The sequence below is a fragment of the Malania oleifera genome, chromosome 13 (assembly GCF_029873635.1).
Source record: "Malania oleifera isolate guangnan ecotype guangnan chromosome 13, ASM2987363v1, whole genome shotgun sequence".
In the NCBI taxonomy this organism is placed as follows: Eukaryota; Viridiplantae; Streptophyta; class Magnoliopsida; order Santalales; family Ximeniaceae; genus Malania; species Malania oleifera.
Window position 1 is genome coordinate 15878132 of NC_080429.1, and position 68123 is coordinate 15946254.

Below are 68123 nucleotides of genomic sequence, written 5' to 3' on the forward strand. Positions count from 1 at the left end.
CCATTCTGTGGCATATGCGTTTAGGGCATATGGGTGAGTGTGGAATGAAGGAACTTTACAAGAGAAATCTTCTAAAGGGTGTCAAATCATGTAAGCTGGAGTTCTGCAAGTACAGTGAGCTTGGGAAGCAAAAACAGGTTGCAATTCATGACAATCACGCACAAGACGGCGGGGGTACTGGACTATATTCATTTGGATGTTTGGTATCAGAGCACCAGGATATAGATTCTATAAATTTTAGGAATGATTTTTACCAGAGTATAGGTATGAATTAGGATAAAGGTAGGAATGGGTAGGTTAGGATATTTTTAAACATATTCTAGTGTTATGCGTTAAATATATATATTTTATTTAGGATTATAGTGTATTACCTTCTGATCTCTTGCTATGCTTTAAACCATCTTGATTCGCAAGCACTCTTATTCCTCTACTAAATAGCAAAGTCTTTTTTGAGAAATTCTTTGTTCCTTTTTATTTAATAAATTTTGAGAACGAAATTTTTATAAGGAGGGAGGAATGTAATGACCCCAATAATTAATTCATATTTCAGGACGTTCCGGAGACCAGACCAAGCAAGCTTCTGGGCGGGGTTAGAAAAATATAGTTTAGAGTAAGTGCTTGTGTAAAACTAGTTAAATATGTTTTTTGTTTCACATGATGTAAATATTGTTACTTGGTGATACCCATGTAAATTTGGTGGTTTAATACTCTGGTATTATAATATTGAGGTTTTAGATTATTTCCATTGCTTGTATTGATTTTATTTATGGAAAGTGGCACCCTAAACCCCACCGGGTTTGGGGGATCACAGTTTGGGTAACAGAGCCAGGTTGGGTTAAAGATTTAAATTTGTTATTTGTGTATATTTTAGAATTTCTAAGGATGTGTTAATTTTGATATTAGAGATATTGTGATAATGAAGTTATTTAGTACTCTAGTATAATGAATTTAAGGTCTTCCGCTGCTGAAAATTTATTTGTAGGTTCAGGTTACTACAAAACTTCTTATTTTACACGAAGCAATACTTTCATGCGGTTATGACCAACTCAAAGGTGGCAAAAGTATCTATAATGACAATGTACTTGAGTAAGGATACTAAGTTGTGGTGGCATGCCAAGTATGATTAGATTCTAAATAGATAGATTGCAGTTGATAATTTGATAAACTTGAAGAAGGAGCTCAAGGCCAAATTCTTTCTTGAGAATTTTGAGTGCAACGCTTGGTGAAAATTGGGACATCTCAAGCACACTGTTAGCATAAGAGCATGTGAAACAATTCACTATTTTGATGTTAAATATTTGGGATAGGTTTGATAAAGAAATAAAAATTCTATTGTCTTGCAAGTTTGAAATCATGGGCAATGACTGAACTTCATTGACAAATAATTCAAGACTTGACTATTGCATAGGCTACAATAGAATGCTTGATTGACTAGACTAGAGAGAGTTCCTCAATGCCTAAGGAGAGTGGCTCGTTGAGTAAAAACAATGAAAAGTCTTTAAAGAAAGGCAAATAAAAAAATGACTAAGTTGACACCAAAGAATTAATCAAAACACTTGGTGGCATAGGTAAGATTGCATGCTTTTTATATTAAGGCCCTTACAAAATTTTGATTACCCTCATAGGTGCAATGCGATTACGTACTCAACGTGTTTAAGAGGCAGATGAAAACAAAAGTTATACAAACTAAAGGGTTAGTGTTTGAGGATCATGGATTAATGGAAAGAACACTCGTGATAATGAGGGCATGGAGCTGCCATAACTGTCTTAAAGAAGAAAGCATAGAGGAGTCTTGAAGCTCAACAAAGACTTAGCTAGGATGCATGAAAGTGATGAACCCCACAACTTGACCTACTCTGGAGTAGCCAAGAAAGTGGTTGTAAAGTTTGGACAGTAGGTAGGACAGGTAAATTTCATAATTATTTTGATAGATGATTTCCAAGTAATATTTGGAATTTTTAAAGGAAACTAAAGTAGTACTGAAGCTACTTGTTGGTCCCTTTTGTATAATGGTAGATCACTCTTGTATGGTGCAAGTTGTTATAATCAAAAGAGATGATGAAAAGTTTTTTTTTTCCTACCACACAATTCAAGAATGGATTGAGAAGGGGTGAACCACTATATCTTGCCTTATTGATGACGGATAAATATGTAGGATAAAAACTAGTGCCTACAATTGTCCAAGATGTGTTCAAGTGTAAAATTGTGAGATAAAACAAGATACCACACAACTTAGCCTCTCGTAACAAAGTATAGAGCATTGAATTGAATTGCAATTACTAGGGATGAAATCTCCTACTAAAATTTTAATATTGAATGACACCTTGATGAGTTATTAAAAGTGAATTATATACATCCTTCCAAAGCATGGTTAGAACACCAATGTTGTTCTATAGGAAACATGAATGCTTGTGGGCTACACTTAGACCTTTTAGTCAATAATATGTTGACTTTTATGTTTGATGGCAGATTTAAGGGCCTTCACAAATTCAAATTGCTACCAAATTTTTACTTGATGACTTTCTCATCCTAGTGTTGTTAGGATCTTCCACAGTTTTTCAACAACATAAAACTTGTTAAAAAAAAAAAAGATACGATTATCATAAAGAATGTAATAATATTGCAGAATTATTAATTTAAAGTACAATAAATAAGAAACTCTTATTCCCAAATTTTATTATGAAAGTATCTATTCTTATTGTATTCCATATTATATGAAATAAAATAGCAAGTCAAGTAAATTATTATATCAATGTACAATTTTTATTTCTTTTTTATATTATTTTATTATATAAACCAAAGGTAACTTAAGTGGAATAATGTATATGGAAATAGTTCGATACAACTCTTTTAAGTCCAAATTACAATGCAATGTGCCTATATTGTTGAAACTGCCATGACATGGAAGTTAATCATATTTGTGTTGTAAAATTAGCCGGTTGTCTAGCTTAGGATAATTATTGGCTATTGTTGACTTGTAAATATTTCTTAAATCGAAGGGTAAGAAAAAATAGGTAGGATTAACATATAACTTAAGCTTCTAGTTAAATGGATTATTATCTGTTAAAGTTATTTGACTTTTTATAGGAAGTAGGTTTTGATAACATCAATCTATTTTGAACTTTTAGGGTAATTGAAATGATTGTAGAGCTGCATGTGTTCTTTAATAGCAAACTTGGTAAATTGAATTAAATCAGATAATTTGTAATAAATTAATTAAGCTATTATTGAGTTAGTAAATTATAATCCAGATATGACTCAATTTAGAGGCAGTTTGGATCAAATAATCTATGATGGTTGGCAAATATTATGTTATTCCTATATATATTTCCCATTCTGTGGAAAACTTATTTCCTAAGATAATTATGAAGTTGCCTTTGAATTTATAATTTGGTAAATTGTAAAATAGAAAACAAAACTATTCTTCAACGTAATTCTCAAAAATTGACAAAAACAAACAATTTATCATATAAATTTAAATACAAAAAGTATAAATAATTTGAAAATTAATTATTTTAAAATTGACTAGTGCATGTTTCCTAATAATCTTAAATCATGAAAGTCTACATAATCATTGTAATATGTTGATTCTCCACATCATAGCATCCATCATAAACCTGACAAAGTGGGTTGGATTGGATAACCCATAATGAATTAAACATGCAAGTGAATGGCCGAATTGTAATCTATAATTGAATCATTTAATAGGTGGATCGAATATGAGTTTGTTTAGGGGATTGAATTCCATTTTGCCTTACAATTTTTACACATTTATCTAGGTCTATTTACTAATAATATTTTGTTTGAAAACCCACAATTTTGTTACATTTTCATCCCTATATATTTTCTCAATGACTAATTTTAGAAGAAATTGGACTTTTATGGCTTTAGAAGTAGTAGATGATGTAGTAGATTTTGCCTAACAAGTGGTATTAGAGCCCGATTGGAGCAGAAAGGCCAGATTGGAGTTGTTCACCGAAATCAGAGCTTTTTCCAGTGGCTTGAAATTATTTTTTGAGGCCACCATCACCTTCACCTTGCTGAAATGAAGCCAACGTTGCAAACTAGAATTCGAAACGAGCTCAGACGGAGGCACACACTCCAACACGCTCTTCGCCGGAGTAGTTCACCTCATCACGCGCCGGTGACCTGCTGCCTACCCGCCCCACGCGTCTTCCTCGCCCAAAAGGCCTCAACTCGACCTGAAAACCCTCGATTCGACCCGGCGACCCACTCCAGACCCGGATCTGTATCCGACCCGGACAACCGCTCCAGACCCGACAACATCAGCACTGCCACATTAGCGGGGTGGACCCCACAGTGACACGTCAGCACATTGACCAGGTTTGACCTAATCTTTGATTGAACTTTTCGGAGTCATTTTGGGTCTCTTTTTCGAACGACTTGAACCATTTCTAAGGTTTTCGATCGTTTTGGATCCAACCGTGCTATTCATTTGAGCTAATTCTATCTCCAGATCAGTGAATCGAGATGTCAAACAAAAAGAGCTGAAAGATCAAAATGTTCAACGACAACAATTTTGGTTTCTAGAAGATACAGATTGAAGATTATTTGTTTGGGAAGGAGTTGCACTTACCATTGAAGGGTAAGCCAGCATCTATGAACGAGGACGAGTAGGAGTTGCTTGATCGAAAAGCTCTCTGAGCCATCAGAATGACGTTGTCAAAGTCTGTGGCATTCAATATCAAGTATATATCATCCACCAAGTCTCTGATGGATGCAATTTCTAATATGTATGAGCAACCGTCAGACGCTAATAAGGTACATCTTATGAAAATATTATTTACTATGAGCATGTCTGTAGGTCAACTCGCCTCAGTCAGGATAACATTTGATAGTGAGATTCGTGCCCTACTGATTCTTAGTCAGTTGCCCGAAAGTTGGAATGATGTTGTTACTGCAATCAGTAACTCCACAGGGAAATCAAAGCTTGTATACGATGAGGTCGTCAACATTATTTTAATGGAAGAAATCAAAATGCAGTCAAACCATGGCTCCACTTCGAGTTCAGCTTTGAACATGGAAAGTCGAGGCAGAGGAAATAGGCATGGATGATCAAACAACTGCGGCAGATCTAGGCCCAAGTGGTCTAAATCCAGAAATCCCAGAGGCTCTCAGGACACAGGTTCCCAGAGCACAAAAATTATTAAGTGTTGGAACTGTGAAAAAACTGGTCATTATAAGAACCATTGCAAAAGTCTAAAGAAAGAATACGAGACGAGAGCAAAGACAAAAGCCAATGTTGCTTCAGAAAATCATGATATGTTGATCTACTCTTTGGAGAGCAAAAAGGAGTATTGGGTGTTAGACTCTAAAGCTTCATTCCATGTCACTTGCAGTAGAGATTGCCTAGAGGAGTATACATTAGGTAATTTCGGTAAAGTATATCTTGGCAATGATCAACCTTGCGACATTTCCGACAAGGGGACAGTGAAGATTAAAATAAATGGGTCAGTATGGAAACTGAGAGATGTCAGATATATTCCAGACCTGAGGAAGAATTTGATCTCAGTCAGTCAACTGAAAAATGAAGGATATAACACCTCTTTCATTGGTGATGAATGGAAGATTTCGAAGGGTGCATTGACGATTGCACGAGGTATGAAAAGTGGTACTCTTTATGTAATTCCTAAGGCATGCATATCTATTACAGTAGCTACAGAAAATGATGATAGCAACTTATGACATCAACGACTCGGACACCCGAGTGAGAAGGGACTCAAAGTGATGCACTCAAAGGGTAAGTTGAGTGATTTACAGTCGCTGAAGATTGACACATGTGAGGATTGCATATTTGTGAAACAGAAAAGAGTAAGTGTCCAGACAAACATCAGTACCCCAAAGAAGGAGATACTTGAGCTAGTCTATTTAAATGTATGGGGACCAACAACCATTTTGTCCACAGGTGGAAAGCATTACTTCATCTCATTTATCGATGATTATTCACGGAAGGTATGGGTTTACTTCCTAAAATATAAATATGATGGTTTTTATGTTTTTAAAATTTGGAAAGCAATGGTAGAAAATGAACTGATTTGAAAATCAAGAAGTTGAGAACAAATAACAGTGGTGAGTATGTTGACACCAAGTTTAAGAAATTTTTCTATGAGCATGGTATTAGAATGGAAAGAACTGTGCCAGGTACGCCTCAACACAATGGCGTAGCCGAGCGGATGAACATAACATTGACAGAAAAAACCAGAAGCATGCGTATGCCGTCAGGCTTGCCAAAGATGTTTTGGGGAGAAGCAGTCAACGCAGCAGCTTATTTGATTAACAGGAGTCCATCAGTATCATTGGACTATAATCTACTAGAAGAAGTTTGGAGCAATAAAGAGGTAAGACTTTCACATTTGAAAATTTTTGGTTGTGTTGCATATGTACATATCAATGATCATGTTAGGAATAAGCTGGATCCGAAATCCTGGAAATGCACTTTCATCAATTATGGTGGAGATGAATATGGGTATCTCATTTGGGATGATAAAAATAAAAAGGTGATCAGAAGCAGAGATGTGATTTTTAATGAAAATGTGATGTATAAAGATAGACACACAACATAATGTACAAAGTCTGAAACAACCTTTGTAGATGTGGATGATGTTTTAGAAGGTGTAAGGGCACATCAGCAAAACACCAAGAATCCTCAGCAGAATATCGAGAATCCTCAGGCAGAGGAACATGTGGAGCAGATTGTTGCACTATCGCCTCCTACTCCAGCACTAGAGTTTAGGAGATCTTCTCAGCCATATGTACCAAAATGGAGGTATGTGAACCATTTATTTCTTAAAGATGGAGGAGAACCTAAATGCTATGTTGAAGCATGTTAGGCAGAAGATTCAAGCAAGTGGGATCTTGCAATGAAAGACGAGATGAAGTCTCTTAACTCCACAAAACATGGGAACTAGCTAATTTTCCCAATGGTAAGAAGACTCTTCACAACAAATGGGTGTACACAATCAAAGAAGAGCATGATGGATCCGAGAGGTATAAAGCTCGGTTAGTAGTCAAAGGTTTCGAACAGAAGGAAGGAATTGGCTACACTGATATTTTTGCACCAGTTGTCAAGCTGACAACCATCAAATCTGTTTTGAGTATTGTTGCCTCAGAGGGTTTACATCTTGAGCAGTTAGACGTGAAGACGACATTTCTTCACGGTGATCTTGATGAGGAAATTTATATGCAACAGCCAGAAGGTTTCTCAGTAAAAGGTAAAAAGAATCTTGTATGCAAATTAAAAAAGAGTTTGTATGGTCTCAAACAAACTCCTAGACAGTGGTACAAGAAATTTGATAGCTGCATGCAAAGGAACAATTTTCAGAAATGTAATGCCGACCACTGTTGCTACTTTAAAAGGTATCATACTAGCTATATTATCCTACTGTTATATGTTGATGATATGCTAGTTGCAGGATCAGATATAGAAGAAATCAAAAAATTGGAGCAGCAATTGGTAGAGGAATTTGATATGAAAGACTTGGGTCCTACAAAATAGATTCTTGGGATGCGGATATCTAGAGATAAGCAACAAAAAACGTTGCAATTATCTCAGTCAGAGTACATTAGCCGTGTTTTACAGAGGTTTAACATGAGTAGTGCCAAAGCTGTAAATACACCATTGGTAGGTCACTTCCGTCTCTCTAAGGATCAGTCTCCCCAGAAAGATGAAGAAAAAGACTTCATGACTAAGGTACCATATGCCTCAGCTGTTTGAAATCTAATGTATGCTATGGTTGGTACCAGACCAGATATTGGCCAAGCAGTGGGAGCTGTCAGCAGATATATGTCAAATCTAGGGAAGACACACTCAAAAGCAGTGAAGTGGATTTTGAGATATATCTACGTGGCACTATTGATAAGTGCCTATGTTTCGGTAAAAGCGATTTGAAAATCCAAGGATTTGTAGATGCTGATTTTGCAGGTGAAATTGATCATCGCAGAAGCACCACTGAGTATATATTCACTGTTGGCACAACAACTGTTAGTTGGATGTCATAGATATAGAAGATTGTTGTTTTATCAACTACAGAAACTCAGTATGTAGTAGTGATAGAAGTCAGTAAAGAGATGATTTGGCTTCAGGGTTTGTTAACGGAGCTTGGATTAAAGTAGAAGAGGAATGTTTTGTACAGTGACAGTTAGAGTGTGATACATTTGGCAAAGAACTCCGCAATTCATTCCAGAACTAAGCATATTGGATTTCATTATCACTTCGTCAGACCTCTGATAAAGGACGGGGTGTTGACACTTGAAAAAATCCTAGGTAGCAGAAATCCGGTAGATATATTAACTAAGGTGGTGACTACAGAGAAGCTGAAGTTGTGTTCAACTTCAGTTGGTTATCATGCCTGAAGACATATTTTTTGAGCACATCATTTACTAATACTGGTTGAGGAGGTGTCTCCATCTCCAAGTGGGAGAATGTTGTAGTTGGAGCCGAGAGACGTAGCTGAAGCTAGGAGCTGGAGATGCAAGGATGGATATGCGTGCAAGCTGTAAAACCGTGGATTTTTAATCTTGATTTAATTTTGATGAATGAAATTTCTCAAATCTAATCATTGTAATTTATTGAGATTGATTCCAAGCTACCTATAAATAGAGGAGCTTGGAGAGATGAAACACAGAGAAGAAAAGAGAGGAAGAAGAGAGTGTGAGGAAGAGAGAAGCTGAGAGAGTTGTATTTCTTTCCGGTGGTTTTTAGTGAATTTGTGGTGTGCTCCGTGGACGTAGGTCGATCTTGATCGAACCATGTAAATTTCTGGTGTCATAATTTTTTTGGTTGCTCACAGAGTCCTAACAGTAGATACTATAGTTCTATTTATTTTCCTTTAATACATATTTGTCTTCCGCTAAAAACTAACAAAATTCCATATTGTATTTTGATATCAACGAAGTAAATTCAAATATATATATATATATATATATATATATATATATGTATCACAATAATATCGAATTGACATAAGATTACTTACATGTAAATAATTTATTATGGTTTAAGCTCAAAATTAGACCTTTGATTATAATTAAAAAGAATTTGATTGCTTCTAATAGATTTGTTGAGATAATCTTAAGCCTTTGGGTCAAGTTGGTGCTCACCCATGCATATATATCAAACCTACCCATAAACTCCCCCAATCTTAACAAATGGTGTAAAAGCTGATAATTCGTAATTTTAGGTGAGCAACATTGTAAAGTTAAGGTGTGAAACTTAATTCTCCTGAAGTATAACAATTGGAGGACCATGTGTATGACCAAAGCTAATAAGGATAATCTAGTCCTAGTAAATGAATCTAAATAGGTCAGGATGTGGGAAGTATATTATTGGTTTGAAGGAATGTGGAATGCAATCCAAAGCATGTAAGGCGAGGGAATAAAACCCATTTGAGTAATTATTGGAGAATTTGGCTTCTTCCTATGAGAGATGGTTTCTACTCAAGAGGGAGAATTCTAATTGGCTCAGGTGTTCATGCCTGTGTTCCTATGGATGTAAACATGTGAAAGAGGAGCAATGAAAAGTGGATTCCCCTAGTTTTGTGCCCTTTCCTATGGTTGAGAATTGACTCTTAATTGGTTTCATTACACAAAGTGATCAAGAATGACTTCCATTCAAGGGGGAGTGGTTGGAACCCACAGTGAGGGATAGATTATTGAGAATTCAACTTTTCAGCTTGTCTCACATTGAAAAAATAAGGTGTAGGATAGTTGCTTCTATATATGGTTGGGTCAAAGACTCAATAGATTTAAACTTTTGCGTCAAGTTGTTGCTTACCATGTATACCAAACCCACACATGGATTCCTTAAATCCTAACAAGTAGCATTAGAGTCGATGGTTAGTAACTCTTAGTGACTGATGTTATAAAGTTGAGGTGTGAAGTTAATTCTCCTAAAATGTGCTAAGAGTTGAAGGACCAAGTGATCAAGCCAAACGATTATCTAGGCTTGGTAGATGTATCCGAATAGGGTTCAAATGTGAAAAGTAAGATTAATTTGAAGGCATATGAAATGCAATTTGAGATACGTGAGGCATGAGGGTAAGACCCACTTGAGCAAACTGTTAGAGAATTATGTTTGCTCCTATAAGGGTTATGATTTTTTCTCAAGGGGAGAGTTTGAATTAGACTTGGGTGTTCATGCATGTACTTTTGCATATGTAGATAGCCAAGTGGAAGAGGAGTGGTGATGAGTGGAGATGAGTGGATTCATATGATTTCATGCCCTTCCCCAAGGTTGAATAAAAACTTCTAATTGGTTGCATGATAAGTAATGATTTTCATTCAAGTGGGATTGGTTGAAACTCACAAGCGAAGGGGAGGTTGTTGAGAATTTTACTTGTGAATTTGTCCCACATTAGAAAAAGTAGAGCGAAGGATTGATGTTTATATACATAGTTAAACCCAAAACCTAATAGACTTAAGTTTTAGGGATAAATTGTGTTCACCCACGTATATCAAGTCCATCCATGAACTCCTCTTGTATTAACAAGTTTTAAACAACTCTACATGCCACTGACATTGGTTTTTCTCTAATGAATAAGTAAAAGATTATTTAAAATAATCAAGAAGTCTTGAGGAATAAAGACATTAAAGTATGAAAACTTCAATAAACCAGTAGAAAATCTACAACAAAAAGAATGAGGAATAATCTGAAAAATTGTTGACTTTGGGAGGGGGGGGGGGGTGTACTTCCACCGTACAATTGGAGTAGAAAAATGAAACATGTTCGTTTTGGTTGATTAAATCTATAAAGTCTAAATCATAAAACCAATTTCAAAACAATAAAACTTTGAATAAATTGAAGCATTGGATAATGGAAGATGTGTAATATGGTATTAATATAAAAAATATATAACTTCTCTTTTATAGAGAAAAAAATGATCTATGAACGACAATTTAGAAGCAACAAAAAACGAAGAAAAGGTAGTTGCTATATATGTGTGTGCATGCAGTTAGGGGATGGGAATGACTCTAAATTTGATTCAATGTGTGTACCTTATGTTGCCTAGCTTGTAATAGAGTTTTGTCAAGTTGTTTCTCAAGATTCTGTAATTCTTTGACACTTAGTAGTTCAATATCATCTCCAAGAAAGTGCCTGAATGTATACACATTAATAACCAAAAATTAGAATGTCAAAAAAGGATTAGAAAAAAATAAAATAAAATTGTAGTTCTATATTTTTCATACAACTTATTAGTGCATTTGGGAGTAGGCATTGATAATGCATAGAACTTTAAACATTAACCTTTGTGAGCGCTGAAGTGATTCATATTTGGCTCGTAGTTTTAAGATCTGTTGGTACATTATCTGTATTAAAAACAAAAACAAAGCACATATAATTAAAATTGAATAAAAATGCCTAGAAATGAGAATCCAAAATACAAACATTCATTTTCTTAATTAACAAAATGGAATTTCATTAATATAATATTGAATTACAATACAAATAGGGAAGAGACACATTTTCATAAATTAAAAAACACAGCCCCCTTGAGTTGCAAACCCAAATAAAACTAGGCATCTAAAGAAACCAACAGGCTATATAACACTAGAAATCAAAAGACATTACCTAGAAACTATGAAATGCATACCCCCCGGGGTGTTGCGTAGCTAAAGTGTAAACACCAAAGGAAATCCTAAAGCTCACATGAAAGCTGAATAGGAAGACCTTGTCACACATTTATAAAGGTTGGAATGAGGTAATGTTCAAGAAAGTTACAAGTGCAACTACTTCAATTCCAAGCAAATATGGGTTATCATTCAAAACTCACAAAATTAGATTGACAAGGCAACGAAGGTTAATCTCCAAGCACATAAAGGTTAGTTTGAAACTTTTCAAATAAAAGAATTTGAATTAGCTCATGATTATTTTTCAAGATTTTCCTATTTTGAAATAATTGAAAAGGTGTAATGAAAACTTGAAAAATGTTGAATTGATAAAAAAAAAAAAAAAATGCTTTGTTCATTAGACCTAAAATTCAATTATATGTATGGTTTTAACTATTGAAGAATTAAAAGATTTAGAGAACATGACCCATGATCAACTCATGTATTATTCCTTATAAGTATATGAAGAAAGGATAACTAAGATTAAGCCATAGCCTACTAACAAATGTCAAAGACACGATTGTGGTTGTGGTTGATTAAAAGGAAAAAAAAAAGTGTTGATTTTTTGAGTCTGATCCCTGATTTGATAATGACAATCGCAAGTTACTTATATGTGAATCTAGTGATTGAACATGTTATAATTCAACACACACATAAGGGGACAGAGAATGGAAGCCAAATACGCATAAAGCTCATATGATCAGGCGTTTTTCATGAAAATTTAAGGGCAAAGAAGATAAAGAAGTCATTTGTTTTTAATTTGTATTGCATTTAATCTTTAAACTTGGTTTTATAATAATGGTCTATAATAACTGCATCTCATGCATGATAGGTTTATGCTCTAAGGCCATAGTTTGACCATAGGGAAAATCAGAAGATCATAGACAACTTTTGTTCGACCGACCTTAGGTTTTTAGGCTTAATTAAAAAGCCTCAGTCGACCAATACCCTTTGACTCAAAAGACATATGCTTATTCACACAGGGTTGATAAAGCACAGAGGCCAAAATGAACTTAAATGCACATTTTTAGTGGTCTCGGTCGACCGAACCCTTGGCAGTATAAATGCCTCGGTCGACCGAATTCGTCAAAATTCAACATGTTGACTTACCTCGGTTGACCGTTCTATTTTGAACGTATCTCCCTTGCTCGACCAAACCATAAAGTGTTTGTCTCCCTAACTACTTGGTCGACCAAATATGAAGTTCAAAATCCTGATGGTCGACCGAACAATATGAACGGAAGACTGATCAAGTGCCTTGGTCGACCGAACCTACGAAGGGTTCCGGTTCACCTTGTGTTGGTCAATCGCCCATTTCTTCGATCAACTGAACCATTTAAAATTTGAATTCCCTATTAGTGCTCAACCAATCGCTAGTTCTCCTCGGTCAACCAAACTTTCATGTTTGGTCAACCGACCCCTTCCTTCGATCGACCAAACCTCTCTGGTTAGGCCATTTTTAAATGCGGAAACACGCTTAAAAATTAATTTAACTTTTCTAATAATACCTAGCATGTCCCCAACGGTCATTTTTTCACCCAACTTTATATATACCCCTTCATAATTCATAATTAGTAAGATGATTAGTTAGAAAAACCTCTCAAATTTTGATATCCTATTTTCATCTTCCTAAGCCTATTTTTTCATCTTCTCTTTATTATTACTTTGAAAAATCATTTTCTAAAAAGAGTACTTTACACATATTGGGGCATTTATTTTTGAATCATATAGTATTTACTCTCATTGCATATACTTGCTTGATATTATCTTATTGAGAGTAAGCAAGTTCTTTTCCTTGTGATTTAATTCATAAATCTTCTTTTGGGAAAGACCTTCTTGAGTTAGTGAGTCTTTGCATACTTGTTGCAAGATTCAATTGCTTGTCTTGTGATTTAGTAAATTATTTTTGACAAGCCATAAACCCTAATATCTATTGTGCTTGATATTTGCAAAATCTCATTGAGATATTTGCTTAGGGTTGTAAAAAAAAAAAAAAAAAAATCTTTGAGCACTCATCATATACATTTTTATTCAAAGATTATTTTAGTGAAAATCACATTCTTACTTTGAGCATAAATCCTTATCATACGTAAGTGTATTGAGCTTACTGTTGTACATCATTTGCTTAGTTTAGAAGCACATTTCCTTGTACACAAAAATTATTTGAATATCTGTTGTATTCCCGATGGATGGTCGGAAGAGGGAGACTAGCCCTACGAATAGTCTCGGATTTGCTCAGACTTGGTTAGGAGAGCACCAGATTGGTTCAGACCTGGTTATGAGAACTAGGTGCACCATCCTGATAAGGCGTGGTAAATAACATTGCTCCACCCATGAAGTGAGCAACTAGTGGAATCCTTGAGTTGCGGCTTAAGGTGGGGACGTAGGCAATGTTGGCCGAACCCTGATAACATATTTGGTGCAACTTTTATTTTTTCACAATTTATTTTCCGCACCTGCATGTTATTATTTATTGCTCTGATCTATGCATTGAATGATTGATAATACTGAGATTGATTTATTAGGTTAAATATTTACTCAATAGTTTATCTGTTGAATTGGTATATGCTTAGACAGACCCTAGGTTTGTGTAATACTATTTGTGGAATTTGAATTGACCTAAGAGAAAACTTTTAAATATCCAATTCACCTCCCCTCTTGGGAATACACAAATTCTAACAAAAAGTGACACCAATTTGTTGAATAGAAAATAAAGAAGCCAAAACTCAAATCAACTAAAGAATATGGTAGAGGAGGTTATTCGAGGTCATATAAAAGGAAAAGGTATAAAAAATAAATAAATAAATAAAACTAGAAGCTACATCAATGGTAAATTTGGCCATCATTTATATGTTTGAGAGACAGTTTATGTAGTTTGAACCTTATACCCACTTGGAAACTATAAGGGTTATGATTTGAGTAAAGAACATGGTAGTGGATGTTATTCAAGCCCATATAAAAGGAAAAGGTACAATAAATAAACAAATAAATAAAACTAGAAGCTACACGTATGGTAAATTTGGCCATTTTTTATTTGTTTGCGATGCAACTTACGTATTTGTTTAGAAAAGGTAATATCATTAAAATGATAAACGAGGAAGTAACAAGCTAGGATCTTGACACTTTCTGGGAGGAAACAATATCAAAAATCAAGCTTAAATAAAAATAGAACAAATATCATCCTCCCCCAGATTTGATAAGACATACAATTATAACTCCGCCCAACTTAATGAACACATTTTTATTTACCCAGCTCCACTGAAACAAGTTTGAAAGAAATTTGTGCAACACCATTGATACATCTGAGCATTTCTCCCTAAAGATTCTCCTATTTCTCTCATTCCAAATTTTCTAGCATATGACTAGCGAAATTGCAAGTTTGAGATTTCTTAAGAACCCCCTATGTATTGACATTACAAAAAACTTGATTTTAGTGACGAAAGAATTAGTGACGGATTCAATTTCGTCACTAAAAGTGGGTATTAGTGACGATTTTTAAGAACTGTCACTATTACTGTAAGCATTAGTGAAAGTTTTAGCAAGCGTCACTAATACGACACTATTAGTGACAGTTTCAAAATCGTCACTAATAATTTTGTTACTAAAAACCAGTTTTCCCGCTCAAACTATTGTGGGAAACTACTTTTGCATAGAAATTATCTTGAGAAAATATTAGTAACAATTCTTGGGGTATTAGTGACGAATTGAACCCGTCAATAAAAGTCAATTATTAGTGACGATTAAGTAACCGTCACTACTATTATTATATTAATAAATAAAAATAATTTATTTAACACTATTAGTAACGGTTTAGAGAATTCGTCACTAATAGTCTATTAGTAGTGACAGTTTTTTAAGCCGTCACTAATAGTTGTTTGATTTAAAAAATATAAGAATAATTTAGTTAAGAATAGTAATGACAGTTTAGAATATTCGTCACTAATAATAGGGTATTAGTGATTGTTCAGAAGATTCGTCACTAATAATCTTATATTAGTGATGGTTTTATAAACCATCACTAATAATTTTCTTTATTTTAAAAATATTAAAGCAATTTATTTGACTATATTAGTGACGGTTCCAAAAATTCGTCGCTATTAGTCTATTATTAGTGACGGTTTGTGAAAACTGTCACTAATAGTGTTTTGAATTAAAAAATATAAAAATAATTTAGTTAAAAATAGTAGTGACGGTTAAGAATATTTGTCACTAATAATAGGGTATTAGTGACAGTGCAATGATTCGTCACTAATATTCTAGTATTAGTGACGGTTTTAAAAACTTTCACTAATAATTTTCTTTATTTAAAAAATATTAAAACAATTTTTTGACTATATTAGTAACGGTTCAAAAAATTCGTCACTAATAGTATATTATTAGTTAAATCTTATATTGTATAGCAGCATTAACATATATTTTTATAAGATATTTTGGTTTTTATCGAAACCAAACTGAGAACCAAAATTTTCTATTTTTAAGAACAGAAACCAAGACCAAAATCTGAAAGACCAAATCGTAACTTATTTCAATCGAGTTTTGGGTTGATTTTGGATTTTTCGGTAAATTTTGTATACGCCTAGCTATAATGACCATGGTTGAGCTAGATATATGAATGATAAAAAAGGGGGGGGGGGGGACAATTGAGTTTATATTTTTAGAAGACAAACATATTCATATGGACTTGGAAGAGGGAGGGAGAGAGAGAGAGAGAGAGAAAGCAATTGCACATATGAGGTTTTACTTTATTAGAGAGCACATAGAAAAAAGGAGGTCAAACTCCAACTTTGTGAAATATCAAAGTCAAGTTATGAATATTATGATCAAACTTTTCAAGGATGATGATTTCCATATTTTTGAAGCTATTATTGTTGTTGTAAAATTTAAGATAAGTTACAGGTTATTGGATCAAGTAAATTTTGATTTATTTATTAACGTGTGATTAGGATAGTAGGTCTTAGAATTTTGAAGTCTTATATCAAGGTGGGGAAGAAGTTGCCGCGTAAATTGATGAAAAAAGATTTTTATAGACCAACCCCACCTAGTTGGACATGAGATATGCTTTATTGTTGTTGTTGTTGTTATATTAAGGTGAGGAGGTTCTACTGAAACTTGAAAGTGTAATAAATGATAATGCATGTAACTATGTACATGATCCAAATAAGGTGCTCAAGTGGAATAAAGGTTTTTTTTTTTTTCTTTTTTGTGGAGTGTTTCTAACTATATTTTCTCCGTCATTTCTAAATTGTATTTCCTTTGATTTTCAACACCACAATGGTGTGACAAATTGATTTGAATGATAGTTGTGTTGAGAATTCCACTTGAGAGCTTGTCCCACATTGAAAATTTAAAGTGGATAATGGGTGCTTATATACATGGATGGACCCAAGACCCAATTATCTTGAGCTTTTGGGTCAAATTGGTGTTCACCCATATGTATCAAGCCCACCCATGGGCTCTTTCGGTCCTAACAAGTGGTATCAGAGCCTACGGTTCATAACTCTAGGTGAGCGACATCATAAAAAAGTCAAGACGAGAAGCTAATTCTCTTGACGTGCTAACAGTTGGAGGACCAAGTGTGTGGCTGAGGCCAATAAGGATCATCTAGGCTGCGGATGGATCTGAATAGGGTCAAGACGTGGGAGGTAGGATTGGTTTGGAGGCACGTGGAATGCAATCTGAGGCATGTAAGACGCCAGTGGTAAGGCCCATTTGAGCAACTGTTGGAGAATTGTCCCAGAAGGGAGAAGGTTTCCGTTCAAGGCGGAGCAGGAACTCAAAAGTGAGGGGGAGATTGTTGAGAATTCCACTTGTGAGCTTGTCCCACATTGAAAAATTAAAGTGGATAATGGGTGCTTATATACATGGATGGACCCAAGACCCAATTAGCTTGAACTTTTGGGTCAAATTGGTGTTCACCCATGTGTATCAAGCTCACCCATGGGCTCCTTCGGTCCTAACAAGTTGCCAATCTTGAAGCACTTCATTTGCCTAGCTACTTGTTGGTTAACATGAGGGAAGCCAAAATAGATGCAAAACAATTAGAATCTACATTTCAAACATCTCGGCTCATATCCTACAATAGGAGTAGGGATGACCACTACTTGCGTAGATATGCAAACCTTATAAAAAAAAAAAAAAAACAAGAACATAAAGGTCCAAATCTTCATAATTGAACTCAACAAATACAATGACCTGAAACAAGTTGCTAAAAATTAATGAAGCTACATGCCAAGAAGAGCAATCACGAATGAAATTAAGTTTCAAAGCAAGTGATGCACCATAGAGGTAGTACTGCAAGACACAATGATTAAGTTGAGACACATCCATCTTAGATTATACGTGAGACCCCATAGTTGACACCTTGATTTCTTAGACAAAACAAAAACCCCCTCACCATGTACCTTCCACAACACCCATCAATCCTAAAGTGAGACCTAAAATTGTCAATCAATCACCCGATACCTAAAACCAACTTGCTGAATTACCAATGACCATTTTACAACTAATGATAGGAATAAATTGTTTTAATAAACATTACAAATTAGGTACTAGCTAAAATCACTTCACGATAACCTTAAATGACTTTTAACTAATATCTCTAAAGTCACAAACAAAAAAGGTGATTTATGCCAATTAGTGTGTTATGCAATGGATTTACAAATATATTATACTACAATTTAAAACAACTAGCATTGAGATCATATATTTCTTTTCTTTTCTTTTTTACAAATTATATATATAAGCATAATATAGAATTAAAATTTGTCTGTGTACGTGTGTATGCGCACTTGTTTGATCCAGTAGTCTACATTTTTAATGATTTGATCTTTTAAGGTCCAATTGATAAAAATGGGTCATTCTTGACTCATAAAAAAGGAGAGATACTTTCTTAAATTGAAAAATTCAGCCCAAGAACACATTGTTCATGTAGCCTACCATAAATTCTAATAGGGATTGCATAAAATTTATTGATTATAATCAAATTTAGTAATTATAAGATAATAATTTGTCCACATGGAAAATTTATTTACTAAGGTACAGACCACTTCCATGAATAATTACTGCATATGCATTTTTTCTTTGGCAGTAACAAGGATAACTGAAGTTTGATAGTGATAAAATTCAAACAAACCTGTGTTTCATGCCCATTGTCATTGCAATCCTGTGATGCGTAACAACATTGCCGATATCGCTCAAGAGTTTTGATGATGCTGAGAAAAAAATAAACATTAATCATTTTATAACTAATAAATAAATAGGACAAAAACCATAGTTGCCACAAAAATTCAAGTAAATAATTAACTAAGTTGAATAGTACATTAAAGAATCATAGGAACCATTCTTTAACATAATTTATGTTTGGTTATGTGCTTTCTTGATCTGCTAGGTCAGACGGAATGCAACAATATGTTGGATTCTACAGGAGATCAAAATGAAACATAAACTTTAAGCCGTTCTTTTTAGAAGGTAATAAAATTTATTGAAAGAGAGAAAAGGAAGTAGAAAAGCTATACAAGATGAACTTATCATAAAAGTAATAATGAATTTGTTGATAAATAAAGAAGACAAAGAACACAACCACCATGAAGACTTCGGATAAATATAACCCAAATTCATGAATAACAATACACAAACACGGAACCATGCTTCAAGCATTCCTTTATGTCTAACTATATATGCCTTATTTGGAATTGCTATATAACCACTTTGACCATGTACTATGAAATTAAGAAACCCTCTTAGTTTTTTAGGAGATATTCCCGACCAAAGTTTGAGACTTTTATGTTGGAGATCTCATGTTCAAATATTGGGAGGAGTGAAACTGCTCTTTCTTTCTTTCTTTTTTATGCAAGCTAAAGAATCTTATCTACGGAGAAGCCTGGAGAAGTAAGCAAGAAGCTTTAAAACCAGGCAAAAGGTACAAGGGGCTTTGACTCAGCCCAAATATTACACTCCAAGGGACGAGCATAAATTAAAAAATTCAACCCGAACAAAGGAATAGAATTTAAAGCAAGATTGGCCACAGCTAGAAGAGATTGTTTAGGACGACCACTGAGACAGTAGAAGCCTTATCCTAGAAAGTCATTTAGTTTCACTCCCCCCAAACATCCTAGGCCACAGCTATTAGGACTGAGAGTCCCAGTCTTCTGCAGCTGCCTCTGAATTTAGAGGCACTCCAGCTTGTGAGGAATTCAGTAACAGTTCTTTGTATTAACTACTCAATATTGAATTATTGGTAGATGGAAGTCCATATATATAAGCGTTCTGAATTTGTAATGTAAAAATAAATTATCCATTGATTCCCTGCGTTGCCTGTAAAGATGGCAAAAGAAATCTCAAAATCTAGCCTCTCTTCTGCGTATCATCTTAGGTAAGAATTATGTTCTTTGAGGTGAACCAGAGGTTAGGCAGACTTTTTTGGGGTTGGGGGGGGGGGGGGGGGGTACCATTGGATTCTAGAAAGATTTGAAGTATACTCCATTTTGATAACCATGCCTTTGAGTAATGAGATGGGAGTAAAGGTTGCTAATTGAGAAAACGTTCTTGCTCAAGGGAGTCCATATACCTTTATCCTCTTGCGAGGTTGAAGGCTAGCAGAATAGAAAAGAGGAAATTTAGAGTTGCAGCAATTAGTTAAGGTGTTCTTGGGCCTCCTAGGGGCTCTAATTAAAGCTAAGTTCCAAGAGGGATTACCTTGTTCCCTTTAAGAATATCACTCACCCTGGTTTCTTTATGAGCTGCAATAATGCAGACCTGGGAATAAATTTTTGAGACTCCTCAGCAGCCCATTTGTCCTATCAAAAAGATGTTCTATTACCATTATCAATGATTATCTTAGGATTGTTTGGAATCACTCATGCTGAAGTATTTTTTAAAGAAAAATATTGAATTTAGTAAGTACTGATAATGAGCACTAAACTGAAAGTGCTGAAAGTTATAAGTTATATTTGCTTGTAATCTAAATAATTAATATTTAGATGCTTTTATTATAGGCTGCTACATGATTATTTTTAATTATTTTTTAAAATAAAAATATTAATATTATCTAATTAAAAATTTTTATTAATAATTACATTAAATTAATATTTAAAACATTTTTATTAAATAAAAAAATATGAAATTATTTTAAATTAACAATAATCTTGTTATTAACGTATATTTATAACATATGACTATCATATTAATTTATGATACAGATAATACTATTAATTAAATTAAAAATTTTAATTTATATAATGTTAATTTAAATTAATAGATAGTTCTTCTTCGTGCCAAAATTAAATAATATTTCATTAATAACTAATAAATCATAAGGCATACTAAATAATATAAACTTTATTTTTAATATATCTTAAATAAAAATATTAATATTATATAATTTAAATTTAAATTGATAATTATATTAATTTTTCTAATTAAAATTAATATTTTCTATTGATTAAAATAATATAATATTATTTTTAATTAACAATAATCTTATTATTAATATATATTTTTAACATATGATGATCAAATTAATTTCTGTTGTAAAAATAGTGTTAGTAATTACAATAAAAATTTTAATTTATTTATTGTTAATTTAAACTTATAGGTGCCTTTTTTGCTCATTCAAAAATGACTTATATTTCATTAATAATTAATATGTTACAATGCAAAATAAAATAATGTATGATTATCTTCTAATATATTTTAAGTTAAAAATATATGAAAATTTTAATAAGTTAAAAATATATGAAAATTTTAATAATTATGTTAATTGTTATTTTTATTAACATTTAAATGTTTTTTTTTAGAGACTAATATAATATTAATTTTTAACTAACAACAATTTTGTTGCTAATGTATATTAATAGCATATGATTATCTTACCAATTTGTGTTGAAATACTATTATCCATTTAATTATTGTTTTTACTTTTTTAATATTAATTTAAATTAATAGATGATTCTTCTTCTTCTTTTTATAATTGAATTATGTTTCATCACTGATTAATATGTTACAATTCATAATAAAATAATACAATATTATCTTCTAATATATTTTTTAAATTATAAAATAACCACTAAAATTTCTTATATTTACAAAACTAACATTAGGTATGAATAGTACTACTTATAAGCGGTTAAAAAGTTTTCTTTCATTACTCTCAAAATTCATTTAAAAAGTTGTCAAAAAAAGGTATTTTGAAAAAGTATTTTTTGTAATAGGTACTTGCTACAATACAACTTAAACACCATTTTTTTTTTTTATTTTGTAAACATATTTATTTAAGTGATAAGTGGTATAAGCACTTTTTTTAAGTGCTTTCAAATGGAGGCTTAGCATGATCCCAAAAAACTCTATTAGCCTTTAAGGTGCCTCTCCATAAACTCCAGCCATGACTAATTCTACAATCCAACTGTTTCTATGAATTTTTATTATAGCCATATTTGATACTGATGGGTGGAGAGGAATGCTTAGTCACTGGTTGTGACTGAAACTCAGTGAGAATAAATGCAATAACAATGTATTTCAATCTGGAAAAATAAATATAGAGAAATTTCAAAGGACAACTCTCACTCTCTCGCTCACTGGTTTTTCACTCTCAACACACCACAATTTTACATTGCACATACACAACTATTTATAGCAGATACAAAACCACAATAATCAACATAAGTTGCTGGCAGGTGAGGTTGGTGATCGTTGTTCAATAGAAGCAGCTGGTCGGTAGCCGTTGTCAACCATTGCTGCCACCGTCCATCGTCAAGTTTACTATTTCAACATCCCCCTTTAAACTTGACTCTCCTAACTTTGTCATTCCGAGCATTGTCTTCAGTCTTGCAAAAATATTATATCTGAGTGGCTTCGTGAAAATATTAGCAATCTAATCATACGTTTTGCAAGATATCAATTCCACTTCTTTATTCTTTACATGCTCCCTGATAAAATGATACCAAGTATCAATATGTTTGCTTCTTTCATGGTGAACTGGATTTTTCATAAGTGCAACCGCTGATCAGTTGTCGATGTAGACTTTTGTGGGGTTATCTTGAAGAAATTTCAAATACTTCAGTACATTCCTAATCCATATACCGTGACAAACAGCTGAACTGGCAGCAACATACTTAACTTCACATGATGACAACGTTACGATGGGTTGCTTCTTTGAAGACCATGTAAACGTTGTATCTCCTATAAAAAAATGTGAATCCTGTTGTACTTTTTCTTTCATCAAGATCTCTTCCCCAATCGCTATCTGAATAGCCGATAAGTTTGCAATCACCTCTTGATGAATAGAACATACCATCGGTGATGGTACCCTTGACATATCAGAGTATCCTTTTTGTTGCATTTAGATGGGACTGGTCAGGAGTCTCCATGTACCTGCTGACAAGCCCAACTCCATAGAGTATGTCTGGTCTAGTGCAAGTCAAATACCTCAAGCTTCCAACCAAACTCTTGAAGTACATGGGGTCAACATCTCCTTGCTCATTCTTTCTCAACTCCAACCCCGTTTCAATCGGAATTGTCACAGGGTTGCATTTGTCCATCCCAAACTTCTTCAGCACTTCTTTTGCATAGTGGCTCTGGGAGATGAAGATTCCCTTTTCACTTTGCACGACTTCTATACCAAGGAAGTGAGTCATTTGGTCAATATCTGTCATTTTGAATTATTTGACCATCCTCCTATTGAAAGCAGCAAACATCTCTGGATTGTTGCCGGTGGAGATAAGATCATCAGCATATAGGCAAGCTATTAGTATGCTTCCATTTGTCTCCATCTTCATTTATATCATCAACATTTGGAGGGCTTGCTCCAATGCTTTATCATCACTTCTTTTGTTGACATTCTGCTCATAGGCTTGGAGTGAGCCCACAAGTTCTTCTACGGACATTGTTTCCAAATCTTTTGTTTCTTCCAGGATCACAACTATACAATCATATTTTGGATCTAGAGATTGCAAAATTTTCTCACAAATTCTCTCGTCATTAAGAGTCTCTCCATTTCTTCTCAATTGATTTGATACTACCATAACTCGTGTATAGTAGTCAGCAATAGATTCAGTAGATTTCATTTTTAGAGATTCGAACTCACCTTGCAATGTTTGAAGACGAATCTTCTTCACTTTGTCTGCACCTTTGTGTGTTCGATAGAGAGAATCCCAAACTTCTTTAGATGTCTTGGTAGAAGCGATGATTTCGAACGTGGCCTCATCTAGGCCTTGGTAGATTATGGATTTCGCCTTGCAATCCTTCTTTCGATCGGCTCGTAGGGTCGTTCTTTGAGCATTAGACATAGTTGCTTCGGCTTCTTTTGATGGGCTTTCTCTGTACCGATTTTCAACGATGTCCATGACATCCTGAGCACTTAGAAGGGCTCTCATTTGAATAGACCAGTTGTCATAATTCTCGTGGGTCAATTTTGGAATGACCGCTTGTGTAGTACCGTTAGCTATCGAATTTAATATATAAAAATAGAAAGATGGGGACTGATTTTGGCAAATCTGATGCCACCAATGTGTTCAGAAGATCAAAAAACCTTAGGTGCTGATTTTTGGTTGCAAAGAACCGGTCCAAAAATCACTGAACCAGTTACAGGAATTTTTGGATGGTTTTTAAACTGGCCGGTTTAACTTAACGATCATTTAACAGTGTTATGCTTATCGTTAGTCCATGTGGCAGCGTCTGCACATGCCACGTGTCGGCGGCTGGATGCGAGTCGAAAACTGGTCGGATCTTGGGTACGAGTCCGAGTTGCAGGTCGTGGGTTGCTGAGTTGGGTCCTGGGTTGCTTGGTCATGGGTTGCTAGCCTGGTCGGATCTCACCAAACGGGTAAGGAAGAAGGGTGCGGGGCACATGGAGCTTGTGTCTCCGGTGGCCGGAGTCTTCGTCGGCGCATGTGGCGCGTGGGAAAGGCACTGAAACCATCTAAGGCGCGTGTAAGGGCGTGCGGAGCCTCCTGAAGTCTGTTGGAGATGTGGTTTCCGCTGTTGGAATCGTCTCGAGGCAAATTTCACAATGGTATGCTCAATTTGGGATTTTGAGCAACTTCAAATCTGAGAGAAAAAATGAATTTTTTCTCTGTTCGTCTTTGTTTAGCAGATTTCAGCGTTCTTAGACCCTCTGATACCACTGATGGGTGGAGAGGAATGCTCAATTACTAGTTGTGACTGAAACTTAGTGAGAATAAATGCAATAACAATGTATTTCAATCTAAACAAATAAATACAGAGAAATTTCAAAGGACAACTCTCACTCTCTCGCTCACTGGTTTTCACTCTCAACAGACCACAATTTTACATTGCACACACACAATTATTTATAGCAGATACAAAACCACAATAATCAACATAAGCTACTGGCAGGTGAGGTTGGTGACCATTGTTTAACAGAAGCGGCTGGTCGGCAGCCGTCGTCAACCATTGCTACCACCGTCCATCGTCAAGTTTACTATTTCAATAGATACAAAAAAAAAAAAAAAAAAGTATCTCCACAAGCTGACCTCTTCCCTGCAAAATCTCTGACACCATTTTTCAAGCAAAGCTAAAATCATTGTTTGAATTCTTTTTATCTCCAAGCCATCATGTGGAGTTCAGGGACGAAGGTTTTCCCATTTTACTAGCAGGTACTTAACACTATCTTACTTACCCTTCAAAAAAAGTTCCGTTGAAGCCTTCTAACTCTTGTTGCCACCATGAAGGACCCAAAAAAATGGAGATATAATAAATTGGAATGCTCAACAAGGCTCATTTAATGAATGTTAATCTTTCCCCAAGGATAGATCCTTCTCTTTCCACAATGGGATCCCAAGTGCTTTTGGCTACAAATCTATCCGGTGTGGAAGTCGCAGATAGGTGATTGCAAAATAACCTAACCTCGAAACTTGCAATCAAAAATTGTTGAAAAGGCTATAGAGTTGTCCACACTTCCAATTGGAAAGAGATTATTTTTTGTTAGGTTAACTTTAAAGCCCTGAAAAAACCTCAACATAAGGAACAAGACTCTCTGCCTATTAAGTTCCATCTTCGAATTTCAGCAAAAAATTATAATATTTTTAGTAAGAAATAAATGTAACATGTTTAAGGCCTCACTCATATTAGAGGTTGATACTCCAAACATCCGCTTCAAAGTGTTAGTCTTTGTGATCATTTGACTCGAGGCTTCTATAACGATCAAGAGAAGGAAAGGGGATAGAGGATCATCCTTCCATAGGCCTCTAGAGTTGGATAAGAAACTAGATGGTTCTCCATTGGTAAGGATTGATAAAGATGCAATGGAGATACAACATGCTATCCAACTCCTCCATTTGCCACCAATACCGATGCTTTCCATAATATTAATTAAGTTGTCCTAGTTCACATAGTCAAAGCTCGCAATGAAATCCATTCGACTTTCCTTCTCCAATAATCTATATATACATTTGTCATTTTTATAAAGTTAGAGATGGAGGTGAACAGAAGAAAAGAAGAGAAGAAAGAAGAAGAAAGGAAGAGAAAAGAGGAGGTGGCAATTTTCTGGAGTTACGTTCAACTCTAGGCTCAACTTTTTATAGCATCCAATGACCTCAAAATTTGTATTATATTTACATACCAAAAATGTACTAAGAGAGCCTTTGAGGTACTTTAGAATCTTACAAATAATGTTCTACTATGATTGCTTGGGATTTTTCATAAATCGACTCACTACCCCCCACAACAAAGGATATGTTAGATCTAGTGACAGTTAAGTACGTAGATCAACTTTACAACTAACTATCTATAAGGACGTTAATCTTCAAAGTTCGATCTAACATCCCTAGACACATCACGTTGGGATTTGTAGGATTATCTACCAGTTTAGCCCCCAATATATACCAGTCTCACTTAACAAGTCCAATGTAAATTTCCACTGAGATAGATTCAACCCTTTGTTAGCCTCTACAATCTTAATAACAAGAAAGTAAGTAGAGTACCCAAATCCTTGATTTTTAATTTTTCTTGAAGCCATTTCTTGACATTTGCAATCTCACTTTGATAACTACAAGTGATAATGATGTCATTGTCGACATAAACTACCAGAAGTACTACCACACCTGTCACATTTTGGCGAACATGTTAGGAAAAAATATGAGTGATTCCCATAAATAAATCAATGGTGTAATGCAAATAATTAATAAAATGAGACACAACTTGAATCCAATGATGTCTAACATTAATATGTTTTGACTTTGAATGGAGGATAGAATTCTTACTCAAGTGAATTACACTTTGGCTATCACAATAAAGAACATACCTTTCTTGTTCTATCCCCAACTCTTTCAAGAATCTCTTCAACCAAAACAATTCTTTGCAAGCTTTGGTAATGACAATAAATTTGGCTTCCACAGTAGATAGAGCAACGTATTTGTGTAATTTTGATTGTCATGTCACAACTCTTCCTGTAAAAGTCATCAAATAACACGAAATTGATTTTCTAGAATCAATATCACCAGCCATGTCGGTATCTGTGAATCCATGGAGTATAGATTTACCATTTTCAAAGCACAAACACACCTTTGAAGTGCATCTAAGGTATCAGAGAATCCATTTTATCACTAACCAATGCTCATTTCCTAGATTAGAGAGAAAACGACTAACAATTCCAACAGCATGAGCTAAATCTGGTCTTGTGCAAACCATTGCATACATTAAAGAACCAACGACCAAAGCGTAAGGAATTTTCTTCATCTTTTCCTTGTCTTTCTCACTTGTATGACTTTATTTTGTACTAAACTTGAAGTGTCTAACAAGTGGGCAACCAACGGGTTTTGCTTTATCCATATTGAACCTCTCAAACACTTTTTCAATGTACCTTTCTTGAGACAACAAAATTTTCCCATTTTCACGATCATGAACAATTCTCATGCCAAGAATTTGCTTTGTCAATCCCAAGTCTTTCATAGCAAAAGACTTGCTCAACTCTAACTTCAACTTGTCAATCTTGGAAAAGTCTTGTCCTACAACGAGCATATAATCAACAGAGTAAGAGAATAATATAAGTACCATCCGAAAATTTTTTCACAAACATACAATCATCCAAAGAGGTTTTTGAGTAACCATGATCAATCATGAAAGAAACAAATTTCTTGTACCATCTCTGTGGTGCTTGCTTCAACCCATACAAACTTTTCTTTAATTTGCACACTAAATTCTCTTTCCCTTTTTGTTTGAAGCGTTCTGTTTGTTCCATGTAAATTTCCTTTTCCAAGTCACCATGTAAGAAAGCAGTTTTTACATCTAGTTGCTCAACTTCAAAATTTAAGTTTGCTGCTAAGCCAAGAAAAACTCGAATAGACGACATCTTCACAACCGGTGAAAATATTTCATCAAAGTCAATTCCCTTTTTCTAACCAAAGCCTTTTACTACAAATCTAGCCTTGTATCGAAGATTCTTTTCATCATTTTTCAACCTAAACACTTATTTATTTTTCAAAACTTTCTTTCCATGAGGAATTTTAACAAAATCATAAGTATGATTGTCAACTATAGACTTCATTTCCTTTTGCATTGCCTCCATCCATTTAGTTTTATTTTCATGTTTCATGGCTTCTTGATAGCTTTCAGGCTCTCCTTGATCCATTAGAGCAACATAATAACTTGATGGATATTTAGTTGAAGGTCTTGGATCTCTTGAAGACCTTAATGGAGCTTGCTCTTGAACTTGTTGCCCTCCCACATTTTCATCTTCAACATCACTAGGAATTTCATCATTTCCAACATCTTCAAGAGGTGGATGAACGTCTTTCATATTTTCATCATGTGCCAAAGGTGGAGAGTGACTTTAAGTCAACAAAATCATTCCCTTTAGATTGTGATTTCTCAATCATGCCAAAATCTTAAATTGATTGATCTTCAAAAAATACACAACTCGACTTCTAACAACTTTATTGTCAACCGGATCCCACAATCTATATCCAAATTCATCATGCCCATAGCCAAGAAAAATACATTGCCTTGTCTTGTCATCAAGTTTGGATCTTTCATCTTTTGGAATGTGAACAAATGTTTGACAACTAAACACTTTTAAGTGAACATAAGTGACATCCTTACCTTTCCAAATTTTTTCGAGAACTTCACCAAGTAGAGGAGTTGAAGGAGACAAATTAATCAAGTCCACCACCGTCCTCATTGCTACATGCACCCCAAAATGATTTTGACAACTTCACATGAGAGAGCATACATCCCATTCTCTCCACTATGGTGTGGTTCATATTTTTCGCAATTCCATTTTGTTGAGGGGTTTTCTTGATGGTCTTTTGATGTCTAATGCTTTGGCTATAACAATATGCATCAAATGGGCCAATGTACTCCTCACCATTATCCGAGCGCACACATTTCACCTTCTTTCTGGTCTCCCTTTCAAATTTGACCTGAAAATGCTTAAACACATCTAAAACTTGAACTTTAGTTTTCAGAGTGTAAGCCCAAACTTTTCTTAAACAATCATCAATAAAAGTAACAAAATAAAGTGCACCACCATGAGACTTAAGTTTCAAAGGACCACGTACTTCGAAATGTATCAAATCTAGAACATTAGATTTTTTTAGTAACAAATTTTGTACGAAATGGAGCTCTATGTTGCTTACCAGCCAAATAATAAACACAAGTTTTAAGAGGGGTACCTTTCATTATGAGTAGAAGCTTCTTTTTGAACACAAGTTGTATTCCTTTTTCACTCATGTGCCCAAGCCGCTTATGCCACAAATCGGCGGAAGAGTGACTCTTAATTGCATTCATAACACCATTACCAATTTTACATTGCATAATGTAAAGTGTATTAGTCTTCTTGCCTTTAGCCACCACCAAATTACCCTTTGTGAGCTTTCATTTTCCATCACTAAAATGGTTGTCAAACCCTTCATCATTAAGTTTTCCAGTAGATATCAAATTTAGTAGAATGTCGGGTACATGCCTCACATCTATCTTTGAGCACCAACTTGCATCCAAGATTTGTTTCCAAGCAAACATTTCTCATGCCAATAATTATTGATAAACCTTCATTTCCCATCTGATCAACTGCATAACTTCCTTTGGAATAGGAAGTGAAGAAATCTTCCCAAGAAGTGACATGGAATGATGCACTAGAATCAATAATCCAATTAGTCTCTTGACTTGTCAAATTAATACAACTTTCATCACAAACAACCATAAGATCACCATAAGATGCAACTGAAGTTGTGTCTTCATGTTTTTTCTCAAAATTTTTCTCTTTGTTTCACTCATTGAATTTCAATTTTCTACACTCCCACTTCATATGCCCTTTATTACGACAATAGTGACACTCAATATCTTTTTTTTTGAAACTAAGCTAGACCAGTCTCTTAATTTATCATTAACGGTGAGAAGATCTACTCTTGTTTCTACCTCTCTGCCGATTTTCTGTCACAAGTGCCTATGAATGAGAAGAGCCAACTGATTTTCTTCTCATTTCTTCATTCAACAAGCTGCTAGTTACTTGGTTCATACTAACAATTCCATCGGGAGCCGAATTACTAACTGTCACAACCAAAGTCTCTCAACTTTCCGGCAAAGAGTTAAGAAGCAGTAGGGCCTGCAACTCATCATCAAAAACTATTTTCATAGTAGCAAGTTGATTGATAATATTTTTCATCTCATTCAAATGCTCAGTAATACGACCATCATCTTTATATTTCAAGTTCACCAATTTTCGGAAAAGAAAAGCTTTATTTGTAACCGACTTTCTATCATAAAGACCCTCCAATTTTTTATACAATTCATATGCCGAAGTTTCGGTAGAAACATGATGAAAAATACTCTCATCAATCCATTGACGGATGACACCAACGACGTTTCTATTAAGTCTATTCCACTCATCATTACTCATGTTTTGAGGCTTTCGGTTATCACCTTCAATAGGTCCATCGAAATCTTTTCAAAATAAAATATCTTACTTTTTTATTTTCCAAGTTACCCAATTGCTTCCATTGAAACTAATCATACAGCAACATTACCATTCATGATTTACACAATCCTCATGAGTCCAAAGAACACGACTCTAATACCACTTGTTGGAAAAAAATATGAGTGATTCCGACAAATAAATCAATGATGTACTGCAAATAATAAATAAAATGAGACACAAGAAATTTAATGTGGTTCCCCCAAATATTGAGGTACATCCATGGGACACGACGGTCCAAATCCACTATTACCAAGGTTCATATAAATTTGGTACAAAAGGCACAAGCCTTACAAATACACAAAAGTGTATAACAAATATAGTAAGATGAATGACCTCACCAAATGTTGTGAACAAAGGTCCAAGAGCCAACCCAAGTACAAATGTAAACACAACCAAAAGCTCAATATGTTGAAAATAATCCCTTTTGCTTGCTGGAACGTGAAAAAAATAGGATACTTGCACTAAGAACGAGCAGTAGCGCTGTGAAGCTGCCGGAGTCACAGAAGGGGCCGCAGTTTGCTGGAGTGCTAGAGAGAAGGATCGGGTAGCTACTATAGGCATGAGGAGCTTGTAGAAATGGTGAAGGAAGTGGAGGTCAATGCAACCCCAGGACAGAGAGTTGTGATCGGTGAGGCGAGTGCTTTTGAGAATACAAAAAAAACATGCTCCAGACAAGCTTTTTAGAGAAGCAAAACAAAACAATAAAAAAGGGGGCACCTTTCCAAGACATGGGCCCGACAAGGAGGGACACCCAACAAAACAAAGACCGAATGACCAGAGTAGCACTGAAGGAAAACAAATGCAAAGACCACCTTACTAAATTTGTCAAACTAGCTAGGTTCAAGAAATTAATCTGCTTAAGATGATAGTTACTTGCATACCATACCATTCTCCCCATGAGCAACATACCTGAGAGATTGCTCCATGTAGACCTCTTCCCACAAATCTCCATGTAAGAAGGAATTCTTCACATGCAATTGGAGGATACAACCAATTTGATGGCTATGATTTGTACTAAAATAGTATCCGTTGATGCATTCTTTGTAGAGGTCATCAAAACTATTAGAGTTATCCTACATCGGTTGTGGAAGGGGTTTGGTAGTTAGTTATTAAGTGTGAGGGAAAATCTCACCCGATGAGTTAGCTTTGGGGGTTGAGAAGACCCAGTATCATCCCTCACTGGTATCAAAGTCCATGGTTCAACATTCTCCTCGGGATGTCGGGTATGTAGCCGATTTGGAGCCCAATGCGTGAGGGGTTTGGAGTCCGATGTGTGAAGGAGAGATTGTTGGGGTTATCCCACATCGATTATGGAAGGGGTTTGGTGGTTAGTTATTAAGTGTGAGGAAAAGTCTCATCCCATGAGATAGTTTTTGGGGTTGAGAAGGCTAAGACCACCCATCACAAAAACCACCCCAAATATTATGATACTGTACTATATGCACACCAATACTTGGATTAAACAACATAGCAACAATCCAAAATTCTTGAGCATAGGGTAGAACTTGAAAACTTCAAGAGGATGCTTTAACTATGGAGCATAAGAGACAACATCCTAAGAGGAATTACTTTACCATGTGGAAGTGGTAGCCCAAAACAGTAGCTACAAGTGGGATGGCTAGCAACAACTAGAATTAAGTACCGCTAGAAGAGCAAATAAAATCTTTGAGCACTAATTTAAAAAAAAAAAAAAACTAGAAACTAATAGAAGATTGCAACAATTAATCATGAACAGACAAGGACCTAGGGCGGAATTGCATTAGAATCTGCTGAGTTGGGCATCTGATTCAATAATTGGATTTAAAAATTGGCACTTCTTTGAGTCCTGAAGATGAAGTTCTTATACGAAGAGTGTTGTACGATACTATGGCAATGGTAGAGTATCCATTCCTTGACTCAGACAGCGGAGTTCTGCTACCTGCAAACCGCCTAAAAAATCTTGCTATAACGTGGTTGCTTGTTGCAGTCGATGCAGTACAGTTTATTAGGAAACATGGTGACCAGATGAAGGCCATTTCCTATATAGATGCCTTTCCTGTTCTCGTCTAATTTCACAATTAATTGAGTGGATCAGTGATCATGCCGGGATGGAGCAGAAGTTGGGGAGACCATATGTTTCCACACCCGCTGATCTTATCAGATGGCTATTGATCCTTGAAGATCAAGGGGTAAGGTTATTTGATCACATCTTCAAGTTTCATGACAAATCAATTGTCTACAAGTCAAGGGCAGACCATGAGCTCTCAGTATTCGAGCCTGATATCAGGAGCCTGCATGATGTCTTCTTGCCCAATGATAGCAAAGGGGGAGAGAAAACATTTTCAGCAATAGTGTCTGTTGGTCTCTCAACAGTCTTCTGCCTTCAGCCTGTCCATCTCCATTTTCCCATGTGCTATTTTTACTGTTCATGTAAGAGATTTATAGTTTTGTTTAGCGTTGTAAAATGAGCACCAATCTCTGGTTAAAAAAAAAAAAATCATGAACAGACATCGTCATCATGCTACAACCAATCAGCGAACAACAACAAAGACCAAAAATAGGGTTTCGCTTGGCAACGGAAGATACCAGAAACAAGAGTGCAACTTCATGTTAGCAAATCACCATGAACACACACGACATCTTGATAGGGATGTTGCACAGTGAAACCAAGATGAAAAGTGACTTCACGATTCTCAAACAAACCAAAAAATTAGGTTTTTGAGAGCAGATCAGATGAAGATAAGAAAGAAAACCTCAAATAGTGTCAAGGAAAAAAACTCAGAAAAATTATATTTTGAGGAGATTAATTCTTTGATAACATGTTGTAAAGTTAGAAATTGAGGCGAGATGAAGAAAAAAATAGAGGAAAGAAGAAAAGAAGAAGGAATGAGAAATTGAAGGAGGAACGGCAGTTTCCTGGAGTTACGTTCAGCTCCAGGTCTGCTCTTTTATATATTAATAATAAAAAAGCTTGAAAGATAAAAATGCCCCTATTTACGTCATATAAATATCTTATATCTTCTAATAGCTATCAATGAAACATCTAATATCTTTCTATTCTAATCAAAGCTTGTTAATTCTTTGAAACTACCAAAGGCATCACCTTCTCTAATTTGGTAGACATTGTTTTAGTAAGAATGGTATAAATTGTGCCGAGGAGACTAATTGGTCTAAAGCCTGTCATATTCTTGGACTCCCACCCCATTTGGAATGAGTATGATGAAGGTTGAATTAAGACTTGCTTAATAAATGAAACTCATTGAAAGTAACCAAAAGATCATCTTTTTGGATTTCTCCCAACATTTCTAGATTAGTGTCATGTCTAGTCAGCAAATTGCTTACGCCATCGCTATCTTCATCAAATCATTCAATCGGTAGGAGCGGCGAAAGTGTATAAAAGGTAGAGATATAGTTAATGCAAGTTAACAACTCACACTTACTTGGGATTTCTTGCTGAAGACCAACCTAGTGATTTATTCCCATTCAATGAATTGATGGCAAACCGATCTTCCTTCTCTTAAAAGGGAGCTTCGGGCTCTTCACTTTCCTCTACTATTAGTTTTTTAAATCTACTTTTTTAGCCTTCATATGTTTCCATTGGATTGGTTCATTGTATAATTCTTGGAAGAACCTAATAACCTCCTTCTTGGTGGATTCTTGGGTTAAGAAAACCTTGTCTTTTACCAAAAGCTTGAGAGATAATTAAACGTCCTATGGCCATTCATGGGAAAAAAAAAGTAGTGTTCATGTCCCTTTCCTTGAGCTAGAGTTCCCTTGACTCTAATCTCTAAGAAGATTCCTCCAAATTCAATAGTTGAAAGAATGCATTTTTTTTAGTTCTCCCATTTGGACCTTTCCTTAGTGGTCAAAGGAGTTATCTCTTTTCTTCCCCACCTATTGATATTTGCCAATAATTCCTTCATAAGAAGAGAGGATTATATCTTATTATTAACCTTCCATTCCTATATTCAAGCTTTCAAGGGTTTTTGTTTTCCTACCAAAACAAAAAAAGAGGATGAATGTTAACTCTAAAACTGTACCACCATTGATTCACACGTCATGGAACTCCTTTAACTTTAACTAGCTACTATCAAACTTAAATGACGATCCCCCCAAGTTATGCCTACACATTTAAGTAAGATTGGATGTAAATCATGATCCCCATTTCACTACTTTTTAAGTTTTAGCTAGTATTATATTATGGTTAAATCAATGAAATGGCGAAAACATATTTTAGGATTAAATCAATTTACAAAAATAATTTCCACCCAAATCCTGCTATTGTTTCTATTTAACTTTATCTAGTTTCTTTAAATAAGTGATACATTAAAAATAATAGAACTTCTTCAAGTCAAAAGACTTGTGTGTGTGTGTGCGCATATTGCATTAATAAGTATGATAAATCAAGAATTAGGCTTGAAATCACAGACATTTATGTAATAGAGTAAGAAATATTTGAGAAGATAGAGTTTTTAGCTAGAGAATAGGAGACTTAGCAGTTAACTATTTGGTACCGATGCCAAAAAGTATTATGACAAGAACTAACAACTAAAGTGAGAACGAATTACAAACTAAGAGTTGAAAACCTCTTGGTTAATTAATATTCTCAAGATTAAGCATCAAAATTTCATGTTGGAAGCCTTGGCTCGAACAATGGAAGGGAGATGGAATGGCATATGAGTCGAGAGATGAGCTATGACACATTGTATAGCCCAAGCACAATGGGCCTCCACTAGACCCCAAAAATTTCTCAAAGTTGAAAAATGCTTTAAAGTTAATTAATTGAATGCATGTTAGTTCAATCCTTAATCAAATAGAAAGTAGTTAATAAGTATTGTTGAATTATAAAAATGCAAAAGAATACAAATTAAATGATTTTATATTAAATAAAAATTAAAAATGAACTATCATTGCCTTAACTAGTAAAATTTTTGAAGTCAAATGATGAAATTATATATATTTTTTTCAATGATTTTCAATATATACCTAATATATAGCTCGCCTAAGCACAAAAGAAATATTCATGATTATATAGTTTATCCCTAAAATCAACTTATTATGAGAAATACTATATATGACATTTTGTTAAGAAAAATTTGAACAAAGATTAGGTCATAAACCAAGGTACTAGTTCTAAAATTTATTTAGATTTGGAGATCAAATATGTAAGCTATTCTAGCTTTTATATATTTACTCTACTAAATGATAAAGTCTGCAATAAGAATGTACAGGGAACCAAAATATATATTTTTATTTTATTTTATGCTTAATCTATTATCTTAGAAAAAAAAAAAGGAGACAATGTTGATAAAAAAGTCTATGATTGGTAGAGTCCTTAATTAATTGGAGAGGTAAGTAAGATGGAGAAAAGTTCCGTTCAAGTTTGACAATAGTTGGCTGAAAATCAGAAGCTTTCCTTCAATGTTGAAGAATTGGTGGCATACTAGCAGATATTCAGGTACACAATCTTTTTATTTGGCCAAAAAGTTGAAAAATCTGGAAGGTCTCATAAAAGAATGGAAATTGAAAAATCAAGTTGAAATTTTATCTCATAAGCAAGGGTTGTTAACTGAGTTAGATTGTTGGAATAAGTTAGAGGAAGTTTCAATTTTGAAAGAAGCTGATAAAGCGAAAAAGGAGAACATGAGGAAAAAGTTATTGTAGTTGCTGGACATGGAGGAAGCTTCATGGAGAGTAAGATCAAGGGAGCTATGGCTTAAAGAGGGAGACAAAAATTCAAGATTTTTTTTCCCAAAATGGCAAACATACATAGGAAGGTAAATTATATTTTTCAATTGATGGTCAACAATACTCTTCTATCTCTTAATATGTTGCTTCTTAATTAGGTTATTGTATTGAACAAAAGGGATATCGTTGTTGGGATCCAATTTTGAATCAACTTTGAATATCTTGACATGTTACTTTTTAACATCAAACAATAATGTTGTCTTCTCTCTCAAAATTTTAGGGTTGTGCCTCATCTTCTTCTCTATTCTTTACTAATCCGTCCATCGACTTGTTTCTTGATAGTTCTCCTATAGACTCTACTACTAAACTCAGAGTCCAATCTGATTCTTCTTCATCTGTTCCTCCTCTCCTTCGTCGTTCTGACAGAGTAAGTCGTTTTCCTACTAAATTTCATGACTATCATTGTTATTTTGTCTTTGCATCTCTAAATAAATTTGTTCTTACAAGGAGGCCAGCTCTAATCCTATGTGGCTGCAAGTAATGATAGATGAAATTCAGGCATTGGAAAAGACACATACTTGGGACTTGGTTGATCTTCCGCCTGGTAAAACTTTAGTGAGTTGTAAGTGGGTTTACAAAATTAAGACTTGCTCAGATGGTTATGTGGAGTGTTACAAGGCTTGATTAGTTGCCAAAGGTTTCACACAAGAGTATGGAATTGATTACGAAAAGACCTTTGCACGTGTGGCTCAAATTACATCTGTTAGAAGTCTCTTAGCTATCATCGCTGTTAAAAAATGGGAATTATACCAGATGGATGTAAAAAATGTCTTCCTTTATGGTGATCTTCAGGAAGAGGTTTATATGCGGCCACCACCAAGCTATGCTAATGCTTCTTCAAAAGTTTTTTGTCTTTGTCGATTTATGGTTTAAAACAAGCCCCTCGTGCTTGGTTTTCAAAGTTTAGTTCTACCATTGATTAGCTTGGGTTCTCCTTTAGTCCTCATGACTCTGCTCTCTTTATTGGTAAAACTAACAGTAGCATGGTTATTCTTTTATTATATGTTGATGACATGATTATTACAGGTGATGATACTGAATGCATTTCTAGCCTTAAACGTTATTTGCACCAACATTTTGAAATGAAGTATTTGGGAACTTTGACGTACTTTCTTGGGCTAGAAGTATCTTCTTTCTATGATGGCCTTTATCTTTCTTAGTCTAAATATAATTCTGAGCTTATTTACCATGTTGGTTTGACTGATAACAAGATAGTGCCTACTCCTCTTAAGCAAAATATTCGGTTCACTCCAATGGATGGAACGCCACTTGAAGATCCTACTCTATATCGACAATTGGTTAGTAGTCTGGTATACCTCATTGTCACATGCCTTGATATTTCACATGTTGTTCATTTGGTAAGCCAGTTTATGGTTGCTCCCTATACGACCCATTATGCTGCATGTTGTTCTTCAGATTATTCGCTATGTTAAGAGTATATTGTTTCATGGACTTCACTTTTCTTCTACTTTGTCACTTGATCTTATAGGGTATTTTGATGCTAATTGAGCTGGAGGTCCTACTGATCGTTGGTCTACTACTAGTTACTGTTTCTTCCTTACTACCTCTCTAATTTCTTGGTGAAGTGAGAAACAAATGGTTGTAGCTTGGTCTAGTACAAAAGCTGAGTATCAGGCTCTTGGGGATGCCTCTTTCGAGTGTTTATGGCTTCGATATGGTTGTTCGAAGATATGAGTCTTGTTCACAATTCTGCCTCTCCTCTTTAATTATTATGATAATAGGAGTGTCATTCAGATTGCTCACAATGATGTTTTCCATGAGCGAACTAAGCATATTGAGATTGACTGTCATTTTATTTGTCAACATTTTATTCGTGGTCTGTTGAAACTTATCTCTGTTCGTTCGATTTATTGATCAAACTGCTAACATTTTTACCAAGTCTCACCTTACTAGACGTTTTCATTACCTCTACTCTCCAAACTCAAGTTGGTTTCCTCATCACCATCTTGAGTTTGAGGGGGGATGTTAGCCTTAATTATAGGAGTAATTGTGGGAATTTGATTAGCCTTAATTATAGGAATGATTGGGGGATTTGATTAGATTGTACAATGGTTATTTCTTTCTTTGTATAGTCTCCTTATGTATAAATACCCCTTCTACAGTGATAATATACCATCTAATTTTCTCCTGCTCTTCTTGATCTAACAATAAGGATGGGTTGTATTTTTAGTTCAGCTTCAGCATCCCTGCAGTGTTTGTTTTGTTAAGAATTCCACTTGTGAGCTTGTCACACATTGGAAAATTAGTGTGGATGATGGGTGCTTATATACATGGTTAGACTCAAGACCCAATAGGCTTAAGCTTTTGGATTAAGTTGGTGTTCACTCATGTGTATCAAGCCCACCCATGGGCTCTTCCGGTCCTAACAAGTGGTATCAGAGCAGACGGTTCATAACTTTGGGTGTGCGACATCGTGAAAAGTCGACATGTGAAACTAATTCTCCTGACGTGCTAACAGTTGGAGGACCAAGTGTGTGGCTGAGGCCAATAAGGATCATAGGCTGCGGATGGAATAGGGTCAAGACTTGAGAGGTAGGATTGGTTCGGAGGCACATGGAATGCAATCCGATGCACGTAGGGCGCCAGTGGTAAGGCCCACTTGAGCAATTGTTGGAGAATTGGGCTTACTCCTAAAAGGGAGACGATTTTCATTCAAGGGGGAGCAGCTGGAACTCACAAGTGAGGGGGGGATTGTTGAGAATTTCACTTGTGAGCTTGTCCCACATTGGAAAATTAGAGTGGATGATAAGTGCTTATATACATGGTTGGGTCCAAGACCCAATAGGTTTAAGCTTGTCCCACACGCGTCGCACACGTCGACAAGAACACTGACCGCCGGCTTCATGCGCTCCATGTGCCCGCACGCGTCTTCCTCACCCGACCGGTGAGATCCGACCTGGCCCAGCAACTTGGCTCTAGCCCCGCGAGCATGACCCAACCCGGCTTTTGACTTGCGTCTAGTTATCGACACATGGCACACGCTGAATCTGCCACGTGTCCTAACGGTATTATCTGACATCGTCTTTTGGCAGTTAAGTCAAATCATTTTTTTTGTTTTTTAAATTGGTTCAAAATTTTTTAGCCGGTTCAGTGACTTTTAGACCGATTATTTGTAACCCAAAACTAGTTCCTAAGGTTTTTCATCATTCTGAACACATTGGTGGCATCATATTTGCTAAAATCAATCCCCATCTCTCTGTTTTTTATATATTAAATTCAATGATGAATGGTGCTACCCAAGCGGTCATTCCAAAGTTGACCCGGGAGAATTATGATAACCGATCTATTCAAATGAGAGCCTTTCTAGGTGCTCAGGATGTCATGGACATCATTGAAGATAGGTACAGAGAAAGCCTATCAAACAAGCTGAAGCAGCTATGTCTGATGCTTAAAGAACGATCTTGCTAGCCGATCGAAAGAAGGATTGTAAGGCGAAGTCCATAATCTACCAAGGCCTTGATGAGGCCACGTTCGAAATCATCGCCTCCACTAAGACATCCAAAGAAGTTTGGGACTCTCTCCATCAAATACACAAGGGTGCAGACAAAGTGAAGAAGATTCGCCTTCAAACATTGTGAGGTGATTTTGAAATTTAAAAATGAAATCTATTGAATCTATTGCTGACTACTATACACGAGTTATGGTAGTATTAAATCAATTGAGAATAAATGGAGAGACTTTCAATCACAAGAGAATTTGTGAGAAAATTTTACGATCTTTGGATCCAAAATTTGATTATATAGCTGTGACCATAGAAGAAACAAAAGATCTGGAAACCATGTCCGTAAAAGAACTTGTGGGCTCAATCCAAGCCCATGAGCAGAAAGTCAACAGAAGGAGTTATGATAAAGCACTGGAGCAAGCCCTCCAAATGAAGTTGTCCCTTACTACAGATAGATACGACAAAGGGGGGACGTCACAGCGAGGAAGAGGACGAGACCGAGGATCTCATGGAAGAAATTTTGGGAATTTTGAATCCAAAGAAGGTGGCAGAGGTAGAAGAGATCCCACTAGAGGAGGACCCAATCAACAGAACTATGTCCCACAAGGCAGAGGACAAGAAAGAAGAGGGGGATACAATAACCGCCCAAACATAGACAAAAGAAACGTTCAGTGCTACAACTGTCATAAGTATAGACACTATAGCAATAAGTGTTGGGGGCAACAACAAGAAAAGGTTAACAAGGAGGCTTACCTTACCGAAACTGAACATGCAGATGGAGATTCGTTGATGCTGATGGTACACAATTCAACTCCCCGGGACCAAAGTGTTTGGTTACCTTAATTCTGGAGCCAGCAACCATATGACTGGTAGAAAGAACCTATTCTTTGAACTTGATGAGAAAGTTCAGGGGGAGATCTCTTTTGGCGATAATTCTAAAATCCCGGTTCGAGGGAGAGGAGATGTTTTGATCAAACAGAAGTCTGGAGATCATGCTTACATCTCTAACGTATATTACGTGCCAGATATGAAAACTAACATCTTGAGTCTCAGACAGCTTATTAAGAAAGGCTACCGCATTAGCCTTAGTGATAAGCAGATGGTGATAACAGATGCTCGAGGAAAGTTGGTTACTCGAGTACAAATGACAAAGAATCGAATGTTTTCACTCGCCATTCAAAATGATACTCCAAGGTGTTTGAGCGCTATCATCAAAGACAAAGACTAACTATGGCATCTCAGGTATGGACATCTGATTTTTGAAACTTTGAAATTGTTGAGAAGCAAGAACATGGTGAAAGACTTACCTAGCATCCACACCCAAATGTAACATGTGAAAACTGTGTTCTGAGCAAGCAACATAGAAATAGCTTTAGCAAGCAAGTCGATTGAAGATCTACCATACCACTCCAGTTAGTACACACAGACGTGTGTGGTCCATTGAGACCATTTTCAAATAGACAGAATCGATACTTCCTCACCTTTATCGATGATTACAGTAGAAAGACTTGGGTCTACTTCCTGAAAAGGAAGTCAGAGGTATTCGACAAGTTCAAAGAGTTCAAAACTCTTGTGGAGAAATAGAGTGGCTATTGGATCAAATCACTCCAATCAGACCAAGGAGGAGAGTATAAGGACGAAACTTTCCTAGAATTCCTTAGGCAGCAAGGGATTCAAAAACAGTTCACACCGACCTACACTCCCCAATTGAATGGTGTAGCTGAGAGGAAGAACCACACGATCCTTAACATGGCCAGAAAGTATGTTAAAGGACAAGAATGTGCCCAAGAGTTTTTGAGCAAAAGTAGTATCATGTGCAATTTATCCTTTTAATAGGTGTCCTACGAAGAGTTTTGATACAAAGACACTACATGAAGCTTGGAGTACTCACAAGCCCAGTGTGAGTCATCTTATAGTGTTTGGATCCATAACCTACGCCAAGATCCTAGAAGCAAGAAGGACAAAGTTGGAAGATAAATGAGAGAAGTGTATCTTTGTTGGATACGACGATAGCACCATGGGATATCGACTCTACAATCCCATCAACAAGAAAGTCATTCATAGCAGGGATGTCATTTTTGGAGAAAATGAATCCTGGAAGTGAGACCAGGCTGAATCCTTCAAAGATGCGGAATTGGCGCTTGAAGGAGAAGAACCCACACAGACAAGAGAAGTGGCTATCGAGTCACAAGTTCTCGAAGTGCATACACCTCCACGCAGTTACCATTCACCATAAAGGAATGAAGCTTCATCACCAATTAAGCGTGAAATCTTAGACATGAGGCCTAGAGGTGCCCATAACCTAGCTGATATGTATGGAAAATATAGAACCAAGGGAAGAGTATGTTGCTCTAAGTTGTCTGTTGCTGACTAGCGACCCAATTAGCTTTGAGAAGGCTAACGAAGAAAATAAATGGAGAAAAACGATGGATGAGAAGATTCAATCCTTCGAAAAGAACAAGACTTGGGAACTGACGAATCTCTTGAAGGACCGCAAAACTATTGGTGTAAAATGTGTCTACAAGACTAAGAAGAATGCTCAAGGAAAAGTCCAGAAATATAAAGTAAGACTTGTCGCTAAGGCCTAGAGGAATAAAGAAGTAGAATTGATATTTTGCAATACATATGATCAGAATGCTGACAATTTTACGAAGCCACTCAGGCATGATATTTTTGTAAGACTGAAGATAATGCTCGGAATGACAAAACTAGGAGAGTCAAGGTTAATGGGGGATGTTAAAAATTAAACTTGACTGGAGATGGCCGGCAGCGCACTGCTATTGATTTTTTGGGAGTTGGCAAGCAACCTACTTCACCTACCAGCCCACCTCCGTTGACGATTAATTCCCACCATTGTTGATTATACTGTTCTATGATTTGTTATAAATAGATGTGTGTGTGTGCAATGTATTATGTGGTGTAGAGAAGGTGAATAACCAGTGAGCGAGAGTGATTTTAATTCTCCTCTGTAATTCAATTTGAAATAAATTGAAAGTGTTTATTGTGCATTTGATTCTCACTGAATTTCAATCACAACCAGTGACTGAGTGTTCCTCCACCCATCAACATACCCTAGTTAGAGTCAAAATTTATTGCTTAAATAAAATTGAACTAAGACCAAAATATATAAATGTAATCAGTAATGATTTAGTCTCATGAGATATTGATGGAACTGCTGATTTTATCAATCTAAGAGATGTCCAAAATTAACGATTATTATTATTTATGATCAATAATTGAAAATAAAAGAACCAGTTAATAGCGTATTATTATTATTATTATTATTATTATTATTATTATTATATTGAAAATGTTTTTCAAAAAAGATGTGACTAAAAGGTGAGAGGATTTTGCCCAACCATAATAAACACCTGTTGAAATAAAATTTACATCAGTATTAATTAATGATTCCATTATCAGTTGTCTTTGTTTTAACAATAACAGAGTTTATCAATCGCTGTCTGGTACATATCCCATTTTATGGCTCGATTAAAAAAAACAGTAAAGAGTTTATCAACCTCACAAATTCCAGGAAATACTAAAGCAAGTAGGTAGAAAGAGAGTAGAAAGGAAGACAGAAAACCCTAGTTAGTTTTTTTTTTTTTTTTTGAATAAGGGAAAATAAGTAAACTAGGGTTTTGTCCTATACCTCAGCCTTGTTAGTTATATTGCAGAGCAGAGCAGATCGAGCAGTGCCCCACCTGTTGAAGATTAAACTTGAAGACCGGCAGCCCACCGTTGTGGACATTGGAGATTTGCAGGCTGCCTACTCCACCTACCAGCCCACCTCCTCTGAATTAAACACCCACCATTGTTGATTTTATTGCTTCTGTAATAGCTATAAATAGGTGTGTGTATTGTGTTATATTATGTGGTGTGTGAGAGAGATTAGCCAGTGAGCCGTGAGAGAGATTTTAATTCCTCTGTATTATTTTCAGATTGAAATATACTTGTTTGGTATTTATCCTCACTGAGTTTCAGTCACAGCCAGTGACTGAGTGCTCCTCTCCACCCATCAGTGGTATCAGAGCGTCCAGGTACGCCGGAATTCACCAAACAGAGGTGAACAGAGAAGAAATTCAAGTTTCTTCCCAGTTTTGAAGTTGCTCCAAATATCAAATTGAGCCTACCATTGTGCAATTAAGCTCGAGACGATTCCAACGGTGAAAACCACGTCTCAAACAGACACCGGGATATCCCGCACGCGCTCCCACGCGCCTCCCACGTAAGCACCGTTCTGCCCACGCGCCGGCAAGACTCCGACGACGGCGACACGCGCCTGCACGCGTCTTCCTCGCCCGATTGGCGAGATCCTACCCGCAAAGCGACCCGCGACCCGGATCTACGACCCGCGACCCGGTCAGCGACCCGCGTGCCAAACCCGCAACCCTGATCCGTGAACGAGATCCGACCCGCTCCTAAGCGCCGACACGCGGCGCGCCCAGAAAGCGCCACGTGGCCTAACGGAACAGTTAACGCCGTTTAAAGGCCGTTAAATTAAACCGGTTAGTTTAAAATTCCCCAGGATTTTCCTATAGCCGGTTCAGTGATTTTTAGACCGGTTCTTTGCAAACCAAAACCGGTTCCTAAGGTTTTTCAATCTTCTGAATTTATTGGTGGCATTAGATTTACCGAAATCAGCCCCCATTTCTCTATTTTTTATATATTGAATTCGATGGCTAACGGTACTATCCAATCGGTCATTCCAAAATTGACCCGAGAGAATTATGACAACTGGTCGATTCAAATGAGAGCCCTTCTAGGTTCTCAGGATGTCATGGATATCGTTGAAGATGGGTACAGAGAAAGCCCATCAAAAGAAGCCGAAGCAGCTATGCCCGAAGCTCAAAGAACGACCTTGCGAGTCGATCGAAAGAAAGATTGCAAGGCAAAATCCATAATCTACCAAGGCCTTGATGAGGCCACGTTCGAAATCATTGCCTCCGCGAAGACATCTAAAGAAGTCTGGGACTCTCTCCATCGAACACACAAAGGTGCAGATAAAGTAAAAAAGATTCGTCTTCAGACATTGCGAGGTGAGTTCGAATCTCTCAAAATGAAGTCTACTGAATCCATTTCAGACTACTATACACGAGTAATGGTAGTATCAAATCAATTAAGAAGAAATGGAGAAATTCTCAATGACGAGAGAATTTGTGAAAAAATTTTGCGATCTTTAGATCCAAAATATGATTATATAGCTGTGACCCTGGAAGAAACAAAAGACTTGGAAACAATGTCTGTAGAAGAACTTGTGGGCTCACTCCAAGCCCATGAGCAAAAAGTCAATAGAAGAAGTGATGATAAAGCAATGGAGCAAGCTCTCCAAACGAAGTTGTCCCTCACTACAGATAGATACGACAAAGGGGGGACGTCACAACAAGGAAGAGGACGAGACCGAGGATCTCGTGGAAGAAATTCTGGAAATTTTAACTCCAGAGAAGGTGGCAGAGGCAGAAGAGGTCCCACTAGAGGAGGACGAAATCAACAGAGCTATGTCCCACAAGGTAGAGGACAAGGAAGAAGAGGAGGATATAATAATCGCTCAAATGTAGACAAAAGAAACATTCAATGCTACAATTGTCACAAGTATGGACACTATAGCAATGAATGTTGGGGGCGACAACAAGAAAAGGTTAGCGAGGAGGCCAACCTTGCCGAAACAGATCATGCAAATGGAGAGTCATTGATGCTGATGGCACACAATTCAACTCCCCAGGACCAAAGCGTTTGGTACCTTGATTCTGGAGCCAGCAACCATATGACTGGCAGAAAGAACCTATTCTTTGAACTTGATGAGAAAGTTCAGGGGGAGATATCTTTCGGAGATAATTCTAAAATTGCAGTCCAAGGGAGAGGAGATGTTTTGATCAAACAGAAGTCTGGAGATCATGCTTACATCTCCAACGTCTACTATGTGCCAGCCATGAAGACTAATATACTTAGTCTCGGACAGCTCGTGGAGAGAGGCTATCGAATTAGCCTCAGTGATAAGCAGATGGTGATAATAGATGCTCGAGGAAAGCTTGTTACTCGAGTTCAAATGGCAAAGAATCGAATGTTTCCGCTCGCCATCCAACATGATACGCCAAGGTGTTTGAGCGCTATCATCAAAGACAAAGACTGGCTATGGCATCTAAGGTATTGGCATCTAAACTTTGAAAGTTTGAAACAATTGGGAAGCAAGAAGATGGTGAAGGGCTTACCAAATATCCATCATCCAAATGTGATATGTGAAAGCTGTATTTTGAGCAAACAACACAGAAACAGCTTTGGAAAGCAAACCGACTGGAGATCAACCATGCCGCTCCAGCTAATACACACAGATGTGTGTGGTCCATTAAGACCATTTTCAAATGGACAGAATCGATACTTCCTCACCTTCATCGACGACTACAGTAGGAAGACCTGGGTCTACTTCTTGAAAAGGAAGTCAGAGGTATTCGATAAGTTCAAAGAGTTCAAAACTCTTGTGGAGAAACAAAGTGGCTTCCGCATCAAGTCACTCCGGTCAGACCAAGGAGGAGAGTACAAAGACGAAGCTTTCCTGGAATTCCTTAGACAACAAGGAATTCAGAAACAGTTCACACCATCATACACTCCCCAGTTGAATGGTGTAGCTGAAAGGAAGAACCGCACAATTCTTAACATGGCTAGAAGCATGTTAATGGATAAAAATGTGCCCAAGAGTTTTTGGGCAGAAGCAGTGTTATGTGCAGTCTATCTGCTAAATAGGTGTCCAACGAAGAGTCTTGATACAAAGACACCATATGAAGCCTGGAGTACTCACAAGCCCAGTGTGAGTCATCTTAAGGTGTTTGGCTCCATAGCCTACGCCAAGATCCCAGAAGCAAGAAGGACAAAGCTGGATGATAAAGGAGAGAAGTGTATCCTTGTAGGATACGGCGATAGCACCATGGGATATCGACTCTACAATCCCATCAACAAGAAAGTCTTTCATAGCCGGGATGTCATCTTTGAAGAAAATGAATCCTGGAAATGGGACCAGGTTGAATGTTCCAAAGATGCGGAATTGACACTTGAAGTAGAAGAACCTACACAGACAAGAGAAGTGGCTATCGAGCCACAAATTCCTGAGCTGCAGACACCTCCACATGGTTCACCACAGAGGAATGAAGCTCCATCACCAATTGAGCGTGAAATCTCAGACATGAGACCTAGAGGAGCTCGAAATCTAGCCGATCTGTATGAAAATACAGAACCAATGGAAGAATATATTGCTCTAAACTGCCTGTTGCTAACTAGTGACCCAAATAGCTTTGAGAAAGCTAACGAAGAAAACAAATGGAGAAAAATGATGGATAAGAAGATTCAATCCATCAAGAAGAACAAGACTTGGGAGTTGACAAATCTTCCGAAGAGCCACGAAACTATTGGTGTAAAATGGGTCTACAAGACCAAGAAGAACACTCAAAGAGAAGTCCAGAGATACAAAGCAAAACATGTCGTCAAGGGTTACAGGAAAAAGAAGTGGAATTGATATCTTGCAAAACGTATGATCAGATTGCTGACATTTTCACAAAGCCACTCAGGCATGATATTTTTGCAAGACTGAAGACAATGCTCGGAATGACAAAATTAGGAGAGTCAAGTTTAAGGGGGGATGTTGAAGATTAAACTTGAAGACCGGCAGCCCACCGTTGTGGACATTGGAGATTTGCAGGCTGCCTACTCCACCTACCAGCCCACCTCCTCTGAATTAAACACCCACCATTGTTGATTTTATTGCTTCTGTAATAGCTATAAATAGGTGTGTGTATTGTGTTATATTATGTGGTGTGTGAGAGAGATTAGCCAGTGAGCCGTGAGAGAGATTTTAATTCCTCTGTATTATTTTCAGATTGAAATATACTTGTTTGGTATTTATCCTCACTGAGTTTCAGTCACAGCCAGTGACTGAGTGCTCCTCTCCACCCATCACCACCCAGCCCTTACTGTAGAGATATGGATTCAGTGTACTCATCACAGAACAATATATATATATATATATATATATATAGAGAGAGAGAGAGAGAGAGAGAGAGAGAGTCTACGACTCTACGGAGATGCAATTAAGGGACTCAACAAACGCGTCATGCTACCATTGGCGTTCTTCTTGCTCCATCCACGGAAACGTACTAAGAGAACCTTATCAGCAGAATATGCATGTGGATTCATCGTGTTATAATACCAGAAAAACATGCACTTCTGAAGGAAAAAATTATATCTATCTATCTGTATATATATATAAGAATCATCGAAGACCAGCTAAGGATTTCGCTGGATCTGTGAAGAAAAGTAGAGGCAAATGTTCATCACAAAAAGGAAGATGCATCTGTACATAGATATGGGGTTCCCGAGTAATATATATAATAGTCAAAACAAAATGGTAAAGAAAAATAAATGTTCATCCAAAAAAAAAATCAGAGAGAGAGGAGGAGGGAGTAGGAGTGAAAGGGAAGAAGACAAATATTACTCAGTGCTGGAGAAGTGGTGAAGCTTCCCGCGGCTGGAGAAGACGATGAGAGCGACCTCGGCCTCGCACAGCACCGACAGCTCCGTAGCCTTCTTGAACAGCCCATTCCTGCGTTTTGAAAACGTTACTTGACGCGTTATCTTGTTCTCTATCCTCTCCATCACCACTTTGCCTCTCCCCATGAGTCTCTCTCTCTCTCTCTGTGTATTTGGAGGGGGGATTGTGTGTTCTTATTTTCAGAAGTAAACAGTAAGAGGAGGAGGACCAGATAGCTAGCTAGCTAGGTTTTCACAAAAAAAACAGAAAGTGGGATTAATTAAAAGCAGTACTAAGTGGTGTAATCACTGTCATTAGCCATTACTAAAGGAGGAAAACAAATCACGCTCTCAGTTGCCTTTTGCCATAAACAGCTAAGGAAAAGATTAAGAAATCACATTTGCATACATATATGGTTCAATCTTTTACTTTTTCAAAATGCATACATATATACATACATAAATGGCTTGTTGTTATATATATATATACATATCTGTCTGGGAACTGTAGAGGTTCTCCCTTCCCTAATTGCATTAAATCTTACCATATCTCTACGTATATATAAGTATATCCTTGTATGTATATGTATATGAACACATGCATGCATAAGCATGACGGATAAAAGGGCAGCGCTCATGAGTGTGGGCAGCTGTTGCCTGCTGCTATTCTGCTGATAATGCATGCCCACGAGAACTCACTCTCTTCTCTCTTCTCTCTCTCTCTCTCTCTCTAGATAAGAGAGGAGCAAGGAAGCCAGAGTAAGAGAGAAGGTGGCGTGATGGGGTTGGGGTACTGTGCATGATAAATGACGGGTCCTGACAGGCCACGTGTTGATATTTTGGCGAAGGGTTGTCTTGTCGAATGAATAAAAAAAGAAAAAAATCCATGAATTGACATTTTTAAAAAGAAAAGAAACCCAAGAAAACACAAAACTTTCATTCTCGATGGGTGCGTACGACGTCGCTCCGCTAGCTGGCTGGTAATTCTTTGTAGTTAATTTGTCCGGTTGCGCTTTTACCAGCCTCTTCAATTCCTTCTACTCTCTTATATGTTTTAATTAATTTTCACTCTTTTGACCGGCCTAGCTTTTGGAGAGTATTTTCCCATTTTATCCCTTTCTTTTTTAAATATATTAAATAATACATTTTCTGGGAAAATATTTCCCGAAATAAGTTTGACGTAATCTCGCTACTTAAAGTAGCGAGATTTAAGCAAATCTCGCTATTTGAAGTAGTAAGATTTGTCACGTGTCATTTCCATAAAAAAAATTATTTAATATATTTTTTAAAAAATAAAAATTCGAAAAATAAATTATTCTGTGTAATAAATCAGGAAATAATTTATTACACAGAATAATTTATTTCCCGATTTATCATTTTTATAAAATATATCTTAAAAAAATTTATTGTATAATAAATTGAAAATTTGAACTTTATTTTAAATTACAAATTTTAATTGTACCTGAAATTAATATATATATACATTGACAGTTTGTTAAAGGGACAGAAAATATAACGTTCAAAAATATTATTTATTTTTAAAAAATATTTAAAAATAATAATATATATTTAGAGTTTGAAATTTAAATTATGAATATGATTTTTATGTATTTGTACAAAAAATAAATATTTTTTTATAATTTTACCCAAATTTAAATTTGACTCTCGAATTCAAGTTCCCAAATATAATTTTTTATTTTAATTATTAACTGATTTTTTATGATCGATGAATAAAAAAATCAAAGTAAAAAGTTGATTCTTTTTAAGAAACAAAAAAAAAAAAAAGTATGTTGGCTTTTTTGAGGTTAAATATTCTTAAATCAAAGATTTGTGTAATTAATGTATTTATTTGTGAATTCTAATTATTTGAGATAATCTTTCTAAGACTACTCCTTAGGTGTTTCTACTTATTGTTTTGTTCAATTAATAAAAAAAAATGAGAGAAGATTAAGATATGATAATTATGTATACATTTATTATTCAAAGTAAAGATGGATTATCTTTATTATAAGAGATGAGAAAAAAAATGTTAAAGACTTGCTTAGTTGTGGAAGATATTTTTATTTCCTAATATTTAAAATTTTAAAAATTTATAAAAATTTAGCTTTTTTTAAAAAATATTTTGAATATACATATAAAAAAGGTATAGAATTGGATGTAAATACCCAGAAAATATAATAAATAAAAGAAATTGAAAAAAATAGATTTTTGGCTGAGAAAGAAGAAAAATCGGGGACGATTTTCTGGAGAGGAGAGAAAATCGGTGACAGTTTTGGGGGTTTGTCGCGGGATGGTAAATAAAAATCATTTCAAACTCTAAATAATTCTCTTTACATTTTGTTAATTTATTATTTATTAAATAAAATTCCGCCTAATTATCAACAAGACATTTAAACTATGATCATTTGTTAGCAATTTTTAAAAATTAAATTGTGGTTTCCAAAATAATATGTGAATTGCTTTAATTTAAAATTTTAAACAGAAGTTAGTGCTTTTGAGATTTAGTGAAAAATATAAAAATATATATTTTAAAATTTTGAGATTTCTTTAGAAAAATATATATTTATCTTTATATTTAAGATGAAAATATATATTTTAAAAAAATTATTCTGCGTAATAAATCGGGAAATAATTTATTACGCAGAATAATTTATTTCCTGATTTATCATTTTTAAAAAAATATATTAAATAATATAGTTTTTATGAAAATGACACGTGGCAAATCTCGCTACTCCAAGTAGCGAGATTACGTCGGGGTTATTCCAAGAAATATTTTTCCGAAAAAAGTATTATTTAATATATTTAAAAAATAAAGGGTTAAAACGGGAAAAAACTCAGCTTTTGGACCTAATCCACTCCGCCGTATGACCATGCAATCTAGTCAAAAGTCTAATGTTTAATCATTCCTTCTATGTCTATTTTCTTTAATTGATTATCAATAATTTCAATTAATGAATCTTTCGGATTCCACCCTTGGCACCAACCCTAGGATGAACTTTATTAGTGTCACAACTTTTTTTTTTTAGCTAAAGGAAGGCGGCACCTTCAATTATTTATTGATATACCCTTACTTTTGGCGGAAGAATATTGTGATTACAAGACAAGCATTGGAAGATTACTGATAAAAAAAACATTAAAGACCTTCCAAAAACAACACCAACAACCAATCAAAATAGGATTACAAATTCAAATAAAGCTAAATAAGAAAAAAATCTAAGCAGACCTATCAAAGCAAAAATTAAAAAAAAAAAAAAACTAAAATCTAAACCAACCAAACAAAAATCAAGAGGATGAACTAATGACGAAAGAAAATGAGACCCAACATATCCATCTAAAGGATACCTTTTAGACAATGTGGTAAAAGATGTTATTCTAAGTAAATGGCAAACTTTCTCATTTCTCCTTCTCTAACGAGAAAATCAGTCGCACTATTGTCTTCCCTATATTAATGGATTACCATGAAATTCACTCCTTATAACTCCGCCATGAGGTCCTCCTAAAAATCCCAAAGATACCATAAGGTACATCTACTTTTCCGAAACCACTCAACAATAATTCGCGAGTCACTTTCAATAATCAGATTAAAATAATAAAGTCGTTTACATAAACGAATTCCTTCCAGAATTTCTTTTAATTTCACACTATTATTCATACCATTGTCGAAATAGCTTGAAAAAGCCACTTTCACCATGTCATGGCAATCCCGAATGATTCCTTCACCTCCTAAAGTACCCAGATTGCCCCTACAACTCCAATCACAATTAAATTTTATCCACCCTACTGAGAGTTTAACTCACGAAATAATTTTTCCAGGCTTGGTGTAAACTCCCTGATACTAAATTTGAAACTCTTTCAAAATCGTAATGTCTGATAGCTTCAATTTTCAAAAAGAATTAGAGTTCTCAGCTAAAGAACTAACCCAGTATCGAACACTGCTCCACGTCTGATCCGCACTTTGATAAACTCCTTCCATTCTTGCTTTGCATCTTCAATTCCAAAGGCACCACATCATCAGACACGGAATCAGACTGATTAAAATACCTTTAATAGATGATTTTCGTGCATAGTGAAACCAGTTTGCAATTCTGTTTTTTTTTAGGGAATTAATTGTTGGAAAGGAATCCCCAAGACCATACTAGCCCGATGCCAAACCTGTGAAGCCACCTCACCTAAAGAACGAATGTGATCAGCTTTTTCCTGACTTCTCTGCAGGCAGCAATCACAAGCTAATGCTATCGATATTCCTTTGGCCTAAATTCTATCATCTACTACCAAACATCTAAACCAGGTTTTCCATAAACACATTGAGATTCTTCTAGGCAATAGAGAATGCCAAAAACAGTCATTTCACTCCAAATTATCACTTCTACTCCTCACTGCCTCCCATGCCGTTTTTGTAGAGAAATTGTCGTTAGGCTTCCATATGAATATATCCTGACCACTTTTACCAGCTGACACATTATGCAAGATTTCCATTGTTCTGTTGGCCCCAACCAATTCCATTAATAAATCAAAGTTCTAGTTGTTATTCAGCCAACAATCCTTAATATATAGTTTCTTATTCAAAATATCCTCAATACGCACCGCTAATGGTCCTGATGTAAGTCACCTATTGAACCAAAAAAAAAAAGAGTTCCACCTCTCACCAAAATTTTAACATTATCTATAACTTCTGGAATAGTGGCCGTTACTGATTTTCAGAACCGAAAGTCATTTGGTATCTCATTCCTTATTAATAAATGATCATTTCTATAATATTTAGTCCTAAAAAAACTTGACCATACAATGTTAGAAGTGAGCATTATGAAGGCAAACTTCATGAAAAGTGATTTTTGGACTTCTTTAAGATCTCTCAAGCCCATACCCCCCTTCCGAGGTGGGTTTACAAATTTTCACCCTAGAGCGCCAATGAATCTTCCTTTTACCATTCACCTCTCCCCATAAGAAATTGGCAAGAAGAGAGTTGATGCAAGAAAATGTGACCTGTGAAACATTAATAATTGGCATCAAATGTATCGGCATGTTAGACAACATATGTTTTAATAAAATCAACCTTCCACTTTGCGAGAGCAACTTAAATTTTCACCCTACAATTTTCTTCCTAATCTTCTCCACAAGAGGCTCCAAGATCTTGGAAGACAATTTTCCAGAAATCAAAGGCGCACCCAAATACGTAACTAGGAATTTACCTTCCATGAAATCTGTGATTCTTACTAAACTACGTTTCGGAGCAGAAGTAATGTATTTCGAAAGGAATAACGCAGACTTTGTCTTGCTGATTTTTTAACTCAACCACTTCTTATACATCTCTAGAGTGTGAACCAAATTTCTAATAGACCTTTTCCCACCATTTGCAAAAATAAGAATATCATCCGCATAAAGCAAATGCGAAACCAAAGGGGTCCCAATCGGATGATTAAATTGTCCAATACGACATGTCTCATAGTTTTTCCTAAGCAACCTTGTCAAAACCTTCTCCATTATGATGAATAAATAAGGAGAAAGTGGATCCCCTTACCTCAAGCCTCTAGTTGATTGAAAAAACCCTTTAAAAGTTTCATTCATCATAACGGAAAATCACGGGGACTCCACACAATTTTTTATGAGCTTACAAAACCTTTCAGAGAAACTAAAAGTCTTAAGAACCTCCAGAAGGAAATTCCAATTCACTCTGTCATAAGCCTTAGTCATATCCAGCTTTACCATCACATAGCCGCCAGCCATTTTTTTGTGCAAAGAATGAACCATTTCTTGTGCAAACGTAATATTCTTAAAAATATTACGCCCGGGAATAAAAGCACCTTACTCATGTGAGACCAACTTATCAACAAACTTAGTTAGCCTAAAAACAATAGTTTTGGAAAAATATTTTTACAAACTAAGTTTTGAATATCTTGTGGGTCTTAGCATCTAGATTGCAAGACACCTTAGCTTATAATTTTTGTGTGCACAAAAATATTTTTACAAACTAAGTTTTGAATATCTCTTGCGCTTGAATATTAAGTAAATATTTGTTGAGATATTTTGATATATCCTGGTGCAAATCTTTGAACCATAGGTTGTGATTGAGATACATTTTCATATAAATTTTCAAAGATTAGCTTGTTCATACACTTTTATGCTTGATTGAGTATAGACATTATCTTGAGTGTTGATTGCACACATTTAGCACTGAGCTTATAATTCCTATATCATCGATGTGCATTGATTGATTGTAATTGGTACATATATGCTTGATTGAGAAGTACAATCACTGTACCCAGTTTGGTTTGTACTATATTCGTTGTATTCTAAGCATTGGCCTGAAGAGGGAGACTAGCCCTATTGAATAGTCCCAGATTGGCTTAGACTTGGTTAGGAAAATTAGGTGCACCATTCTGGTAAGGTGTAGGTGGAGGTCAGCCCCGCTAATTGACCTGGTTGTAACCGGTGCCGCTCCACCCGTTAAGTGAGCATTAGTGGAATCCTCGGGCTTGCGAGCTAAAGGCAGGGACATAGGCAGTATTGGTCGAATCCCGATAACATATCGTGCGTGCATTGTTTACATTTCCGCAATTTACATTCCTGCACATGTATGTTATTCTGTGAATGCTGCGCATGATTTAATTTCCGCACATTTTATTTATCTACGCATTTGGAATTGCATAGAAAGACCCTAAGTTGTGAAATACTGCTAACATCTAGTTTAACCTAGGAATAAGTTTTAAAATTCCAATTCACACCCCCTCTTGGGAATACACCAAAGCTAACACGTAGCATCTGATCATGTTGTATCAAATTCAAAGCTATTAAAATGCAAAAATCCAAGAAAATCTATTTCACAAGTTACGCTACTTGATGGAAGAAAGTCATAGATTGATTGTGTTGGAAATATCCAACTAAATCAAAACATTTTGCCAAAGGATGTTCTTTTCTTGCCAAAGTTCACCTGCAATTTAGTATCAATTAGTAGAATTACCCAAGATTTAAAGTGTTTTGTAACATTTTTTTCCAAATGGGTGTATTTTTTAGGACCCTACCACCAAGAGGGTGATTGGAGTGGGTAGAATGAAAAAAAGGGAAGGCGGGGGGGTGGGGGGGGTGGGGGCTCTACTATTTTGAAGAGGAAAATTAGATTTGTGCAAATGTAGTGAGATTGAAGAATCAACTACAATTGTTACACAAGAGGTTGGACATAACCCATTTTCTAGATTAAAAAGTTTATTTGATGTTTTACTTGAAATAAAAACATTTCCCTATACGATGCATGTCACGGGGCTAGACAAACTCAATTGTCATTTCTTATTAGTAGAAATAAATCAAGAAACTTATTTGAATTAATCCATGTTAATACTTGGGGACCTTATGAAACTAACACACATTCTAGAGCTCACTATTTTTTCACTTTGTTCGAGAGGTATTTGGGTTCACTTAATGAAAAATAAAAGTGAAAACTCATTTCTATTTGAACAATTTTTGAAAATGGTGGAAACTCAATTAGGGGTACATGTGAAATTAGTTCAGTCAGATAATTCCCAAGAGATTGTGTATGGGAATTTCAAGAAATCATTTTAAACAAAGAAATAATACACCAAACCAACTGTCCACACACACCCCAACAAAATGGAGCAGTGGAAAGAGAGCATAGCTACCTATTAGAGGTCGCAAGAGCACTCTGATTTCAGGCTAATCTACCCTTAAGATATTAGGGAGAATGTGTAATGACATTAGCACATTTGATAAATCTTCTTCCTGCATCAATACTTAATGAAAAATCTCCACATGAGATTTTGTTTAAAGAAAAAACCTCATATATTCATCTCATGGTATTTGGTTGTTTGTGTTATGTTACGTTAAACCCAAGTCACATGATAAGTTTGCTACGAGATCTAAAAAGTGTGTATTTCTAGGATACATCTCAGGAAAGAAGGGCTACAAGGTAATGGAACTCAATATTACAAAGTTTTTTAAATCCCGAGATGTTATATTTTATTAGGATTCTTTTCCATTTAAAAATGTACAACCTTTGAAAAGTGTATCGGTGCAACCATTGCCGATTGTGATTGAACTTGATGAGTCAACACATACTAAAAACCAATTTGGAGATGTAGGAGACTCAATCGGATTAGAGGAAAACGAAGAAATGGAAGAAAAAGGTATGGAAGAATCTAATCTTGAAATAGAAAAGGAGGCAGTTGAAAGAGAAATGATAATAATTGAGAAATCAAGACTACAAAGGGAAAGGAGGATGCCACAAAAATTTGAAGATTATGTAATGTCATGTAAGAAGACCATAGACCCCCCCCCCCCCTACCAAGAATACCACTCAAATCAATCGATTGCATGGTAAGGTTTATCAAAATTCATTTCTCTCAAAATCTTGCGATATCTACTACTAACAATGCAGCACTAGAAGAAATTGATGTTGAACTAGATACCTATGAAGATGATATTAGAAAACAAGTGTGGGAAGAGGCAATTAATCAAGAGTTGAAAGCTCTACATTCAAATAATACCTAGAGTCTAGTTCCCTTACCAAAAGGGAAAAAGACAAATGGTAGAAAATGGGTATTCAAGATTAAATGAAGAGCAGATGGAGCGATCGAGAGCTACAGAGTACGGCTAGTTGTAAAAGGATATATCCAAGTAGAGGGGGTTGATTATAATGAAACCTTTGCTCCTGTGACTAAATTCACCACAGTTTGGTGCTTGTTGGCTATCTCGGCAATTAAAGGATGGGGAACTACACCAAATGGATGTTGACAATGCACTTTTACATGAAGAACTTGATGAGGAAGTATTTATGAAATCTCCTTAAGGTATGAAAGTCCCTAATGATTCACAAGTTTGTAAGTTGCATAAGTTCTTGTACGGACTCAAACAAGCACCACGACAATGGTTTGGGAAACTCTCCACTTCTATTCTCAACTATGGGTTTAAGCAAAGTCCATGGGATCACTCACTATTCACCCCTTCAGATGGGGATAGTTTCTTGGTAGTATTAATCTATGTGGACGATCTTATACTTGCTGGGATCAATGGAGATAAATGTGCTCAATTTAAGAAATATTTCCACACTTGTTTCAAAATAAAGGACCTGGGAACCTTGCATTATTTCTCGGGTTAGAGGTTAAAAGAAGTCAAGATGGAATTTATATAAATCAACAAAAATATGTAGGAGATATTATAAGGGAAGTAGGTCTAGAAGATGTAAAGGTAGCATAAACACCTATTCCACAGCACCATAATCTATCGAGTGAGATAAGAGATCTACTTTAAGATGTGACTACATATCAAAGACTTGTAGGGGGACTCATCTATTTGACAGTAACTAGACCAGACATCTCATATGTTGTACAAGTTTTAAGCCAATTTATGCAGGCACCGAGAGCTCCTCATCTTGCTATGGCAAAGAGATTGGTTCGGTATATCAAGAAATCCCTTGAACAAGGCCTTTTCTTTTCCAATATGAACTCAAATAGCTTGAAGGCACATACTGTGATTTAGCTTGAGCTACTTGCCCAACTATGAGGTGTCCAGTTTCAGGAATGCTTATCTTTTTAGGAGACACTCTAATTAGTTGGAAATCAAAGAAGCAAAACGATGTCTATATCATCAGGAAAAACCGAATATCGTGCAATGACATTGACAACTATTGAATTGGTATGACTACGCAATGTCTTAAAAGACTTGTCTTTCTTTATTAAAGAACCCATTCCATTATTCTGCGATAATAGATTAGCCATACATATTGTATTAAATCTGGTATTCCATTAACGAACTAAGCATATTGAGGTGGATTGTCCCTTTATTAAAGGCCACATCTAGCAAAAGCTTTTGGCTCTCAGTTTTGTTCCCTCACACTAGCTTGCAGATTTGTAGACAAAGGGTATTAGTGTAGAAACATTCAACTCATTGTTAGCTCGTATTGGAACTCACTCTTCATTGACTTGAGGGAGGCACAAGAAAGATACCCACAACATTGATGGCAAGCTCGGTGGAGTCTGAAAATATACCAGCTTGAGAGAAGCTATTATAAAATTTGTGGGCATCCTCAATTATAGGAATAAAAAATCCTAAATTGAATGAGATCCTCAAATTATTGCAACAACAAATCCAAAATTGAATGGGATCCTCAAATCATTGCAACAAGCAAATCTAAAATTGGATAGGATCCTCAAATCATTGCAACAATAATATCCCAAATTGGATGGGAACCTCAAATTTTTGCAACAAGAAAATCACCTGTGATTCTCCACAATTTCCTGTAAATAGAATTTGAAAATTTTCTAGGAATTTTGATTGTAATTTTTTAGGGATTTTGATTGTAGATGTAAACATCATAGGATGTAGAAATTGTATATATACCTCCATTTTCTTAATGAAAGATGTGTAGTTTTCTTTCCCATTAGAAAAAAAAATCATTATATTTTTTTCATCATGTATAATCAACACATGCCACATTTCATAAACAATTCACAAAAGAACAGTGTTGTGTTTTATGGGAGAAGGACACTTTAGGGGAGGAATCATAGGTGCATGTGCCCACTCATATTTCCCCTCTCCATCGCCTCTACATTGGAATAAGTCGAAAGGTTATATTTCCATGTTGTTGTTCCTTTTTCTTGCTCTATATTTTTCTTGTGTTTGCCCCTCCACACTATTTGAGATTGCCACTACTACTAGTGGTGTGACTATTGCCCGCCTTGAAAACTTAATTGTGAGGTGTTTTTCTCAATTGCCGAGTTCGCTTTGCCATCTTTATTATAGAGTGTGTCTGTTTCTCCACATGCATGTTTGTGTGGCTGTTGTTTAGATGTGAGATACATGGTAAGTGGGTTTCATGTGTGATAAGTATGGTGTTAAAGAAGTGGATTTAACCCACTCATTATATGTCTTGCATCTAAACAACAAATACATATATATATAACACGCACAGATAGAGGTCATAATTTTCCATTCAATCGTTAGTTGGATTGATTTGAGGGGTTAGAGAAGGAAGCAAAAGAGACGTGACCTGGGTTCCTCATGATAAATATAGCATGATTCATCCATAAAATTGCCTTGTGACCTACTTGAGATTGCTAAAGATAAGGATATTTCTTAAGGTTTCAAAAATATCGTAAACCTTTTTTGAGATTTCAAAATTTTCACAGATCTCCCTCAACATTTATTTTTGGGACATTTATACCCCTAAAATAATTGTCTTTTTACCAAATATAAGGGAAGGTTTATTTCTTTTTGACAAACATTAATAGAGGTATGTGAAATTTTTGAAATTTCAGGAAAGATTATTGAAATTTCTCAAACTTTTAAAGAAGTTTTTATCCTTTTACCGAATATTAGAAAAGATCAATATTTTGCACCTTAAAATAAATATCTTATTAACATAAAAATCATTGGCATAATAGTCATCAATTAAAACAACAATCACCAACCACAACAATAACAATTAAAGAATACCCATAAAGGGGTCACCCACATCATAGCCTCGACTTGTGGCAAGGCTGTAACCATTCCTCAGTGTCACGGTCCGACTATTTTCACACCGTTGTGAAGGGTCGTGCGACGCTAGCTAAAGCACTCTTGTTTAACTAGTCAGTCTATCGTTTACCAACAATCATCCACGAAACACTTTCATTAGCATTCAATTAAATGGTAGCGGAAACAATAAGCATTCATAAAAGCAGTGGCAAGCAAGGAGTAAACATTGAATCTACGAAATTCATTAACAACACCTCCGTTGACATCGTGTGTTTAGCAAGGGAGGCAAGTAGGGTAAACACGTTGACAATAGTTAGTGAGTTTTACAATGACTGATGAACACTTACCCTCCCCTAAAGAGGTTTTTATGTAATTATCATCTTGACACCAGGAAACATCAAAGTGACTGAGGAGTCATACTGCCTTATTTGACATACAACAACACTGCTAGTAGAAAATAACCCTACACTAGTATTTACATGATGGAAACCCATCCCAAGCACACGAGACAAGCGGTCACAGGCAAGCATAATACCCTGAACAAGCTTAGCTCGTGATATTCTCCCCCACTTATGCGGTCGACGTCCTCGTAGACTTTGGCAGTAGGTACATTCAAGTTTGTCCACGAATGACTTCATATCTTCTACTGAAATCCAGCCAATTTCTTTGCCATCAAGGCATTTCCACTTCACTAGGAACTTCTGTCGCTTCCTCCTTGAGAATATGAACTCTCTGTCTGCAAGGATCTCTTCAACTTCACGTCTGTCAGGTTGCACTGTCTTCAACTCGGCTCTGTTGAACTGACTTCTGCTCAGGTCATTGGTGTCAGCATTGAACTGCTTAAGGCAGCTGACATGAAACTACGGTCTTCTCCCTTGATCCGCCCACTTCTTCATCTGTAGTCACTCGAGAGAAATTATGATATTTTAAATAATAATAAAGAGGGAGGAAATAAGAATTGGAAAAGAAAAGAAAGGGGCTACAGGCCTTGTTGATGAAGTTACAATGGGGCTCGTCGATGAGGTGACGTGTCTCGTCGATGAGAAATTACTGAGAGGGGGTTTTAAGAGATTCTGAATTTCGTCGACAAGGAATGGGTTTCGTAGACGAGTTGTCTTCATGACCTCATCGACGAGGTGACGTGACTCGTCAATAAAGGCTAGTGTATAAGAAGGGTTAAAATTCATTTTTGGCCGAATTCTTCTGTGCATAACCCTCCTTCTCTTTCCTCTTCGGTTTCCCTTTCTTATCTCTCAATTTCTAGGCCGAATTTTTGCCAGTTTGATTATCTGAAACCACCATGACACTCCTGGGAGAGTTCTCTTCAAATCTGCTGGAGTAGATCGTCAGTGGGGCTGAGTTGGAAACCATCCCAGATTTAGGGTAAGACTTTCTCTTCAGTATTTGGCTATTTGACAGTTGTAGAAAGCGTAGTACGCGTAGAAATACTGAAATTTAGTTATAGGAAATGTTATTTTCAGGGTGTTGAGCGGGGAACCTACGAGTGTAGGAGTATTTCTCTTAGGGGCTTTTCAGGAATCAAGTAAGGGGATAAATTAAGCTAGTATTTTATGAAAAATATGTATATTATTACAACATTTGACTTTAGAGAAATAAATATATTTATATATATGTGTTATATTTGGAAAATACTGCTAAAAATGATGGTATGTTAAATATATGAAAAACATGTTTCATGTGGCATGAGTAGAAATTATAAAGAAATACTATTTTCTGGGAATGTGATAATATATGAATTTTTTATAATGGAAAATCGACGTACAAGCCAAGATTTTTATATGTTTTGCCAGTGTACGGGCTGAGCTATGTATATGATTTGCTGGCGTACGGGCCGTGCTATGTATATGATTTGCCGACGTACGGGTTGAGCTATGGATATGATTTGCTAGCGTACGGGCTGAGCTATGTATATGATTTTATAGCATACGGGCCGAGTTATAGATGTGATTTGCTGGCATACGAGCCAAGCTATGAATATGATTTGTTGGCGTACGAGCTAAACTATGGATATGATTAGCCGGTGTATGGGCCGAGCTATGGTAAAATGTGAAATACCGGCATTCGAGCCGATGATTTTCATGATATACGTATATATGTAAAATGATATGATTGATTTGATAATTAATGGTATGAAATATTCATATATCATAGTTTCAGTACATGCTATATGATATTAGAACCTAATTGGCTTGATCTAGAATAGCACTTGCACCGTATCGATGCTATGTGTTCATGATTTATCATGATATTTGTGTTAACGTCACTGTACAGAGTGGTGTGAGATTGGATGGTCGATGGGGTTTTAATAAGTGTATGAGCGCCCCTGGTGTATGGACCAGGTCTGATAGACCCATCGGACTTACAAACTATACTCTTGACTTGGAAGTGGTCGACCAAGCATTGTCAGGTCCCGCCTTCGGGCCACACAACTCAGTCATGTGGGGGTAATACATGACAACAACCAGCTAACCTATAAGGATTGTTTTTGTATTATTATTTATATGAGATGAATTATGCTATGGAAACCATTATGTTCTGCCATGTTTTGGTTATACATGTTTTTCCCTAGAAATGATATATATACAGTTTTACTGGTTATATTTATAATTATATATATACCACAAAAATGCTCATATTGCCACAATTAGTGTTAGTTTATTTCCCTTATTGAGAGGTGGCTCATCTCGAATTTCATAAACATTTCAGGAGCCCATGATAGGAGAGCAGGTAAAGCTTCGCTGATTTAGTACTGTTGATCTGCCCTCTTTGAAGGGTAAGTTTTGGCAAGGACAGTTGAATTTGTGGAAATGTCCCTAAATCTTTCTTTTGAGATGTATATACTTAAATATAGTGGATGTAGTGACTCTGATAGTGTGATAATTTTGTATTTATGATATTATGATTGTATGCTTCCTACTGCTTAGGCTTCTGTTATGTGTTCTAATGTATCCTTAGTACCCACAGGTTCAGGTGGATTATGATCTACTGGGTTTATGATATTGGTTTTATTATATATAAAAAATATATGTGGAAATTAAGCAGGTCATTACAGTTTGGTATTAGAGCCTAGGTTGTTAGGTTCTATAGACTTTAGAATGCAGCGAAAACGATACCAAAGTATAGGAAATGATTTAAAGTTGATCTACACTCTAGAGGCAGAACTTCCATGGTAATTTCTATGTTTTTCCTGGGGTGACGATTTCAGGAAAACCATAGTAAGCTATTGTCGAGTTGTGTTCCTAAAATGTAGGACAGTGGATTAGAAATGAGTTGGTAATGTTAGAATAAGAGGTTAGGTTAGACGGGTAAACTATAAGAATAGAATTTCTAAGTTACATTTGTTATTTTTTAGGATGGATCCAGGAGGAAGTAGTGCCCATGCGAATGGCAGTGATGGAGTAGGGCCATCAGGTGCAGGCGGGACTGACTCTAACGCGGTATTACGTAGCGTGGCTCAGCAAGTTATGGCTGAGATCGCTAGAGGCTCTAGGAAGTAGGGTGGTTTGCCGACAGGCCATGGGTGCACTATCGAGAAGTTTACGAAGATGAATTATAAAGACCCGAAAAATTAAAATGATTGAAATAATAATAAAATATATAAAATAACAAATAAATAAATAAATAAAAGGAATGGCATGGGAAAAAGAAGAAAAAAATTAAAATTAAATAAATTAAATTAAATTAAGATAAATTAAATAATTAGTTATTAAATTAAACATTTTTGCATTGGATTTAAAAAAAAAACTAATGGAAATAAGATATATATATATATATATATATATATATATATATATATATATATATATATATATATACTAAAGAAAGAAGAAAGAAGAAGAATAGAAGGCACGCAACCCCCCCCCCCGGAAATTTTATTTTTCCTGCGGCCAGCTACCTTCGTCTCCGTCCCTCTCCTTCTCTCAATTTCTCGATGGGTTTGCGTTGGATTAGGAAACGGAAGGTGTCGTTAGATTCTTGGTTCCGCTGCCGACATTTCTACTGGAGCAGATTTGTCGTAGGAACGGCTTAGGCACTGCTCCTAAGGAAAGGTAATTTTTCCCCATTTTCTCAATTTTGCTTTAAATCTGCTGTTAAATCGACGATCAGGTACCACCATGTGGTCCTAGTCACGATTGCTATCATTTTGACGTAGAAAAATTTTCAATTGGGGTTTTTTAGACCCCACTCCAAAGCGAGAGTGAGATTTGGGGAATTTGAAAAAATGGTTATATTTGCGGGTATTATTATTTATTTAGAAATTATGGCCCTAGAAAATATTTAAATAAGTATTTTATTTAGAATTAATTTAATGGAATTAAGGTTTTTGAACCAGGGTCCGGGTGAGCGCCGCAGGTATTTTTTGGAGTCCCCGTTGGCATAATTCAAGAAACAAGGTAAAGGGAAAAATATATATTAAATCATAATTTTTATAAATTTAATGAAAAATAAATTGTATTATATGTACGTGTAAATTTTTTGTATGGGTTTAAAATGCCGACCATTTAAATTATGTTTTTTCTGAATTTAGGATTATTTATTAGATATGTATATGTGAAATTGAACTGATGAAAGTGAAATATTTTTTGTCAGAATAATTATGCAAGAAATTAAAAGTATTTTTCTAGCATATGAATGTTAATTGTGGGTTAGCTTATTTTCGGGCAATGTATGATTTTTACTACTAAATTGTGTGGCATGAGTAAATAGGAATGCTGTGTGGAAATATGTTATATGCATGAGATGCATGATATACAAGGAATGAACTGAATATGAAAATGTTAAATGAAATATGCTGCTTGTGTGTGTTAATGCAACCATGTAAATAGCTGAAATATTCTAGGTAAATAGCTGAAATATGCTGGGTAAAACAGTTGAAATATGCTGGGTAAAACAGCTGAAAGTGGCTAGGTAAATGTATGACAGCTAAAATATGCTGGGTAAAACAGCTGAAAGTGGTTGGATAAATGTGTAACAACTGAAAAATGTTGGATAAAATAGCTGAAAGTAGCTGGGTAAATTTATGACAGCTGATAAATACTAGGTAAATGTATGACAGTTGAAATATGCTGCGTAAAACAGTTGAAAGATGCTGGGTATGAAATGAAATGAAATGAAAAGGGAAATGAATGAAATGGAAATGAAATGTGAAATGTGAACAATATAAAATGGGAAAGAATCACTTAAAGTGAAATGCAATGCAATGTTAAGCCACGAATATGAACAGATGTGTATGATTGAATAATGACAGAAAGAATGATGTATCATGATATTAGAAGTATGTATGTACGTAAAACATGTTACGATTGGGAGAGGCATACCTTTCGCCTGAGGGCTTGTTGAGTAAGGCGAGTGCACTAGTAACTACAGATGTGGTAGCAGCCACATAATGTACTAGGGCAGAGGGAACCTACTTGTATTGGTGGGTAAATTTCCCTATTCTTAGGGCCTTCGCCGATAAACTTTTGTATGAATTGTGGGAGTACGAGATCAATTTATCACTTGAGAGCTTACCGAGTAAGGTGAGTGCCCTGGTATGCTTTAGCTGCGACTTTTAGGTTGCCTAAATATCATAGCAGAGGGGTGCTGCTTGTATGGACGGGTAATCACCCTTATCATCAGGTAATCTCGTGGGTTAAACATTGGCATGTGTTTGATTAGGTTCAGGGAATGATTTTAGAAATTATGTTAACGATTTTCAAATGTTAAATAATATGTCATATATAAACTCATGTTGGCCACACACTGTTTTAATATATTGTTTATTCCCTTACTGAGATGTGTCTCACCCAAATATAAATGTATTTTTTTTTTTCAAGACCTCCACGAGATCGAGCTTAGAGAGCTCGAGGTTTTTATAGCATTATTGGGAAATAGAAAAAGAAAAGGGTATATTTCTATGTTAATTTTGGGGAATGTAAATATTTATGTTTTATGTCTTTATGTTTTAAGGCTATTGAGTAAGGAATGATTGTAAAAATACTGAATTGTTTTGGGAGTTATGTATTTATGGAAATGCAAGTGATGGATAATTTATTATGGATTATAAATAGATTTTTGAAAACTCTGGTATTATAATTGGGAGATTATATTTATGTTTTCCGCTGTGTATGATATGGATCATGATTATCAGGATATTATCAGGTATAACGCACCAGACCCGGGTTTAAGGCTTCAAGGCGTTACATGAATCCTCCAGCCTTTCAGGAGGAGTCGATCCTGCAGCCGCTGAAAACTAGATGCAGAAGATTTAAGAAGTTTTGGCAATGCTACAATGTACGGAAGAACAGAAGGTCCTCTTCGCCACCTATAGACTGACAGGAGAGGCCAAGAGGTGGTGAATTGTGGCGAGACTGTTGGAGCAGCAGAAGGCGACTCTAATAGCCATGACATGGGACCGGTTTAAAGAATTATTCTTTGATAGATATTTTCCGGCTACTGTCAGGGAGGCTAAAGTAGAAGAGTTCCTGAGTCTGAAGCAGGGACAGCTATCTATCCAGCAGTATGCGGCGCGTTTCATCGAACTCTCCCATTTCGCCCTGTACATTGTCCCTAATGAGGTGAAGAAAGTGAGGCATTTTGAGAGAGGCTTGAGGCGGAGTATATTCAAGTAGGTGGTGATACTGTGGACCCAGGTTTTTGCTGAGCTAGTTGACAAGGCAGCCTTGGCAGAGGTTGGTAAGCATCTCGATGGAAAGGAGTAGGGACAAAGGAAGATATCTGCATCTACAGGTTATCAGCAGGGTCATAGATTGGGTCAGTGGAGGAGAGGAAACCATGGCAGAGGGCGGAGACAGGAGACTAGAGAACGCAAGGTTCAGGCAGTGCAGGGTCCCCCTGTCTGCTAGACTTGTGGGAGGAGACACTAAGGAGAGTGTCAAACAAGTGGAGTTGTCAGCTATCGCTGCGATAGACCGGGGCACATGGTGCAAGACTGCCCTACACCACCAGCTGCAGTTCCAGCTCCTAGTCCATACCGAGGAGGTTATCAGGCGCCATGTAGGGGCCAGCAAAGGAATATGGCTCCAGCCAGGGTGTTTACTTTGATGCCGTGTGAGGCTGAGACGGTAGGTGACGTGGTGACAAGTATGGTTATTATGCTTTCTTTTAAAGTTATTGCATTGTTTGATTCAAGAGTTACATACTCGTTTGTTTCTTTAGGATGCACTAGACTATGTGGGGCAGAAACACAGTTGTTGAATACTGAACTATTGGTATCTACACCGACTAGGTCAGCAATGAGGTGTTCGAGGGGAAATTTTGTCTGCTGATCTGATAGTGCTAGATATGCATGGATTCGATGTGATCTTCGGCATGGATTGGCTAGCAGCTAATTTTGCCAACATAGATTGCCGAGCATGACAAGTGATATTCAGACCTCCAAGATGAGTGGATATAAGTTCGTAGGGTCGTAAGTGCAATCCCCATCTTAGCTAGTTTCAACTATTCAGGCGAGGAGACTACTGATGAGTGGTTGCCAGGGGTTTGTGGCTGCTGTAAAGGAGATGTTAGAGAATGAAATGAAACTTGCTAACACGCCTGAAGTAAAGGAGTTTATAGATGTTTTTCCAGACGAGCTGTCAGGTTTGCCACTTGATCGCGAGGTAGACTTTCCTATTCATCTACTTCCAGATACAACACCGATTTCTAAACGACCTTACCGAATGGCGCAAGTAGAGTTGGTCGAATTGAAAAATCAATTGCAAGATTTGCTTGAGAAGGGCTTTATCTTTGTGAGGAGCTCCAGTTCTATTTGTGAAGAAGAAGGACGGGTTCATGAGGATGTGTATAGATTATAGGGAAATCAATAAAGTGACAGTCAAGAACAAGTATCCTCTACCCCATATAAATGATTTGTTTGACCAGCTCCTGGGTACACAGGTGTATTTGAAGATTAACCTCAGATCCGGCTATCATCAAGTGAAAGTGAAAGCAGAAGACGTCTCGAAGACGGTCTTTAGGACCAGGTACGGGCATTACGAGTTTCTTGTTATGTCGTTCGGTTTGATGAATGCTCCTGCGGTATTTATGGATTTGATGAACAGAGTCTTCCACCAATACCTAGACTAGTTCGTTGTTGTTTTTATTGATGATGTACTGGTCTATTCGAGGAGCCATGAGGAACATGAGACGCACTTGAGGTAGGTTCTGCAGACGCTATGGGAAAAGAAGTTGTACACCAAGTTTAACAAATGTGAATTCTAGCTTGAGAAGGTCGTGTTCTTGGGGCATGTTGTATTTGGAGATAGTATTTCTATGGATCCTAATAAGATTGAGGTGGTAGTGAATTGGACTAGACCGAGGAATGTCTAGGAGATCAGGAGTTTCTTTGGGCTGGCTAGGTATTACCGTCGTTTTGTAGAGGGTTTCTCAGCGTTATCGGGGTCTTTG

General features: G+C 36.0%; 1 protein-coding gene across 1 annotated transcript; it reads right to left on the minus strand.

Annotated features, from left to right (window-relative positions):
• Positions 1-4134: 4134 nt before the first annotated feature.
• On the minus strand, positions 4135-48398 carry LOC131145704 (MADS-box transcription factor 6-like). Its single transcript, XM_058094902.1, has 6 exons — positions 48217-48398; positions 18758-18836; positions 17825-17830; positions 11264-11325; positions 11014-11113; positions 4135-4356 (listed from the first exon to the last, which is right to left on the minus strand). Exons 1-6 carry the CDS (start codon positions 48396-48398, stop codon positions 4135-4137), a joined length of 651 nt encoding a protein of 216 aa, XP_057950885.1.
• Between the last annotated feature and the right edge of the window lie 19725 nt (positions 48399-68123).

What these genes read in the sequence shown, in the direction of transcription:
- LOC131145704 (XM_058094902.1), bottom strand. Translation starts at nt 48,398, where the DNA reads ATGGGGAGAGGCAAAGTGGTGATGGAGAGGATAGAGAACAAGATAACG. An exon ending in CACCACTTCTCCAGCACTGA is followed by an intron (nt 18,837 to 48,216) that starts GTAATATTTGTC and finishes TTTTTTTCTCAG; the next exon opens with CATCATCAAAACTCTTGAGC. An exon ending in TCACTTCAGCGCTCACAAAG is followed by an intron (nt 11,114 to 11,263) that starts GTTAATGTTTAA and finishes GTATACATTCAG; the next exon opens with GCACTTTCTTGGAGATGATA.